Below are 72089 nucleotides of genomic sequence, written 5' to 3'. Positions count from 1 at the left end.
CCTCTTTCTCCTCCATGCAATCTTTTCCCAATTCTTTAAGTCCGGAGATCACACAGCCACTGGACTCCACACAGACAGGGTTTTCACTTGGGGAAGCCACAGCCTCTGCCAAGCCTTTAAAGGCGCAGGAATCAAATTCAGGTTCTGCAAGCATTTCTTCCCTACGACAATCTTCAAATTGTAGGATCCCCAGATAGTCTCTTATAATATCCAGCTCCCAATAAACTAGTTCAGCTAGCCAGTCCCTCCTTTCCTCTGTATCATTCATGCCAATGTATCTAAACTGGCTTGTATAGAGGCTCCAGAACTCCTCCTCTAGGTCACCCACAAAGGTGTTGTAGTTACAGAACTTCTGTTGGTCCCAGAGCTCTTGCCATTCCTCCCAGCTGTGTGGAAGGGGGCGCACTGTGTAGGAACTATACTTGTATCTCCCACCTGGTGCATTGTGCTCTGCAGGACATAGTAATTAGCCTCTAGGTCTGTCTCCATCTTCACCAGCTGTTCTAACCCATGTGTCAGGGCCTCATCTGCAGAGAGTCCAAGATAGTCACACCTCTGCCAAAACAAGGTGTTCTCCCTAGGATCAGTAGGGATCTGTGGAGTCCAGGAGTCAGTAAATGTATCCCATGAGACACTGTATATTCCAGGTGGAGCTTCCATGATGCAGAGATGAATGGGAGCTGGAACTTTGTTTCTCCAATGTCCTGGTACCCAATCCCACCGCTGCCACCAGTGTTACAGCACTAATCTGGGAGAGGATGTGGGCATAGGGTAGGATTCACAAACACAACTCCTTTTAGGGAATGAGCTCTTTATTTAGCATGGCAACTTCACGTAACAGGTTTTTCTCAGAGTCTAGATGGTAGCCAGCCTGCATTCAATGGTTCTGCATGAGGATAATGCCAGGGTTGGGCACTGCTACTGCTGGTCACTGGAACATGTGGGTACAGTTGTGATGGTTTACAGCTGGGCAGTCTCTGTGATCTTCCATTTGTATAAAAAGACTAACAAATTGGAATTCTTAACAGCCACCTTTGTAAGCCAGAAAGTGAACAGACCCTGTCATAAATGCAGAACAGGGTTTGAGTCCTTCTGTTAACCACAAAGGCAGCTTCCACAAGGGTACAATGAATTATAATGGTGCCAATCACAGCTAATACTATTTGGCCAATGAGGCGCCATTTGGTGAGCATGCCAAGTTTAGTCTGAATGTAGGATCCAGACAGTACACAGCTCTTGGGGTCATCTATGTGTATTGAGTCACAGAGGGGTCACTTACCGAGGAATGCAGGTCTGGCTATCCAACATCAAAAACCACATAGGGAAAGGTTATCATACACATACCATTTGTTGAAGCAGTTAGGAGCAACTAAGCCATAACATAACAGTTGCCATTTTCCCCTCACAAATAATAGTTTGTTTTATCACAGGGGGTCCTTGGCCACCAATGTTTTTTTTTATTTAACTTGTGTGGGGCCCTGACCACCAAAACTTGTAACGGGGCCCTGGGCACCAAAGTACTTTTTTTTAACTTGTAGGGGGGACTTAATGTTTTAATGCTTGTGTCTTGTGTGGCCTTCATATGGATGGGTGAGGGAGGATTGGTGAGGGGGGCTCATAAAATTCTGTTGTGTGGGGCCCCATGATTTCTGATAGCAGCCCTGATAACAAGTAGTTATTTACCAAATAATTGTGTCTCTGTCATTGGTTTCCCTGAGTTACTGCACCTGGGTGTTGCACATTGTATTACATATGGAGTAAGGAATTAGGGCAGGTAGTGAACAGAGTCAGGAAGAGGCAAGGAGTTAATAACCCAGGAGATCAAAAACCAGGTTCAAAGCTTAGGCAGGAACTGTAGCAAACAGAGACAGATTGGGCAAGGAACATAGAAGCAAATAATCTTTTACATTCAAATTTGGCACTAATGTGACATCATGGCATAACTATTGGTGGATGGGAGACCCAGGAAGAAATTCAAAAGAGACAAGAACAGGTATTGGCAAATAAATGTGCAAGAATACATGTTATTCATCCCAGAGTATGAAATGAGGGATTGGAAAATTTAGCATTTGGAAGAGAAACTTAAATACATTTCAAATCATAATAATATGAATTTGTGACAGCATTTTATGTGGAATAGATCTTGTCTTCGATGAGGAGCTGAAAAGGAAAGTAAAGTCTGGGATGGCAGTGAATGTGATCGACTAATGATGAGGACCCTTGTTCCAGAGCCCCAGTCTGGTACTTTATCCTCCACTGCTGTTTTGTTTTCCATGGAACAGAATGCTAACAATTCTTTTATGGATGTATATCATAATGGGACAACATCAATAAAAGTAGACCTCGCATTAGTAAAGTCAGTTGAGAAACTCACCTCAGATGGCAGCTCTCCATTAGGTACCAGTGGATTCAATCAACCACCCCCCCGCCATCGTCCAAATGAATGGGGTAATGGAGTATGATCTGAGCAGACCCGGGCAGAGACGTATACTTTATCTACCCCGAGAGTATCTCCGTGGTGGCTAATATTAAATCTACCCTAGACAATGCTGAGGTGGCAATAGAATACCATGAGTATTGTTTGAGATGCGGGTGTTTCCCCCTCCATACATCTGTGAGGCTGGTTGTTTCCAGCCAATTGGCAATGGCTACTGAGTCATAGGCTACTGGACAGAGCCCATATTAAAACCTTCTACCCAAGGGTACCCCTTTCTGTAGAATCTCATTGCGGACTTGCAAGTCAGCTGGAGGGGGGAGATAAACATTAAATATTATGTATAATGGGTTGTGCACCCTCAACTTCAGAATTAAGTATCTACCAACCCCGTCAGAGTTTAGGCATTCAAGTGAACAGTATGGATCTTCTAACTAAGATTGCCACTATATGTAGAGAATTCAGTGTGATTGGCACCCAGTTCCATTAAGGCACACACTCTCTGCCCTACTAGGTGGGTCTCTTGGAGCATAATAAGATCTGCCCCTGACTTTCTCAGTTGGCCTATCATTATGGATTTTTTGATTTTATCATTGAGACACCGGGTGTTTCAAGATAAAGTAAGTTTGTCTTATACCATCAGCCTTAACAATAAAGTTATCAATAGTAATGAGAGAAGCGTCGGGGGGCGTCACTCTTGTGAACAATCAACGCCTTGTACAGTGTCGGACTGGAACACCAGGGGCCCACCCAAATACCTTAGACCAGGGGCCCACTCTCTGTACTATATTCTTCCTCTCCTCACTCAGCCTCCAGTCTCCTAGTCTCTTTTGTTTACATATCATAATCTATTATTCCATCTATTTAGGCTCTTTGTTCTCATAGAATGGCCATGAAATAGGCCAACATTGAGCAGCATGAGGGTCCCACTGACACCTGGGCCCACCGGGAGTTTTCCTGGTATCCCAGTGGGACAGTCCGACACTGGTCTTGTAATTAGTGTATGGGAAGGCGGCTTTTGGCCTCAAAATAGCAACATCCAAACATACTTCATAAACATTTTTATTTTAAATTTTTACTTTCTTTAATGAAAAAGAAACCTATGTCCAATATACTTTAATTAAAAAATGTTTTTATAAGAACCCTGACTGTATGCAGTGAAATTCTCCCTTCATTTACTTCTGTGGATAGGATTTTTTTTAAAACTAGAAACAAAAAGAAATCCTCGAGAAAATAGACTTCCTTGAGAGAACAAATTCGCCCATCACTATTAATAAGTACAGGGAGGCAAATGCATTTCCATCGTGTCCTTTGTGTATTTCTGTCGATCATCCTTCTCTCCGTCCGTCTGGCTAAAACAATACAATATAGTCAGACTCTGTATATATATTATTTATGGACCTGTGATTTTTGCCTGGAACGACTTTGGAAGAAGTATTTAGAGCCAGAGACATAAGCGAGATGTGCCCAGTGATTAGACAGGTCTTACATGGGGTGTGATGCGGCTCCATGCAACTGTCAGATAACAGCACATAATAAAGTGTTTGTACTGAATAAACTGGGGCATTTGTTCTGGAAAATTTAGCAATATTCATTGAAATGACCTATGGTCTGTAATACTGACAACATTTGTAAATGGCTTATTTATCTCACCATGTTTTGTAATTTACATTCATTATTTATTTATTTTTATTCCAAGATATTAAGAGATACATGTACTGTTAATATGAATGAATTTTGTTACAACAGCGCCACCTGCTGGTCAGTTTCCCACCAGTCTGACCACCAAGTAGTCAAGGAAGTTGTTGGAGAAAGAAAGAGGCTGCTCTGATGTTCTTCTGCTTAGGAAAGATTTGAGAAAGGTTTCTAACTTTATTCCTCATTCCTTATTCCTTTCTTAGGGTGGAAGAAGTGAGGGTGTTTGCAGATAGGGCAGGGGGCTCCGGGGTAGAGTCCGGCCCAGGTCTGTTTTTGCAGACCCTTGCCCAACCTATACCCGCTTACCCTATGCCCAGCTGCCTTGCTTACCCGCTTTCTGAAACCAAATGAAGCCTACCCGAACCTTTCCCGCATTAAGTATTGTGCAGACAGGAAGTGACGTCACTTAAAGGAGAACTAAATCCTAAAAATGAATGTGGCTAAAAATGCCATATTTGATATAGTGAACTTATTGCACGAGGCTAAAGTTTGAGCTTGTCGATAGCAGCAATGATCCAGGACTTCAAACTTGTCACAGGGGGTCACCATCTTGGAAAGTGTCTGTGACACTCACATGCTCAGTGGGCTCTGATTGGCTGTTGAGAAGCTAAGCTTAGGGCTCGTCACTAATTATCCAGCAGAAAATGAGCTTCCCTGGCTGTAATATAAGCTGATGCTACAGGTTTGCTGATTATTCAATTCTGATGCTAATTGCACTGGTTTCTGTGCTGCCATGTAGTAATTATGTGTATTAATTACTAATCAGCCTTATATTGTGACATTTCTATTCTATGTGTACTGTATATTGTGAGTGGGTCCCTAAGCTCAGTAAGTGACAGCAGCACAGAGCATGTGCAGTGAATCAGCAGAAAAGAAGATGGGGAGCTACTGGGGCATCTTTGGAGACACAGATCTTTACTGCTAAAGGGCTGTGGTTGCCTTGGGCTGGTACAGAAGCACAAAACATCATGTACAACAATTCTATCTATTTCTTTAGTTAGGCTTTAGTTCTCCTTTAAACCGGAATTGGTGTCACAGAGCAATTGTCCCGACAGATTTGCGGGTGTCCCGATGCAGGGCTCTAACCTGGGGGGTGGCGGAGGCCTCGGATGTGTGTGTGTGCGTGTGGGCCCTTGATGTGGCGGCCTATCGGCCTGAACCCCCCCCCCCATTTGAAAGCTGCAAAGAGTCAGAAGAAGAAGTCAAATCATTCATTAACTATAGAAAAGAAAATAAAGGCCAATTGAAAAGTTGCTTAGAATTAGCAACCTTTAAGTTAACTTTTAGTATGTTATAGAATGACCAATTCTAAGCAACTTTTCAGTTGGTCTTCCTTTTTTTTTTTATAGTTTTTTATATGTTTAATTATTTGCCTTCTTCTTCTGACTCTTTCCAGCTTTCAAATAGGGATCACGGACCCCATCTAAAAAACAAATACTCTGTAAGGCTACATATATATTATTATTGCTACTATTTATTCATCATCTTTCTGTTCAGGCCTCTCCTATTTATATTCCAGTCTCTTATTCAAATCAATGCCTGGTTGCTAGGGGAATTTGGACCCTAGCAGTGGCTGAAATTGCAAACTGGAGAGCTGCTGAATAAAAAGCGAAATAACTCAAAAACCACAAATAATAAAAAATGAAAACCAATTGTGAATTGTCTGAGAATATCACTCTCTACATCATACTAAACGTTTATTTAAAGGTGAACAATCCCTTTAAGAATCACTTTATACACACAAGTGCTGAAATACTTCCATGCAATTGGTCAGCTTTTAAAAAAAACAAAACAAAAGGCAGAAAGTATAAGAGAGGGACCAGTCAGTGGAATTAGGGACAGTCATTGGCTGTAGTGTGTGTTGTGCCGGCTGATCTCAAAAAGATGAGTCAGAGCCCCAGAGGGAGGAATTTCATCATGTGCAGAGCAATTGCATGAGGAGTATAAAAACTACATTCCCCATCATGCATTTCCACCAGGCAGGAAGTTGCCAACCAGGAAGTAGAGTGAGGTTACTCAATGCTGCTCAGCAGTAGTAAGTGCAGGAGATGAAGGGCAGCCAGCTCTATAGATGTCTGTCCCTGCAGGGCAATAAGCTCCAGCTGCTGCAGCTCCTCTTCCAGGGACACAAGGGAACAGGTCATAGGACTTGGAGGAAAGGTAACAATGTATCTAATGATGTCAATAGGATTGTTTTTTCCACTGTTATCATTCCCTCTGTGCCACATGTTTCCAGCTGGGCACGGAGCGGCCATGGAGTTACATACAGAGGGGGCAGTTACCTTAGTGCTGTAACCCATAGCAACCAATCAGCCCTTAGATTTCATTTATATTTAAAGGGATTGTCTACCTTTAAATTAACTGTTAGTATGATGTAGAGAGTGATCTTATGAGACCATTTGCAATTGGTTTTCATTTTTTATTATTTGTGGTTTTTTGAGTTATTTAGCTTTTTATTCAGCAGCTCTCCAGTTTGCAATTTCAGCCATCTGGTTGCTAGGGTCCAAATTCCCCTAGCAACCATGCACTGATTTGAATAAGAGACTGGAATATGAATAGGAGAGGCCTGAATAGAAAGAGGAGTAATAAAAAGTAGCAATAATAATACATTTGTAGCCGTACAGAGCATTTGTTTTTTTAGTAGGGATACACCGAATCCAGGATTCGGCCTTTTACAGCAGGATTTGGACGAATCCTTCTGTCCGGTCGAACTGAATCCTAATTTGCATATCCAAATTAGGGACGGAGCTGGAAATCGCATGACTTTTTGTCTCAAAACAAGGAAATAAAAAATGTTTTCCCCTTTCCGCCCCTAATTAGCATATGCAAATTAGGATTAGGTTTGGTATTCAGCCGAATCCTTCGTGAAGGATTTGCTGGTTTGGCCAAATCCAAAATAGCGGATTCGGTGCATCCCTATTTTTTAGATGGGGTCAGCGACCCCCCCCCCATTTGAAAGCTGGAAAGAGGCAGAAGAAAAAGGCAAATAAATCAGAAACTATAAGAAAGAAAAAATGAAGGCCAACTGAAAAGTTGCTTAGAATTAGCCCGTCTATATCATATTAAAAGTAAACTTAAAGGCGAGTTATTTAGCCTTTAGATTAGCCTTAAAGGGGTTGTTCACCTTTGAGTTAACTGTTAGTATGATATAGAGAGGGATATTCTGAGACAGTTTGCATTTGGTTTTCATTTTTTATTATTTGTGTTTTTTTGTTATTTTGCTTTTTATTCAGCAGCTCTCCGGTTTGCAATTTCAGCCATCTGGTTGCTAGGGTACAAATTCCCCTAGCAACCATGCATTGATTTGAATAAGAGACTGGAATATAAATAGGAGAGACCTGAATAGAAAGAGGAGGAATAAACAGTAGCAATAATAATAGATTTGTAGCCTTACAGAGTATTTGTTTTTATATGGGGACCGCCATTTAAAAAGCTGGAAAGAGTCAGAAGAAGACGACAAATAATTCAACAACTATAAAAAAAAGAAAAAATGAAGACCAATTGAAAAGTAGCCATTCTAGAACATACTAACTTAAAGGTGAACCAACCCCTTTAACAATAAATAAGCCTTTATTTTGAACGAAACTCCAGTTTTGCAGTTGTTAAGTCCCATGACTCATATGTGACAATTAATTGATTAATGTATCAGTTAAATAGAATATAAGATACTCTATTGGGACAACATTATGCAGGTTATTTTGTCAGGCAGAGAGAGATGGTCTGTAAATAAGAAATAGAGAGAGAAAACACAGGTTGAAGAGTAATTGCAATGAGAAATGGGCTGTACCTGCCACACAACTAGAAGGAAAGATACAAGAATATCTGTGACCTTTGTTTTCTCTATCTTGTCAGGTTTTGTCACCTCGGCAGCACTTCCGTCTGGTTATGATGTGAGACAAGTGGAGATTACACCCCTGGAGCAGAGGAAGCTCACGTTTGATACTCACGCCTTAGTGAGGGACCTGGAGACTCACGGTGAGTAAAGGATACACAGGGCGATGTCACCAAACGAGTGGATCTCTCCCCGATGTGTCCACATTCAGGTGGGTGATATCGGGCTGATCCGAACGATCGAATCACAATTCAGTCCATACAGGCGGTCGGAGCACGGGACCACATAAACGTACAGATGCGTCCGAGATCCAACGGGATTTTTTTAACTTGCCTGATCGAGATCTGGCCGACTTTCGGAGGCCCCCACAGACGGGCCAATAAGCTGCCGACTCAGTCTGTCGGCAGCTTTAATCGGCCCGTGTATGGGGGCCTTTAGAAATCTGTCATGGATAGGGTAGCCACCTGGCCAGTATTTTACCGGCCTAGCCAGTAAAACACCTGCCAAGGCCAGGGCTGGTATTACAAATTTACCAATGTAGTTGCCGGTAAATTTGTAATACCCTTAACAAAAGCCCTTGGCCCTCCGCTCCAAACTTATCTTTTCTTCGCCTTCTGGCCATCGCGCGACGTGTGTCCCCCCCCCCACACACACACAGCTCCGCCCCTTTTGTGCTCGCCCCCACCACAGCCAGTAAAACTTTCCTGAAAAGGTGGCAACCCTAGTCGTGGACCATGTTGTCTAAACTGCTAAATCAAGAAACACAAGATGTGCTGATTGTTGAACCAATCAAAATTGCCTTCCCAACAACTTCTTTCCACATGTTATGCCAGTGAGCTGAAGATCCTAACACAATGCAAACCGGACTCGCTCAGTGGTAATGTACCAGTGTTGCCCATAGGGAAGAATGTTTCACTTTAGTTCTCCTTTACTGACTAGTCATACAAAGTACCCACTTAGGTCCAGTATAGCATTATTCATGGAACTAACCATATTCTCTGATGCAGAACCAAGAAAACTCAGGAGCAGACTAGACTGTATACTGGGAAGATGTTGGTGTCAAACTGGAGGTGCAGGGCCACCATCAGAAATCACGGGGCCCCGTACAACAACATTTTCTGGTCCCCAGCCCCCACCCCAGATCCGGCCCACTCCACAGTAAAAACGGCACACAGGCCGCTAAAAATAGTAAATCCCCCTCACATGTAAGTTATAAAAAAGCCATTGGTGGTCAGGACCCCTTTATAAGTTAAAAAAAAAACATTGGTGGCCAGGGTCCCACATTTTTTTTTTTTTAAAAAAAACATTAGTGCTAGGGCTCCCCATAAAAGTTTTTAAAAAACATTACCCTTACAAGTTTAAAAGAAACATTGGTGGCCAGAGCCTATATAGGATTAAAATATTACATTGGTGGCCAGGGGTTTAATAACATAAAAAAGAAACACAACTTACCTTAGGCTGCTTTTGAGGCTTCGGGTCTTTTCGCAGCTTCAGGAATTTAACCTTTAAAGGTGGCCATAGACGCACAGATAATATCGTATGGAACTAATTTTCGTATGATTTTCGGTGCGTGTATAGTGGTAGAAGAGCCGACCGATATTGGCAGACTTGGATATCGGTCGGCTCTTCGATGAGGAAAATTGTCATTGGCACCTTTTAAGGGACCCGAACATCGGCCATTGTTAGTGCTGAATGTTCGGATACAGGTAGAATTCTATTGTTTATATAGTGAATAAAGTACCCCCTTTTGTAAAATATAAGGATATTCTAAGTTACCGAGGAGTTTCATGACCATATAAAAACACGAGGCCGAAGTCATGGAAGTCCGAGGTAACTTCTAATATCCTCATATTTTGCAAAAGGGGGTACTTTATTTATCATAATACACAAGTTTTAGGGAGTCATGTGACAGAAATGACATCAGAACTCACCGTTTATAACTGATGACATCAGAACTCACCGTTTATAAGGATATAATACACAAAAGCCATGAATATCCTGTAAATTATATCCTTATAAACGGTGAGTTCTGATGTCATCAGTTATAAACGGTGAGTTCTGATGTCATTTCTGTCACATGACTCATTGAAATTTGTGTATTATAATAAATAAAGTACCCCCAGTTGTAAAATATGAGGATATTAGAAGTTACCTGGGAGTTCCATGACCTGTATAAAAGCACTCGGCCTCGTACTTTTATATGGTCATGAAACTCCTTGGTAACTTATAATATCCCTATATTTTACAAAAGGGGGTACTTTATTCACTATATAATTTACAAGATATTCATGGCTTTTGTGTATTATATCAGTATATCTGATGATTCAGCTCTACACGTGTGTATTGAAACGAACAATCTTTCTTTTCCAAGAAAGATCATAATGTTTACTTCTATGGCCAACTTAAAGAAGGGACAAGGCACAACAATGGCCGACTGAATTGGAAATAAAACATGTGGAGAAGATTGAGATAGCAGAGGATGGGGGAATCTGACTAAAGACGAAGGGGAAGGGGGAGAATCAGATGTGAAAGTCAAGGGACAAGGTGATAACAGAAGAGAGAGGGACAGGAACCCATTATCCTGTGTGTGGTGTCTCTGCAGACTGTAAAGTGACTGGTATGGGGCATATTACATTCCCAAAGCTGATTGATTGGAGCAGATGAGTAAAGTAGCCATATACGGGCCGATAAAAGCTGCCAACAGACAGTCGGCAACCTATTGGCCCGTGTATTGGCCCTAGGGCCCATGATCGGATCAGCCCGATATTGCCCACCTCAATGTGGCATATCGGGAGGGATCCGCTTATTTGGCGACATTGCCAAATGAGTGGATCTCTCCGTATTTGGCCACCTTAAGAGAGATTGGGTTGCCCCTGTGGCTTATTGATTGGTTATTGAGGTGTTTGGAGACACTTTTAAGACAAGGCGTTGAGGATAAATGAAGAACAGGATTGTGTTGCATTTGTCCTTTACCCTAATAAAAGCGTCAGAGTAGCCTGTCCCTGTATATTCTGTGTGAGTGGCTGCAGCTTTATGGGCTTTATTACAGGCTCATGGTCTGCCCCTCGCTATACTGCACCATTGTCAGCATTTCACTTTCCAAAAGAAAAAAAAAATACATTGAAGGCTCTTGAGAAATAGAAATGTACATGTGTATGTGTCGCTTACAGAGGAAGTAGCGCAGATTAGGAAATATACAGGCAAAGTGGCAGAAATCTCATCATGAAGTGGGAACTTAGCACTGATTTATATGGGGGGCAACTGTTCAGTCGTGCAATTAAGGGCATGTGAATTTATGATCATATTGTTATTCTCCTGTACTCTATCTTACACTTCTCTCCTGTATCCTTCCTCCCCGTTACCTGTCACCTCAGCCCCCAAGACATTTACTTCAACCCCCCATTTTTTTTTCCATCAAAGACAAAGCTACTGCATTTATAAGATTGATACTCAGAGTTCCCTGTATAACTCAGCCTGCAGCCTTGTGTCTTTATATGGTCACAGAACAACCCCTCAGTGACTTCTAATATCCTTATCATTTACAGTAGGGGGTACATTATCCCTTATAATACATGAGTGATACTCAGAGTTCCCTGTATAACTCAGCCTGCAGCCTTGTGTCTTTATATGGTCACAGAACAACCCCTCAGTGACTTCTAATATCCTTATCATTTACAGTAGGGGGTACATTATCCCTTATAATACATGAGTGATACTCAGAGTTCCCTGTATAACTCAGCCTGCAGCCTTGTGCCTTTATATGGTCACAGAACCCCTCAGTGACTTCTAATATCCTTATCATTTACAGTTGGGGGTACATTATCCCTTATAATACATGAGTGATACTCAGAGTTCCCTGTATAACTCAGCCTGCAGCCTTGTGCCTTTATATGGTCACAGAACAACCCCTCGGTGACTTCTAATATCCTTATCATTTACAGTAGGGGGTACATTATCCCTTATAATACATGAGTGATACTCAGAGTTCCCTGTATAACTCAGCCTGCAGCCTTGTGCCTTTATATGGTCACAGAACAACCCCTCAGTGACTTCTAATATCCTTATCATTTACAGTAGGGGGTACATTATCCCTTATAATACATGAGTGATACTCAGAGTTCCCTGTATAACTCAGCCTGCAGCCTTGTGCCTTTATATGGTCACAGAACAACCCCTCAGTGACTTCTAATATCCTTATCATTTACAGTAGGGGGTACATTATCCCTTATAATAAATGAGTGATACTCCGAGTTCCCTGTATAACTCAGCCTGCAGCCTTGTGCCTTTATGTGGTCACAGAACAGCCCCTCAGTGACTAATATATAGACAGGTATGAGATCCATTATCCAGAAACTGTTACCTGAAAGCCTCTCCCATAGACTCAAGGAGTGTTCCCGTTAGGTGTCTATTCCACAGCAGCCACTTGTGTTTTTTTATGCATCAATAAATAGTGGTTTTACTTTATGAGGATGTGTGCCCAACATTTTTTCTTTTTTTTTTCTTTATATCCAAATAAACCAATTTTTTCAAAATGATTTCCTTTTTCTGTGTAATAATAAAACTGTATCTTGTACTTGATCCCAACTAAGATATAATTAGTCCTTATTGGAAGCAAAACCAGCCTATTGGATTTATTTCATGTTTATATGATTTTCTAGCAGACTTAAGGTATGAAGATCTAAATTACAGAATGATCCATTATCCAGAAAACCCCAGGTCCCAAGCATTCTGGATAACTGAATGTATTAGATAAGATATGGCCAATATGATACAGAAGGCGGTTACAGTATGTTCTTGTTTATTGAAGTGAGTTCTCTCCTGTTTTCTCTTCTCCAGGATTTGATAAAGTTCAAGCAGAGACAATTGTATCAGCCTTGGCAACACTGACAAATATCAGTATAGACACCGTCTACCGGGATATGGTGACAAGAGCCCAGCAGGTAACACTTCTTTCTGTGTGTTGTATATTCAGAAGCAATACAATAAACTGCCCAGGCAATAAACACACAGGAATGGCCGTGGCACATCCCACTCAATTTAGAGATATCACGAGAGAATGTGGCTGTGCAAGTTGTGGGTTCTGCTGTTGGCAGCACAATTCTCATACAAACAAGCAGCTTCTGGATTTAGAAGGTTGTAATGGTAACATTTTTCCAAACACATGATGATGTCATAGCCCTTAAAAGAACAGTAACACCAACAAATGAAAGTCTATTAAAGTAATTACAATATAATGTACTGCTGCCCTGCACTAGTCAAGGTTCTGTTTCTGCTTCAGAAACTCTACTATAGTTTATATAAACAAGCTGCTGTGTAGCCATGGGGCAGCCATTCAAGCACAGGATACACAGTAGATAACAGATAAGTACTACTATAGTTTATATAAACAAGCTGCTGTGTAGCCATGGGGGCAGCCATTCGAGCACAGGATACACAGTAGATAACAGATAAATCACCATTGTATACTACAGAGCTTATCGGTTGTCTGCTATGTAACCCGTGCCTTTTCTCCAGCTTCAAAGGCTGCCCCCATGGCTACACAGCAGCTTGTTTATATAAACTATAGTAGTACTTATCTGTTATCTACTGTGTATCCTGTGCTTGAATGGCTGCCCCCATGGCTACACAGCAGCTTGTTTATATAAACTATAGTAGTACGTATCTGTTATCTACTGTGTATCCTGTGCTTGAATGGCTGCCCCCATGGCTACACAGCAGCTTGTTTATATAAACTATAGTAGTACTTATCTGTTATCTACTGTGTATCCTGTGCTTGAATGGCTGCCCCCATGGCTACATAGCAGCTTGTTTATATAAACTATAGTAGTACGTATCTGTTATCTACTGTGTATCCTGTGCTTGAATGGCTGCCCCCATGGCTACACAGCAGCTTGTTTATATAAACTATAGTAGTACTTATCTGTTATCTACTGTGTATCCTGTGCTTGAATGGCTGCCCCCATGGCTACACAGCAGCTTGTTTATATAAACTATAGTAGTACTTATCTGTTATCTACTGTGTATCCTGTGCTTGAATGGCTGCCTCTATTTTTTTCTTATTTCTGCCTGGAAACCACAAAGCCTTTGGATTATCGCACTAAACTCAGCGCAGATTGGGATATCTTCTCGACTTTTCCCGTTGACTTCTACATGAACTCGGCAGGTCCGAGTTGGACTACTTTTTTATTTGGACTTTTACTTTTTAATAAATTCTAAAAAATTTTAGTTGGTTTTTTCCCACTAAAAAAAATCTGATTTTAAAGTAAAAAAAAACTCGAATGTTTTGAGTTTTTGGCATTCGGACTTTAAGAAATAACCCCCTTAACTAAGACCCCCCCATTCCTGAAGATGACGGCCGAGCACTTCATGGCAGTTTCCTTTATAGCAATTGCCAGTTCCCTGTATAGAAACACAACTCCAGGCTCTGATTTGGCTCCGAGACACACGGTGACAGCTCTGCTCTGCTTTCTCATTATATTGCTGGAGTTAAAGCTGAATTGCTCCCACATCTGCTGTTAGTGATGGGTCCGTGTGCACCATGGGGACCCCCCGGTACATAATGTAGGACTAAGCACTTGTTTGTGTCTGGCAGGAGATAACGCTGCAGCAGATAATGGCTCACTTGGACTCCATCCGCAAAGACATGGTGATCCTGGAGAAGAGCGAGTTTGCCACGCTGAGAGCGGAGAATGAGGTATGTTCTGGGCACAAATAACCACATTTATGCTCTGCCATGTTTCCTTTGTTACAGACACATGGATTGTTGTTCAAATACATAAACAGATGGCCCTAAGCTCTTGTATTTATTTACATTAGCAGCAGCCCTGAGACATGAAAGATACTGTCCAGTATGTGCTTCTCCTATAGCAACTCTATAATTAAAGGGGAACTAAACTCGTTTATACAGTACCTTTAGATTTGCGTTGTCCTTGTCTTTTTAACTGTTGGGTTAAAAAGTCTAAAACTTCCCATCCATAGAATCAAACTGCATTTCAATACAGAATTCATGGCTCACTTTTTAAAGCTAAAGCCCTCTGAATGGCTGTATCATAATGTTTATAATGCGTGCTCTGTGCAAAAATATTTATTATAGAGTTGCACCTCCATTGTTGGACTGCAAGGTGCAAAGTCCCAGCCTTCATTGCACCATTGTGCAAAGCAGCTGCCTCCGTTATTGAGGTGCATGGTGCAAAGGTATAAAAACTGTGCAATATTTTTTTACCTCTGTTTGGTCACTAGAGGTCTCCGGCATGTATATCATGTTTACTGACTGCTCCCAATTTGACTTTAATAGTTCATGGTGCAAAGGTGCTACATCCACTTTAAAGGAGAACTCAAACCCCCAATATAGAAATATCCCAACTAGTGTGTGGGTTTGATTTGTGCCCCAGGTTGCCAGGGTCCAAATTACCCTAGCTACCATGCATTGATTTGAAAAAGATTATAGAATACTAAAAGGAGAGGCCTGAATAGAAAGGTGAGTAATAAAAAGTATCAATAACAATACTTTTGCCTAGAAGATGTATTAGAGCTCCCTCTATTAAACTCACCAGACATCATGTCTCTCTACATGCAGAATTTGTGCAAAAGGCAGTCATTTTGTTAGATTGTATTTGTACTGGAATCAGTTATTTGAGTGAGCTCTAATACATCTTCTAGGCAAAAGGAGCCTCCCTATAAGATATATTGGATCTAACTGTCAGTGAATATCTGACACCCAACTGCTGCATGAAGAGAGAATGAAGAGAAACAGATGCTGAGAGAGGAATAGTGAAGATAAACTTGATTATTTCAGAATCGGTACAGAATATTTCATTGATTGTATTTAGAAAGTTTTTTACTTCAGTATAACGAAGCTTTTATAAAATTTGAATTTTCACAATAGTTCCCCCTTTAAGAGAGACTCCTTAAAATGCAGTGAGTGGCCCAGCCTTAAAGGAACAGGGATGTGTCTATTAATACAGGCTGCCAGAGACAGAAGCAGGACATTGCCAGACCCACCCATAAATCGTGTGTAGCTGTTGGACCTGATCACTAGTCTAAAGGTCGCCATACACGTAGAGATCCGCTCGTTTGGTGATGTTGCGGATCTCTCCTCGATATGGCCACCTTGAGTTGGGCGATATTGGGCTGATCCAATCGTGGGCCCTAGGTCCCAACAGTCAGATCATAACGGTGGGTAAACGGGTGGTCGGATCGCGGGACCACATCAACGAACAGATGCGATCCGACAGGATTTTTAGTCCCGTCTAGGGTTGCCACCTTTTCGGGAAAAAAATACAGGTCTTCCTATATATTTATCTTTTTCCCCTGTTAATAACATTGAGATCAACCATCATATTCAGAAATGGAACTAGAGGGGACTGGCCCTGGCGCAGGACGCGCAGCCGGGCCCCCGCGCCCCTCCGTACACCCGGAACTGGCTGGGGAACATGCGGCGGGCGGACTGCCGGGGGGCCCTGAGGGGGTGCGGGCCCTGGCCCGCTCGCACCCCCTGCTCCCCCGGTAGTTCCGCCCCTGATCATATTTACCGACCAGGCTGGTAAAATACCAGCCAGGTGGCAACCCTAGTCCCGTCCGATCAACATCTGGCCAACTTTCGGGCAGATATTGATCGGGGAAGCCTGTCGGAGGGCCCCATACACAGGCCAATATGCTGCCCGTGTATCTCCACCTTAAAATGGCTACTGCTTCACAAACAGAACGGGCACTTGATTTGCTTTTTCCCAATGCACAGGATTCTGGGTTTTACTCCACAAAGTTAAAAATCCCCAGTGATAGTGAATCTATAAATGTATCTTCAATCTTTAGGGATGGATTGATCAAAGTGTAACGGAAACTTTCCTACAGAGTCTCCATAGATTTATAACCGACCTGGCACATATGTGGCTGTAAAGGGAAACTTACATCTTGATTTGTTTTTGGCATAACAGTTACTGAAGTACAGATAAGAAGCAGCTAACTATGGCTTTACACTTAGACTGGCACTGGTCCACAAGAATTCTGTCCCCAGGGTGTCCTCAGCTTGGCTAGAATCTCAGCTGCCATAAAGCAGGACAGGACTGCTGCTTAAACCAGTTCCCAATGATACTGCTATATTATCTCTTGTTTAAACGAAACATCTTCCTCCAATGTATCTTTCTATTTGCTTCCGTCTTAGAAAATGAAAATTGAATTAGAACATGTGAGACTTCACCTTTTGGTAAGTATTTACATTGTCTGGCATGAACATGGTATCTGAGAAATATACTGGGTAGTATCACATATCCTTCTGCCTCAGTTAATTATGTATGTTGTAATGTTATGTAATTACGTATGTTGTATAGAATTACAGGTATATAATGTACCCCCCTATTGTAAATAAGGATATTAGAAGTCACTGAGGGGTTGTTCTGTGACCATATAAAGACACAAGGCTGCAGGCTGAGTTATACAGGGAACTCTGAGTATCACTCATGTATTATAAGGGATAATGTACCCCCTACTGTAAATGATAAGGATATTAGAAGTCACTGAGGGGTTGTTCTGTGACCATATAAAGGCACAAGGCTGCAGGCTGAGTTATACAGGGAACTCTGAGTATCACTCATGTATTATATGGGATAATGTACCCCCTACTGTAAATGATAAGGATATTAGAAGTCCCTGAGGGGTTGTTCTGTGACCATATAAAGGCACAAGGCTCCAGGCTGAGTTATACAGGGAACTCTGAGTATCACTCATGTATTATAAGGGATAATGTACCCCCTACTGTAAATGATAAGGATATTAGAAGTCACTGAGGGGTTGTTCTGTGACCATATAAAGACACAAGGCTGCAGGCTGAGTTATACAGGGAACTCTGAGTATCACTCATGTATTATAAGGGATAATGTACCCCCTACTGTAAATGATAAGGATATTAGAAGTCACTGAGGGGTTGTTCTTTGACCATATAAAGGCACAAGGCTGCAGACTGAGTTATACAGGGAACGTATCAAATTTATAACTGCTCATAATAATGATTTTTTTTTAAGAACGAGACCAACAGGATCCGCGCCGATGCCAAACTGGATATGAACCTTGAGAGAAGTCGTCTGACTGACATGGTAACTAAATCTGTTTAGAAATAATGGAAAAAAATGGTGAGATAAAATTATACCCGGCATTATTCAGTCTCTGTGCTGCCATCTAGTGGCACTAATATCACTGGAATTCTAAAGACAAAGTAGTTGTGCAATGAAAAACATTTCGTTTCCTTTAGTTTACAGAACAAGAGAAGAAACTGATGGAAGCCAACACTGAATTTCATAAAAAAGTAAGTTGGTGTCTGTGTGATTGAGTGACACCCTCAATCTCCCCCAAACACACTCAGCAAACTGACATCCCATAAAACTATGGCAGCATAGGTATTCCCTGTACTAAGCACAATTCAGCAGGAACAGTCCCTAAGTTTGCTCATAGTCTGTACAGAGAGATCCCATAAAACTATGGCAGCATAAGTATTCCCTGTACTAAGCACAATTCAGCAGGAACAGTCCCTAAGTTTGCTCATAGTCTGTACAGAGAGATCCCATAAAACTATGGCAGCATAGATATTCCCCTGTACTAAGCACAATTCAGCAGGAACAGTCCCTAAGTTTGCTCATAGTCTGTACAGAGAGATCCCATAAAACTATGGCAGCATAGGTATTCCTCTGTACTAAGCACAATTCAGCAGGAACAGTCCCCTAAGTTTGCTCATAGTCTGTACAGAGAGATCCCATAAAACTATGGCAGCATAGATATTCCCCTGTACTAAGCACAATTCAGCAGGAACAGTCCCTAAGTTTGCTCACAGTCTGTACAGAGAGATCCCATAAAACTATGGCAGCATAGGTATTCCTCTGTACTAAGCACAATTCAGCAGGAACAGTCCCCTAAGTTTGCTCATAGTCTGTACAGAGAGATCCCATAAAACTATGGCAGCATAGGTATTCCCTGTACTAAGCACAATTCAGCAGGAACAGCCCCTAAGTTTGCTCATAGTCTGTACAGAGAGACCCCATAAAACTATGGCAGCATAGATATTTCCTTGTATTAAAACAATTCAGCAGGAACAGCCTGCAGCACAAACCTGAATTAATTTCAAAATGTGTAATAATAATAATAATAATACATGAAACTGGTATTTGTGTGTCTGTTACAAAGCTGATGTGCAGTTATAGTCTCTGTATTTTGTCCCATCTCTCCCTGAAGCTTTTCATTTAACACTGGTGATTTATTGCAGAATGCCACAACAGACACCGTCATTTCAGAAATCAACCAAAAGATTGATATAGATATCGCCTCCCTAAAGACCCTGATGGAATCCCATAAACTGGACACCGTCCGCTATATGGCAGGTACGTTAGACACACCCCAATGTGGGGTCTCATTAATGGCAAGTTAAAGGGGTTGTTCACCTTTAAATGAACTGTTAGTAGGATGTAGAGGGATATTCTGAGACAATTTGCAATTGGTTTTCTTTTTTTTTTATTATTTGTGGTTTTTGACTTATTTAGCTTTTTATTCAGCAGCTCTCCCGTTTGCAATTTCAGCCATCTGGTTACTAGGTTCCAAATTCCCCTAGCAACCATTGATTTGAATAAGAGACTGGAATATGAATAGGAGAGGTCTGAATAGAACGATGAGGAAGAAAAAGTAGCGATAACAATATATTTGTAGCCTTACAGAGCATTTGTTTTTAGACAGGGTCACTGCTCCCCCCCCCCCCCCATTTGAAAACCGGAAAGAGGCAGAAGAAAAAGGCAAATCATTCAGAAACTATAAGAGAAAAAAAAATGAAGACCAATTGAAAAGTTGGTTAGAATTACCATTCTAAAAGTTAACTTAAAGGCTAACTACCCCTTTAAAGGAGAACTAAAGCTTAATGAAAGAAGTAGCTAGAAATGTTGTACATGAGGATTGTGCTTCTGTACCAGGCCAAGGCAACCACAGCCCTTTAGCAGTAAAGATCTGTGTCTCCAAAGATGCCCCAGTAGCTCCCCATCTTCTTTTCTGCTGATTCACTGCACATGCTCTGTGCTGCTGTCACTTACTGAGCTTAGGGAGCCACTCACAATATACAGTACACATAGAATATAAATGTCACAATATAAGGCTGATTAGTAATTAATACAGATAATTACTACATGGCAGCACAGAAACCAGTGCAATTAGCATCAGAATTGAATAATCAGCAAACCTGTAGCATCATCTTATATTACAGCCAGGGAAGCTCATTTTGTGCTGGATAATTAGTGACGAGCCCTAAGCTTAGCTTCTCAACAGCCAATCAGAGCCCACTGAGCATGTGAGTGTCACAGACACTTTCCAAGATGGTGACCCCCTGTGACAAGTTTGAAGTCCTGGATCATTGCTGCTATTGACAAGTTCAAACTTTAGCCTCGTGCAATAAGTTCACTATATGAAATATGACATTTTTAGCCGCATTCATTTTTAGGGTTTAGTTCTCCTTTAAGCATAAGACTAATATTGTCCACTAGAAGTGATTTGGAGAACACGGCAGGATCACAAGTGCACCAGTGTTAGACTCTACCACTTTGTGTGGAGGGGGGGTTGGATTATGCTTCTTCCTCCCCAGCCCCTTCTGCTGCTTTCCTTTACCCTCCTGCCACAGACAGGCAAGTGCAGTGGGTTTGGCTACAAATGTAAAAGTGAAGATTTTTTTTGGGGTCCTGGCTCTGTTCTATTACACCACCTCTTGCCATTGAAGCAGAGCTGCCATATTGTCAGCAGGAGTGAGAATATCCCTTGTGCAACACCAATGTTTATATTAAAAGCCAATCGCATATTTATTTCTTTGTGTTTTTCAGCCTCCGTATTTACCTGCCTGGCAATAGCCCTGGGCTTTTATCGTCTATGGAAATAGCACCCGGGGAAACCCTTTACCCTGTAAATAAACCGTCTGTAGAAACCTCACCACTAAGCACTCGGCCAATGAATGGAGAGTCACGTTGCTGCCAGATATCCCATGTTCTACACTTGTGCCCGGAGCAACACTCTTATTATATATATATTATATTATATATGACTGATCTGCAACCAGATCTGTTGCTGTTTTTGAGCTACAATTTCCAACGTCTACCGACAGCAGTGCATCCTGGGAGTTGTAGTTGAACAAATATAAAGCGCACAGTTTGCAGCCTTATGCTGACGACTCTTGAATTTTTTGCTCTTTTAATGTAGAACAATTTTTGGTTGCACAGCTGGGAATCTGTTGTTAATGTCCCCAGGGGTATGAATGACAGATTGGAGGATGATCAAGAATACAAATACAGGTATGGGATCCGTTGTCCAGAAGGCTCTGAATTACGAGAAGGCCTTCGTAGACTCCATTATAATAACATTTTGAAAAAATGATTTCCTTTTTCTCTGTAATAATAAAACAGTAGCTTGTACTTGATCCCAACTAAAATATAATTAATAGGGTTGCACCAAATCCAGCGTTCGTTTCAGGATTCTGCCCTTTTTCAGCAGGATTCGGCCGAATCCTTGTGCCTGGCCAAACCGAATCCTAATTTGCATATGCAAATTGTGGGCAGGGCGGGATTTCACGTGACTTTTTGTCACAAAACAGGAAGTAAACCAATTTTTTTTCCACTTTTTCCTTTCCCATCCCTAATTTGCATATGCAATTTGGTGCGGTACTCGGCCAAATCTTCCAAGAAGGATTCGGGGATTTGGCCAAAATAGTGGATTCGGTGCATCCCTAATAATGAATCCTTATTGGAAGCAGAACCAGTCTATTGGGTTTATTTCATGTTTATATGATTTTCTAGTAGACTTAAGGTATGAAGAATAGATCCAAATAATGGAAAGATCCGTTATCCGGAAACCCATTATCCAGTAAGATTCAAATTACAAACGGTCTCCCATAGACTCCATTATAATCAAATAATCCAAATTTTAAAAATGATTTCCTTTTTCTGTGTAATAATAAAACAGTAGCTTGTACTTGATCCCAACTAAGATATAATTAATCCTTATTGGAAGCAAAACCAGCCTATTGGGTTTATTTAATGTTTATATGATTTTCTAGTAGACTTAAGGTATGAAGATCCAAATTATGGAAAGATCCATTATCTGGAAAGCCCCAGCCAGAGCATTCTGGATAACCAGTCCCATACCTGTATTATGTAATTCCTTTACATGTAGCCAGCAGCAGCCACAGTCTAGGGTTCAGACAGAAGGAGCTAAAGAGAAAGTGTAAGGAAGGTGCAAAGGGAAACGGCACAAAGCTGCACTTGCTCAATTACATGCAGACTCATGTGCTGTTTGAATGAACACTAAAGGGATACTGTCATGGGAAAAAAAATTTTTTCAAAATGAATCAGTAAATAGTGCTGCTCCAGTAGAATTCTGCACTGAAATCCATTTCTCAAAAGAGCAAACAGATTTTTTTATATTCAATTTTGAAATCTGACATGGGGCTAGAAATTTTGTCAATTTCCCAGCTGCCCCTGGTCATGTGACTTGTGCTCTGATAAACTTCAATCACTCTTTACTGCTGTACTGCAAGTTGGAGTGATATCACCCCCTCCCTTTTCCCCCCCAGCAGCCAAACAAAAGAACAATGGGAAGGTAACCAGATAACAGCTCCCTAACACAAGATAACAGCTCCCTGGTAGATCTAAGAACAACACTCAATAGTAAAAACCCATGTCCCACTGAGACACATTCAGTTACATTGAGAAGGAAAAACAGCAGCCTGCCAGAAAGCATTTCTCTTCTAAAGTGCAGGCACAAGTCACATGACTTGGGACAGCTGAGAAATTGACAATATGTCTAGCCCCATGTCAGATTTCAAAATTGAATATAAAAAAATCTGTTTGCTCTTTTGAGAAATGGATTTCAGTGCAGAATTCTGCTGGAGTAGCCCTATTAACTGATTCATTTTGAAACATTTTTTTTCCCCATGACAGTATCCCTTAAGGAGGCACAATTTTGCACCCCTTAGTGGCCATATATAAAAAGGTAAGTAGATACTATCACTTGGGGGTGCCTAACTTTTGGCACCCTCAAGTATGTTGTTCACCTTCCAAACAGACTGTTCCCCAGAAATAAAGACTTATTTTCAATTACTTTCCATTATTTTTTTTGCCTAACTATATTAGATATATTTTTTATTTTGCACAGCCTGTCTATTAACCCAGTTTTTATTTTTACACTGATCTGTTCCTTTAAAGTACAACTTGGTAAGGGATAAATCCTGGATACAATACGTTGCTTCGTAGCACACACTACTGCTTTTTGTTATGCCATTTTGTGCCTTTAATACTTACTGCACTGTATCTTGCCGCATCGTTGCTGTTCTAATAAAGTTATTTAATGTAATTCTCAAACTGGATTCAGTGTAGTTTCCTTTACTGTCTGTTTGTACGGTTTAAAGGGCAAATAAACATGGGATATCCCCTGGCTTGTAACTAGGGTTGCCACCTTTTTGTAATTTAGTTACCGGCTGGTGGGGGGCTGGAAGAAAAAGGGGCGCGTGTGATGTCAAAAGGGGCGGGACTATGACATGAAAAGAGGTGGGGCCACGGTGCGGAGCTGTGTGATGTCGAAAAGGGGCGGGCTGCGGCGCGGACCTGTGAAGACAGAGGACAAAAGCTAAGTTTTACAGGGGATGGGGGGCAGGCCGACAGGGTCTTTTTAAGGGTATTACAAATTTACTGGTAGCTACATTGCCGGTAAATTTGTAATACCGGCCCTGGCCTTGGCTGGGGTTTTACCGGCTAGGCCACAGGCATAGAGGAGGGGCAGACAATATTTGATTGACAGCTGAGATTTTTAAATGAGCTTACAACAGCTATGAATGCTTTAATAAAAAATAGAAATTGCATTTCATGTTTAATTTGAAAAGGACTTTTATTATACAGATTTTTGTGTCTGGGTGACAGGTCCACTTTAAAGGGGTTTTCGCCTTTAATTAAACTATTAGCATGATGCAGGGATTAATATAAGACAATTTGCAATTGGTTTTAATTTTTTTTATCATTTGTAGTTTTTGAGTTATTTAGCTTTTTATTGAGCAGCTCTCCAGTTTGCAATTTTAGCCATCTGGTTGCTGGGATCCAAATTACCCTAGCAACTGTGCATTGATTTGAATAAGAAACTGGAATATGAAGAGGAGAGGCCTGAATAGAAAGATGAGTAATAAAAAGTAACAATAACAATAAATGTGTAGCCTTGCGGAGCACCTGTTTGTAGATGGGGTCAGTGACCCCCTTTGAAAGCTGGAAAAAGTTAGAAGAAGACAAATAATTAAACTATAAAAACGAAAAAATGAAGGCTATTATAAGGGCTAATGTACCCCCCACTGCAAATGATAAGGATATTAGAAGTCACTGAGGGGTTGTTCTGTGACCATATAAAGGCACAAGGCTACAGGCTGAGTTATACAGGGAACTCTGAGTATCACTCATGTATTATAAGGGATAATGTACCCCCTACTGTAAATGATAAGGATATTAGAAGACACTGAAGGGTTGTTCTGTGACCATATAAAGGCACAAGGCTGCAGGCTGAGTTATACAGGGAACTCTGAGTATCACTCATGTATTATAAGGGACAATGTACCCCCTACTGTAAATGATAAGGATATTAGAAGTCACTGAGGGGTTGTTCTGTGACCATATAAAGACACAAGGCTGCAGGCTGAGTTATACAGGGAACTCTGAGTATCACTCATGTATTATAAGGGATAATGTACCCCCTACTGATATTACAAGGCCCAATGTTTTGGATTCCTTATATTTCAGAAGAGGGTTAACTTACTTTTTTGAGGGATAGTTTACCCATAACTGTGAGTATGATGTAGAGAGGGATATTCTGAGACAATGTGCAATTGGCTTTCATTTTTTATTATTTGTGGGGTTTGAGTTATTTAGCTTTTTATTCAGCAGCTCTCCAGTTTGCAACTTCAGCAATTGGGTTGCTAGGATCCAAATTCCCCTAGCAACCATGCATTGATTTGAATAAGAGACTGGAATATGAATAGGAGAGGCCTGAATAGAAAGATGAGTAATAAAAAGTAGCAATAACAATACATTTGTAGCCTTACAGAGCATTTGTTTTTAGACGGGGTCAGTGACCCTCCTTTGAAAAGAGCTGGAAAGAGTCAGAAGAAGAAGAAGGCAAATAATTTAAAAAAACTATAAAAAATAAAGACCAGTTGAAAAGTTGCTTCTAATGAGCCATTCTATATGACGTACTAAACGTTAGAGAGAGAAAGGTTTCTAATCTTATTTCTAAGCAGAAGATCAGAGCAGTTTCTTATATTCCATTTTGGTAAGATTCTTAAATCTGCCCCTTGATATAATATAAACAAGCTGCTGCTAAAGTTCATTCTGGGGGTAAAGTTTTCCTTTAACCCTTTAAGTGCCACAGAACGTAGAATCTACGTTCTGTGGAAAAGTAACTTGAAATGCCACAGAACGTAGATTCTACGTTCTGCAGCACTTCCGGGTTCTGGAGCGGAGGAGCGGCTGTTAGAGCCGCTCGCTCCGTTCCGCTTCGATCCCCTGCCCCTAGGCAACGAGCAGAGCAGGGGATCGAGTGGCCCCTGGGGCGCGATCGCCCAGGGGCCCAAAAACAGCAGCAGGCACGTGTTCCTTACGTGTCCTGCTGCTGCAGCCTGCACTGCGCCGATCAGCTCCTCCCCCACAGCACAGAGACACGCAGATCGTCGCAGATGTCTTCCTGGGACCCCTCCACATCGTGTGCAACAGTCTTCAGCGACTTTTTCAGGTTAGTGCAACAATTACACACACAAACACACCAACACACACTTATTACAGTAATACACACTTAGATTCACACTTACACACACTTACACATACATTTTTGGGGATTGGGGGGGTCACTTACACTCACTGCACTTACACACACGTGCACACGCACACACGCGCACATAACATGTAATTTACCATTTGTACACACGCACACGCACATACATGGCATTGTGGCTTTTTTTTTTTTTTTCTTATCGCATCGTCTCTTTATTTTGCTGAAAAAAATGTTTTATTGCCATTACGAATAGCGTATTCGCTAACCGTACTGTGCAATATCTTTTGTATGTTATTTCGGTGATTATATTGCAATTTTGGGTATTTTGGTGCATTTTTAGCCATTTTATTGAATTTTTAGCCATTTTATTGCATTTTCAGCTCTGCATATGTTGTGTTCACTTGTTTCTAGCCGTATAACCTGTTTGGCCCAGCTAAAATATTCAAACTGTGATTCTGACGGCCGATAACACTATTCTGGAAAAAAAACATTGATTTTTGTGGTTTTATTGGATTTTTTTTCATTTCACTCTTTACTGCCTTATTTTGTTTTGCCTTGTAAATTTTATCTACTATATATCCATTTGGGGGTCTCTGTGCGCCACATAGTTTGGTATATCTATGCATATTGGGCATCAAAGTGTTCAGTAGACCCCTGGCGTTCATATTTAGGATGTTTTATGCTGATACGTTACGAAATGTGGGGCATATAATGGGGTAAAATTCAAGCTTTGTGACGATTTTCAGAAATTTGATAAAAACCGTTATGTTCAGCATTGCTTTGCAGTTTGGCAGTTTGTAGTAGAAACACTTATTTACCCATATTGGATTCGTCAGAATGTGTACTTTCTGAAAATATATGGTTTTCTGGGGTCTCTGTACTGTTAGGGGGGTCTAATGTCGCATAATACACACACCAGGTGCTCATATTGCAGCAGCCAGCGCGTCAGCTGTGAAAATGTATATACACTATTGTCATTTGGTGGTCTCTGTGCGCCACATAGTTTGGTATATCTATGCATATTGAGCATCAAAGTGTTCAGTAGACCCCTGGCGTTCATATTTAGGATGTTTTATGCTGATAGGTTACGAAATGTGGGGCATATAATGGGGTAAAATTCAAGCTTTCTGACGATTTTCAGAAATTTGATAAAAAACCGTTATGTTCAGCATTGCTTTGCAGTTTGGCAGTTTGTAGTAGAAACACTTATTTACCCATATTGGATTCGTCAGAATGTGTACTTTCTGAAAATATATGGTTTTCTGGGGTCTCTGTACTGTTAGGGGGGTCTAATATCGCATAATACACACACCAGGTGCTTATATTGCAGCAGCCAGCGCGTCAGCCGTGAAAATGTATATACACTATTGTCATTTGGGGGTCTCTGTGCGCCACATAGTTTGGTATATCTATGCACATTGGGCATCAAACTATTTAGTAGACCCCTGGCGTTCATATTTAGGATGTTTTATGCTGATACGTTACGAAACGTGGAGCATATAATGGGGTAAAATTCAACCTTTGTGACGATTTTCAGAAATTTGATAAAAACCGTTATGTTCAGCATTGCTTTGCAGTTTGGCAGTTTGTAGTAGAAACACTTATTTACCCATATTGGATTCGTCAGAATGTGTACTTTCTGAAAATATCTGGTTTTCTGGGGTCTCTGTACTGTTAGGGGGGGTCTAATGTCGCATAATACACACACCAGGTGCTTATAGTGCAGCAGCCAGCGCGTCAGCCGTGAAAATGTATATACACTATTGTCATTTGGGGGTCTCTATGCGCCACATAGTTTGGTATATCTATGCATATTGGGCATCAAAGTGTTCAGTAGACCCCTGGCGTTCATATTTAGGATGTTTTATGCTGATACGTTATGAAACGTGGAGCATATAATCGGGTAAAATTCAAGCTTTGTGACGATTTTCAGAAATTTGATAAAAACCGTTATGTTCAGCATTGCTTTGCAGTTTGGCAGTTTGTAGTAGAAACACTTATTTACCCATATTGGATTCGTCAGAATGTGTACTTTCTGAAAATATATGGTTTTCTGGGGTCTCTGTACTGTTAGGGGGGTCTAATGTCGCATAATACACACACCAGGTGCTTATATTGCAGCAGCCAGCACGTCAGCCGTGAAAATGTATATACACTATTGTCATTTGGGGGTCTCTATGCGCCACATAGTTTGGTATATCTATGCATATTGGGCATCAAAGTGTTCAGTAGACCCCTGGCGTTCATATTTAGGATGTTTTATGCTGATACGTTACGAAACGTGGAGCATATAATGGGGTAAAATTCAAGCTTTGTGACGATTTTCAGAAATTTGATAAAAACCGTTATGTTCAGCATTGCTTTGCAGTTTGGCAGTTTGTAGTAGAAACACTTATTTACCCATATTGGATTCGTCAGAGTGTGTACTTTCTGAAAATATCTGGTTTTCTGGGGTCTCTGTACTGTTAGGGGGGTCTAATGTCGCATAATACACACACCAGGTGCTTATATTGCAGCAGCCAGCGCGTCAGCCGTGAAAATGTATATACACTATTGTCATTTGGGGGTCTCTGTGCGCCACATAGTTTGGAATATCTATGCATATTGGGCATCAAAGTGTTCAGTAGACCCCTGGCGTTCATATTTAGGATGTTTTATGCTGATACGTTACGAAACGTGGAGCATATAATGGAGTAAAATTCAAGCTTTGTGACGATTTTCAGAAATTTGATAAAAACCGTTATGTTCAGCATTGCTTTGCAGTTTGGCAGATTGTAGTAGAAACACTTATTTACCCATATTGGATTCGTCAGAATGTGTACTTTCTGAAAATATATGGTTTTCTGGGGTCTCTGTACTGTTAGGGGGGTCTAATGTCGCATAATACACACACCAGGTGCTTATATTGCAGCAGCCAGCGTGTCAGCCGTGAAAATGTATATACAGTATTGTCATTTGGGGGTCTCTGTGCGCCACATAGTTTGGTATATCTATGCATATTGGGCATCAAAGTGTTCAGTAGACCCCTGGCGTTCATATTTAGGATGTTTTATGCTGATAAGTTACGAAATGTGGGGCATATAATGGGGTAAAATTCAAGCTTTGTGACGATTTTCAGAAATTTGATAAAAACCGTTATGTTCAGCATTGCTTTGCAGTTTGGCAGTTTGTAGTAGAAACACTTATTTACCCATATTGGATTCGTCAGAATGTGTACTTTCTGAAAATATATGGTTTTCTGGGGTCTCTGTACTGTTAGGTGGTCTAATGTCGCATAATACACACACCGGGTGGTTATGTTGCAGCAGCCAGCGCGTCAGCCGTGAAAATGTCTATACATATTGTCATTTGGGGGTCTCTGTGCGCCACATAGTTTGGTATATCTATGCACATTGGGCATCAAACTATTTAGTAGACCCGTATGTTTATATTTAGGATGCTTTATGCTGGTAATGATACATGGACAATACGATGCTGGAAAGTTGAAGCTTTGAGGCAATTTTCAGATATTTCACCAAAACCGCCAAATTTGGCAAAGCCTTGCGACTCAGTAGTTTTGAGCAGAAAAGCATGGGTACCCATTTTAGATTCTGTAGAATGTGTACTTTCCAAAAATGTATTGGTTTGGGGGGTAAACATATATTTCTGTGTTTTTACCCCACAAAAATGCAGACAATGTGCTGATTTTTCATTAGCTGAAGTTACCCACAGGACAATTTGTATGTGCTAACTTCATTTTGGGGCCTCTAAATGCCATATACTTTGGTAAACCTATGCACAGTGGGCACCAAACTGTTTGGAGGACCCCCGGCAATCACAATTTGGGTGCTTTTTTGTGATACGTAATGATACATGGGCGATATGATGCTGGAAAGTTGAAGCATTGAGGCAATTTTCAGATATTTCACCAAAACCGACAACTTTGGGAAAGCCTTGCGACTCAGTAGTTTGGAGCAATAAGGCATGGGTACCCATTTTAGATTCTGTAGAATGTGTACTTTCCAAAAATGTATGGGTTTGGGGGGTAAACATATATTTCTGTGTTTTTACCCCACAAAAATGCAGTTAATGTGTTGATCTTTCATTAGCTGAAGTTACCCACAGGACTATTTGTATGCACTAACTTCATTTTGAGGCCTCTAAATGCCAGATACTTTGGTAAACCTATGAACAATGGCCACCAAACTGTTTGGAGGAACCCTGGCAATCATATTTAGGGTGCTTTATCTTGGTGCGTAACGATACATGGGCGATATGGTGCTGAGAAGTTGAAGCTTTGAGGCAATTTTCAGATATTTCACCAAAACCGACAATTGTGGGAAAGCCTTGCGACTCAGTAGTTTGGAGCAGAAAGGCATGGGTACCCATTTTAGATTCGGTAGAATGTGTACTTTCCAAAATATATGGGTTTTGGGGGTAAACATATATTTCTGTGTTTTTACCCCACAAAAATGCAGTCAATGTGTTGATTTTTCATTAGCTGAAGTTACCCACGGGACTGTTTGTATGCGCTAACTTCATTTTGGGGCCTCTAAATGCCAGATACTTTGGTAAACCTATGAACAATGGCCACCAAACTGTTTGGAGGAACCCTGGCAATCATATTTAGGGTGCTTTTTCTTGGTGCATAACGATACATGGGTGATATGGTGCTGAGAAGTTGAAGGTTTGAGGCAATTTTCACATATTTCACCAAAACCGACAATTGTGGGAAAGCCTTGCGACTCAGTAGTTTGGAGCAGAAAGGCATGGGTACCCATTTTAGATTCGGTAGAATGTGTACTTTCCAAAAATATATGGGTTTTGTGGGGTAAACATATATTTCTGTGTTTTTACCCCACAAAAATGCAGTCAATGTGTTGATTTTTCATTAGCTGAAGTTACCCACGGGACTGTTTGTATGCGCTAACTTCATTTTGGGGCCTCTAAATGCCAGATACTTTGGTAAACCTATGAACAATGGCCACCAAAATGTTCAGAGGAACCATGGCAATCATATTTAGGGTGCTTTTTCTTGGTGCATAACGATACATGGGTGATATGGTGCTGAGAAGTTGAAGGTTTGAGGCAATTTTCACATATTTCACCAAAACCGATAATTTTGGGAAAGCCTTGCGACTCAGTAGTTTGGAGCAGAAAGGCATGGGTACCCATTTTAGATTCGGTAGAATGTGTACTTTCCAAAAATATATGGGTTTGGGGGGTAAACATATATTTCTGTGTTTTTACCCCACAAAAAATGCAGTCAATGTGTTGATTTCTCAGTAGCTGAAGTAAAGTCCTGATCAATTTGGATGTGCTAACTTCATATTGGTGTCTCTAAATGCCAGATACTTTGGTAAACCTATGCATAATGGGTATCAAACTGTTCAGTGGACCCCTGGCAATCATATTTCAGGTGCTTTTTCTTGGTACCTAATATAGTTTGGGATATTCAGAGCAGCAAAATAAAACCTTTGAAATGATTTTTCAGAATTTTGAATTTTTTTTGAAAAACCGCTATGTTCAGACAAGCTTTTATGTTTGGTAGTTGGGAGTAGAGAGACATAGTTACCCATTTTGTAATCGGCAGAATGTGTACTTTTCAAAAATGTATGGTTTTCTGGGGTAAACCTACGGTTTCAGGAGTTTTGGCCTTGGAATCTAAAGCATGCCGTTTTCTGCCTTAGTGCTTTCAAAATTCGGCAATATACTGCCGGGAGTTTTTGAGGTACAGAAGTCCTAAATCTCCCTAAAACTATACATATCTGGTATTGGCACGTTCGAGAGACATAAGGCTTTCCAAATCAGTTGGATTTTCATCCGTAAAATGAAATATTTTTCTGGTATAAATTGATATACGATGAAAAATGGTAATTTTTCATTTTTTTTTGGTATTTAGCACTATAAATTTTTTTGCACAGGTGGAAATACATGAAAACTCAGGCAGATTTAGAAAGCTCAGTTTCTACCGAAAAAAACAATGTATAGTTTTCCTAGGTAAACTATAGGTTTCCCCTCAGAAAATGCCCCTAAAGTGAGAGAGCACAAAATGTTTCAAAAACGGCTGGCATTTCGCGTAACCAAAATGTGAAATTCTGCTGGCACTTAAAGGGTTAAAGGGCGAAATAATAAATGTTTTCAGACTCCTGCCAAATGTTGTAAAATGAACACGATATGTAGGAGGCGTGGTCACAAAAATGGGCGTGGTCAAAACGTGTCCCTCTTTTTATTTCCAAAATTTTGGGAGGTATGAGTCCCTAATTGGACTGGAGTTCCCCCGCTTACCGGCATGGGGAGCAGCTACTGATAATGTGGGAATGTTTGAGCCTCTTGGATTTTTTTCTGGCGCATTTCCGTTCGCTAGAAACAGAGGACGGCGTCGTGACCTCAGCGCGCAAGATCACGTGGTTGTGCCACGTGCGCCGGAGGCCATGTTGGAAGTGTTTCCGGCCGCCATGATGTGGTTGATGGAGGGGAACGCGGAGTACGGGCCGTGGTTGTGATCACATGAGGCCAACGGCTAAATGCAGAAGGACCAGGAGGAAGCGGAGTTTGTGGTCTCAGTCCTGTGTCCATGGGGCTCCAGAGCTACGTTATTAGGGTGATAAGTAGAAGGTGCGGTCCGGCCCTAATGAGGTCGGACAGGGAAGGCCCCGAACCATCCCCGATAATAGAACGCGCTGTGGTTTGTTTTGTCTGAGGCCGGTATCCGTAGGAACCCTGAAGAGCCTGCTTGTTAGTAGAATTGCAGTAAGAAAGGCTGCTTATTGGGCTAATGGTGGCGCTTATGGGCCTGTTTGTTTTCTTCCTGCTTTATTCTCCCCCTCCTCCTCTCTTTCCCTTGTCTTTTATAAGTAACAAAACTATAGGTGAGGCCTGGGAGGAAGACTTCACTTGTATTCATTCCTCTCACCCCCGTGTGTGACCAGACTTCCTGCTGTAAAGCAACGACGCACTGCTGCTCACATGGATCATGGGCCCTTCAGTTCTCTTGTACTTATCTGCTCCCTACTTAACTGTTAGGATGATGTAGAGAGGGATATTCTGAGATAATTTGCAACTGGTTGTTATTATTTGTTTTTTGAGTTATTTAGCTTTTTATTCAGCAGCTCTCCAGTTTGCAATTTCAGCAGTCTGGTTACTAGGGTCCAAATTACCCTAGCAACCATGTATTGATTGGAATAAGAGACTGGAATATGAATAGGAGAGGCCTGAATAGAAAGATGAGGAATAAAAAGTAGCAATTAAAATACATTTGTTGCCTTACAGAGCATCTGTTTTCAGATGGGGTCAGTGACCCTCCTGCAAGTCAGAAAAAGGCAGCTAATTAAAAAAATAAAGGCCAGTTGAAATTATAATTATCCATTCTATATGACATACTAAAAGTGAACTTAAAGGTGTACCGCCCATTAAAGGATAAGTAAACCATTAAAATAAGTGTAAAATTGGTGAGGGGACTATTCTAAGCACTTTTGTAATGTACATTCATTATTTATTTTATTTTAATTCCAAGATATTAAGGGATACATTTACTGTTAATATGAATGAATTTTGTTACAACAGCGCCACCTGCTGGTCAGTTTCCCACCAGTCTGACCAGCAAGTAGTCAAGGAAGTTGTCAGGAGAAAGAAAGAGGCTGATGTTCTTCTGCTTAGGAATAAAATTAGAAACCTTTCTCACATCTTTCCTAAGTAGAAGAACATCAGCCTCTTTCTTTCTCCTGACAACTTCCTTGACTACTTGCTGGTCAGACTGGTGGGAAACTGACCAGCAGGTGGCGCTGTTGTAACAAAATTCATTCATATTAACAGTACATGTATCTCTTAATATCTTTGAATAAAAACATATAATGATTGTACATTGCAAATGTGCCTAGAATAGCCCCCTCATCAGTTTTACATTCACTTATTTTAAAGGTTTACTTATCCTTTAAAAGGGAATTATAATAGAATCATTTATTTTGTGGGTTAGGGGTGTTGCTTTTCTTCAGTTGCTCTTTGACAGCAAAGCCTTTTGGACAGTTGGGTGGTAAGAGTTTCGGGGGGGTGCTGCTTCCTGAAAGGGGACCAGGGAGGAATAAGGCCGGGAATGATAGAGAAGGGCAATATTAAAGGGAAGTTTGACTCAGAGGAGGGTGATATTATTCTAAGGCAATAGAACAATGAGATGTGGCTGCAGAATAAAATAATGGCAGGTGGGCTATAGCCAAACACAGCTGGACCCCAGTCTGTCCAACATCTCATTCCCAATCCATGGGGAGTCATGTGGAATTCCCTATGTTGCTATAACTGCCACTACTTTTCTATGTTACATCATTGACGGTGGGATTTGCTTCTTCAAGTGCCATCTCAGCAAACCCATTGTTTACTGGCTTCCTAATATGACAGTAGCTGAAGGAGTGGCACCAGGATACAGTAGGTACCTCCCCACCATTCTATTCCTCTATATCCATGTCAAAGAATCCGGACCCGCAAGTCTGCCAGAAATGAAGCCAAACTTCCTTTTGAACAGAGGTTATTATAGCACATGGAGCTGCCATATCTCTTGATTAACCCGGCTAAATCATACAAGAGGTCTTTAATTCCCTGGGTCACCCCTAAACAGATATATGGTACCTTCCACTTGGCTTTGGTTGCAGAAGAGTCATGAGTCCTGTAGTGGAATGTGCCATTTGCTGTAGGTGTGCACTATAATAGTATCACTTACCTATCCATATCTAGGGACAGAGGAGGCTAAACCCATACCTAAGCATACATGGTAAATTGTGCAAAAAAAAAAAAAAAAACTTAAATGAAGCCCATTTCTGAACAAGGAGAGGAGCAGTGTGTGTGGATGGGACGGACATAGGAAGCCTGGAGGACTTCTGCGGATATTAAATTCCTGGATTTCAGTTCACAGCAAAAAGGATGAGAGACGTAACGTGGAAGCTCAGCCGCCAGCAGAACATCATCTGTCTGATTCATCCCCTCAATTAATTTTGTTACCCGCTGTACATAAGGCCTTTATCTGCAACCAGCACTTTCTTTCATACAAGTCTTTGGGCTAGACCAATAACCTACTAACAAAGGGGAGAAGTCCTAGTTAAGTGCAGGTTAAAATAATCCTCATCAGTATTAAGCAATTAGCATCTCCCTGCTCTTATTACGGGAGCGGGAAGCCTTAATGAACCGTTCGTATGATGTAGAGAGGGATCTTTTCAGACAATTTGCAATAGGTTTTTATTTGTGGTTTTTGAGTTATTTAGCTTTTTACTTGGCAGCTCTCCAGTTTGCAGTTTCAGCCATCTGGTTGCTAGGGTCTGTATTCCCCTAGCAACCATGCATTGATTTGAACAAGAGACTGGCATATGAATAGGAGAGGCCTGAATAGACAGACGAGGAATAAAAAGTAGCAATAACAATACATTTGTAGCCTTACAGAGCATTTGTTTTTTAGATAGGGTCAGTGACCCTCATTTGAAAGCTGGAGAGAGTCAGAAGGCAAATAATTAAAAAAAAAAACTATAAAAAAAAATAAATAAACAATGAAGAACAATGAAGTGGCTTAGAATTACCCATTCTATATATGTTTGTAGCATTTTAGGGCAGGGACATGCTCAGATTCGGGGAGATTAGTCACCCGGCGACAAATCTCTTCTTTGGGGTTACTAATCTCTCCGAACTGCCTCCCGCCGGCTAGAATATAAATCGCCGGCAGCATGGCTCTCTGAGCGATTCGTTTTTTGAAGTTTCCTCGTGAGGCGGCTAATCGCTGCAAGTGCCATCCTGCCGGCAATTAACATTCTAGCCGGCGGGAGTCAGTTTGGGGTTTAGTCGCCTGAAGGAGATTTGTCCCCAAATCTGCCTGTGTGCCCTGACCCCTAAAAGCTGGAAAGAGTTAGGTGGTGGTAAAGCATTAAAAAACTATATAAAAAAAAATATTGAAGGCCAATTGAAAGTTGCTTAGCATTAGGCATTCTATAAAATACTAAAAATGCAGGTGAAGCACCCCTGTAAGGTTCCCATGCACTTACATAAATGCGTAGATCACATCTGGGTACTCTGGATCATAACGGGCAGTTAGGGACCAATCAGGATAGAACTACATCGGTGTTACTCCCGCTCAAAGATTTCCCATTAGACATGGGACTGACTTTTGGCCACATTGGGTGAGGTTCAGGATGATGCCATACACAAGCCAAAAAGCTGCTCCCATTGGCTAAAGTAGTGATGTGTGGGCTGGTCTGATACCTGCGGGTTCGGCCCGATTTCACACCCCCCTTTGCGGGTCGTGGGCGGTTGCAAGTTAAGCTCTTCTGTTGTCTCCCCCACCCTCGATCTTCCAAATGCCAACTTCCGTGTTGTACAACGCTCGCTCCGCCTATTTTGTGACATCATGGGCAGGTCTATAAAAGGAAGGCGGGTGCATGTGGGGGGAAAAGCCCGTCCCCCACACATCACTAGACTGAAGGCACAAAAAAAAAAAACCCCCCACAGGACTCTGCTAATTGTATACATTCCATAATTTAATCCAATAGGAAATATAATCCTACAGCTCATGTATTTGTGGGCGGCCCATCCTGACTGGTTTCCAGATCCCTATTACTGGTGCCAATTATTAGTGACTAACTGTGATGTAGAGCAGTCAACTATGACATCACCAGAGAGCAGGTTGGACATCGAGTTGCTTCTCAGGTTGAGGAGGACAAAGTGTAGGGTGGGCGCTAGTCAGTAAATTCCTGACCCATGAATTAAAGGAGAAGGAAAGCTATACTATATTTATTCTGCAGAATGCTTTACCATACCTGAGTAAACAGCTCTAGAAGTTCTCTGTTTGTTTAGGATAGCAGCTGCCATATTAGCTTGGTGTGACATCACTCATAGCTCTGGGCTCAGATTACAGCAGGGAGGGGAGGAGGGAGAGAGGAGCAAACTGAGCATGCTCAAGCCCTAGCCCTGGAGGTTTAAGCTGAAAACAGGAAGTCTGATACAGAAGCCCATGAGTACACAATAGAAGGAAAGAAATGTGCTGTTTCTTTTGACAGAGGACTCAGAGCAGCATTACTTTGAGGGTTTACTGGTGTATTTATATTGATCTTTCTGATAAAGCTTACTTAGTTTTAGCCTTTCCGTTACTGATAGGAAACTTCCAGGGATGCACCAAATATTGGATTTGGCTAAACATTTAAAGGACATGTAACCCAACACACACGCACACACTTAATCAAAGAACAGACTGAAATCTTTAGATAACTGCCATTCTGGTTGTTTAGGTTAAAAGTAAGACCGCACCATCCCCTTAATCACTTAGAAATCCTTCTTCTCCTCTTAACCCACTCAGCCCCCTCCCTCAGGAATTTATTTTGGCTGTTGACTTATGAGCATGCTCCGATCTTCTCTACTCCAATTGCTAAACACACCCTCCAGTCTAACAGCCAATGAAAAGACAGCATTACTGTTCCCTGTAGAAACTCTGCTCAAGATTTCTGATCCTATTTTTTTCTCCCAACACCTCTCCTGAGCTCAGCTTAACCATTACACTGCTCAACCCCTGCAGAACATTTTATCAAAGTATGTTGTGCCTGTGTAACCTGCATCTGCACTGCATGAACTTTACAGCATACATGTCTCAATGTTACTGATAATGTCAGAGGTAAAATGGCAGCCCAGTGAAAGCTGCTATTTGTTTTAGGGAAATGTGAGGGCTCTGGCAAATGGAGGGGGTATATGCAGTACAAATAATGTGGCGTGGGTGGGGAAGATATGCACAACTTTTATACACGAGGGAAAATGTAGGCTTTACATGTCCTTTAAAGGATAAATAAACCTTTAAAATAAGTGAGTGTAAAATTGATGAGGAGGCTATTTTATGCACTTTTGCAATGAACATTCATTGTTTATTCTGTTTTCATTCCAAGATATTAAAGGAAAACTATACCCCCCAAACAATGTAGGTCTCTATTAAAAGATACTGAGTAAAACAGCTCATGTGTAAAACCCTGCTTCATGTAAATGAAACATTATCATAATAATATACTTTTTTAGTAGTATGTGCCATTGGGTAATCATAAATAGAAAATTACCATTTTAAAAAATAAGGGCCGCCCCCTGAGATCGTAAGATTCACTGTGCACACATACAAACCACATGTAAGGTCACATGAGCCAATTAACAGACAGAGTCCTGCCTTTTGCTTCCTCACTTCTTCCTGTTACAGTTAGTGTTGTAGTATTTCTGGTCAGGTGATCTCTGAGGCAGCACAGATAGAGTCACGAAATGGTGGTTCAAGGCAAGAGATGTAAAAGGGCAATATTTATGTAAATATATATTCCAGTTTGGTAAGATTCTTTAATATGTCATTCAATTTGATATAAACTATCTGTTGCTTAAGTATTCATTTTGGGGGTATAGTTTTCCTTTAAGGGATACATGTACTGTTAATATGAATGAATTTTGTTACAACAGCGCCACCTGCTGGTCATTTTCCCACCAGTCTGACCAGCAAGTAGTCAAGGAAGTTGTCAGGAGAAAGAAAGAGGCTGATGTTCTTCTGCTTAGGAAAGATGTGAGAAAGGTTTCTAATTTTATTCCTAAGCAGAAGAACATCATCAGCCACTTTCTTTCTCCTGACAACTTCCTTGACTACTTGCTGGTCAGACTGTGCAAAAGTGCTTAGAATAGCCCCCTCATTAATTTTACACTCACTAATTTTAAAGATTTACTTATCCTTTAAGGTTCAAATGTAGTATGGCTGTGAGTTTCGAGGTCTGAACAAGGCAACAGGACACATTTCTGGTCATCTTTATCAGATTAGAAGGAGGCTTCAGGCATCACGAATCAGGGGGATGGACAATAGGATAAAAGTCTGTTATAAAGCAGAGCGTACACTGCCATCATACACACAACCACACACATTCACACAGCAATGTTTTATAAGACAAAAAACACCACATTGGGCTCGATTAAATTTTTTTTTTATTTAGTTACGAAGCTTAACATCTTTTTACTTAACGTCTACTGTAGTCAAAATCCAAACACTGAAAAGCTTTACTGTAACGAGGGGAGGAAGAAAAAAAAAAAATGAAAAAATTCTTGCAAACATTTGCGCGTGTGTTGGCTTTCAAAAGAATGGATTTACACATGTAGGAAAACACAGGAGCTTCTCAACCAACTTACTTGCGTCTGCTTCAATTACACCAACCACCGGCTTTTAAATTACTTTTAATCTATTGGTAAATATATTATCTGGGTACGTGTGATCGTCTTTAAAGGGTTTTTCACCTTTAAATCTACTTTTAGAATGACGTAGAGAGGGATATTCTTAGACAATTTGCAATTCGTTTTCATTTATTATTTGGGGTTTTTGAGTTTAGCTTTTTATTCCAGTTCCAATTTCAGCAGTTTGGTTGCTAGGGTCCAAATTCACCTAGCAACCATGCACTGATTTGAATAAGAGACTGGAAAATGAATAGGAGAGGCCTGAATAGAAAGTTGAGTAATAAGAACAATATATTTGTAGCCATGCAGAGCATTTGTTTTTTAAATGGGGTCAGTGACCCCCTTTTGAAATCTGGAAAAAATCAAAAGGCAAATAACGCAAAAGCTATAGAAAAGAAAAAATTAAAGCCAATTGAAAAGTTGCTTAGAATTAGCCATTCTATAACAACATACTAAAAGTTACCTTAAAGGTGAACCTTACCTTTGAAAGCGTGGTTCACCTTTAATTTAACTTTTAGAATGTTATAGAATGGCCAGTTCTAAGCAACTTTTCAACTGGTCTTCATTATGTATTTGATATTTTTTTTTTTTAATTATTTGCCTTCTTCCCAGTTTTCAACAGTGGGTCACTGACCCTATTTAAAAACAGATGCTTTGTAAGGCTACAAATGTATTGTTATTGCTACTTTGTATTACTCTTCTTTCTATTCAGGTCTCTCATATTTTAATTCATATTCCAGTCTCTTATTCAAATCAATGCATGGTTGCTAGGGGAATTTTGGACGCTAGTAACCAGATGGCTGAAATTACAAACTGAATAAAAAGCTAAATGACTCAAAAACCACAAATAATAAAAACTAATGGCAAATTGTCTCAGAATATCACTCTCTACATCATACTAACAGTTCATTTGAACAACCCCTTTAATGCTCCATAAATTAAAGTTCAAACAGGGACACCCCCACCCACTAATGTTGATCTTTAAAGGCAGCAAAATGATAAAAATCTTCCCATTAGAAGTTGAAATTCTCAAAAAGTTCAACTGAGACCTTCCCCCCACCCCCGTTAACCTTGTAATGGCGTGCATAAACATTACACTCCATGTATATCAAAAATAGTTTTATTTATAACTTACAGTGCGAGTCTTCCATACAATTTCATTCTCTGCACACATTACACAATCTCCACACATGTAACTGTGCAGGCGTAAGAAATTCAAATACAAAAATGTATTCAGTAAGCAAATTAGAGCCGGGGTCCCTGCCCCGGGTTAGGAGTTCTTAGCCTTCTAAGAAGTATTATGGCAGCAGCTTTTACTGTGAAACTGTAAAAAGAAACCTTATTTTACTCTGATTCGTCGGGCTCTTTTTTAATGTCCGTGAGCAGAGGTATCTCACATGAGCTCGGGGCTTCGTTATCGGCTGGTTCTACTTTCACAGAACATGAAGGCTCGGTTACCTCCTCTTTGACCAGACTTAACATGGCATTGAGCGGGTTTTCAAGAAGAGTTTTGCTGGGAGATGGTGTGTTATCCAAGAACGACGATGTCTGGAAACAGAAAATCACAACGTTTAGTATTTAGGGGGGAAACTTTAAACAACGTGAGAACTGATAAAAAAAAAAAAAAATATAAAAACTTCTTGATCTGCCTGTGTATCAACTTTATTAGCAAACTGTTACCCACTAAGAAACCTGCAATAATTAGCATCCCCTATCATGATCTAGTTTTTAAAGGACAAATAACCTTTAAAAATAAGTGAATATAAAATTGATGAGGGGGCTAAGCACTTTAATATACATGCTCTGATGTTCTTCTGCTTAGGAATACAATTAGAAACCTTTCTCATGTCTTTCCTAAGCAGAAGAACATCAGCCTCTTTCTTTCTCCTGACAACTTCCTTGACTACTTGCTGGTCAGACTGGTGGGAAACTGACCAGCAGGTGGCGCTGTTGTAACAAAATTCATTCATATTAACAGTACATGTATCCCTTAATATCTTGGAATGAAAAAATATTAAATTATGAATGTACATTGCAAAAGTTCTTAGAATAACCCCTCATCAATTTTACATTCACTTATTTTAAAGGTTTACTTCTCCTTTAAGGAGGAAGTAAAGACAATCCCAGATATGTTCACAATCCCTTAGAATAAATGTTCATCCTGGTAACGAAGCTCCAGCTGTCCCATCAGCATGCCCAAGTCACTGCAACTGCTGGCAATACACTTTCCACCCTACCCTGCACATTCTACATTCAACTACATTAGGGATGCGCCAAATCCACTATTTTGGTGGATTCCTTGCAAAAGATTTGGCTGAATACCTTACCAAATTTGCATATGCAAATTAGGGATGGGAAGGGGAAACCATATTTACCAACTTGTTTTATGACAAAAAGGCATGTAAATTCCCTCCCCTAATTTGCATATGCAAATCAGGATTCAACCAAATCCTGCTGAAAGGCAGAATCCTGGCCGAATCCCGAATTCAGTGCATCCCTACTCTTAATGTTATCTAGCCCAGCTTTAGGTTTCTCTACATATCATCACAATGATTTTTAATTTAGTGTGAAGCCTAAATTATAGAAAGGTCTAACCGGAATCATGTTGAAGTCAATGAACAGAGAATATTCCAATCCTACAGTAAATTACGCCCATATTTTCCCTATAGGGCAATTCCAAGTTCGTGTGTTGGTTTATGTGGAGCCACCCATGATTGTAGTGGTATAACTGGAAGGGCAGTTTTGTTATCAATGCACTAGAATTAAGCAATAAAATACTTACATTTTTATAGTCATCATAGCACGATGGGTGGTAAATCTGTAACAAAAACAAATAAAGATGAGTTTTTATAATAATTCATTTATGTAACATATAAGGTACTACTAAGGCCTTTGTTCACAATCAAACATTTTAGAGCCTTTAAAGAGGTCGTTCACCTTCCAAACACTTTTTTCAGTTCAGTTGTTTTCAGATTGCTCAGCAGAAATAAAGACTTTTTTTAAATTGCTTTCCATTTTTGTTTTTATTTATCATAATTTTTCCAAAATTGAGGTTTAATTTGAATATTTCTGTCTCTGGTGTTTCAGTCTGGCAGCTCAGTGATCCAGGAGCATCTGAACTATTACAATTTGCTGCATTTACTTGATACAATTAGTTGAAACATATTTGTAGAATATTAGCAACTATTTTATCAATTGCCTGTAATGAAACTCAGGAATCCAATTCAGCAGAGACAAAGATAACAAATGTATCAACTAAATGTATCAATTTACAACAGTTACAGAGTTGGAGACCCCCCCTTCCCAGAGCTGCTTTAAAATGTGAAAAATGAAACTTTACACTTAAATATTAGAAAAATGGTCACAAATACAAAGTGATTTAAAGGATAAGTAAACCTTTAAAATAAGTGAATGTAAAATTGATGAGGGCGTTATTCTAAGCACTTTGGTAATTTACACCCATTTATTTTTCTTTAATTCCGGAATATTAAGGGATAACCTTTAAAATAAGTGAAAGTAAAATTGACGAGAGGGCTCTTTTGTAATGTACATTCATTATTTATTTTGTTTTTATTCCAAGTTATTAAGGGATACACGTACTGTTAATTTGAATGAATTTTGTTACAACAGCGCCACCTGCTGGTCAGTTTCCCACCAGTCTGACCAGCAAGTAGTCAAGGAAGTTGTCAGGAGAAAGAAAGAGGCTGATGTTCTTCTGCTTAGGAATAAAATTATAAACCTTTCTCACATCTTTCCTAAGCAGAAGAACATCAGCCTCTTTCTTTCTCCTGACAACTTCCTTGACTACTTGCTGGTCAGACTGTTCATTCATATTAACAGTACATGTATCCCTTAATATCTTGGAATTAAAGAAAAATAAACAAGTGTAAATTACGGAAGTGCTTAGAATAGCCCCCTCATCAATTTTACACGGACGTATTTTAAAGGTTAACTTATCCTTTGAAAGGGTTGAAATCAAAACATTTTTAAACCACGGTGGCGATTAAAAACTCTTTGCTGACCCAACTCGCAATGCTCAGTTGTATACCATTTACAGTATTTTGGCCTGATTTATTCTCTTACTAAGCCCCCCTAATTGATCTCAACCTCCACGTTTCAGTACAATTGTCTTCTGTGGTGCAGCTCCCAATGTTGCTTCACATCCTTTCATGTCAATTCACAAACCTGGTTGTGAGGCCACCAGAGAAGGGTGAAGGTTGGGAGAGGGAGGGATAGAGTTTGCACCCTGTGAAGATAAACTCAACCATGAAATTTAAGATTAAGAGGCACATGCATATCATTTCCTACTTGTAGCATCACATGCGTTTCCAGATAAAACACAAGTGATATTTTAGTCTGTGAATTAAAACAAGCCGTTTCACATCGCAATTACAGTGCCTCCTATTCATGCAGGTAAAACCATTAGCTACCATCATTTCAGTAAAATGTAAAGCTTTACTCCAGGTCATCACAAGTGATAGTGGCAGAGAACAATATGCAACATCATATATAAGATGATAAAATCAGTTTGCATTTCTCATATGCTCCATAAACTATAGCTGTATGGTAAACGTAGCTATTATTCAGTAATCTTAAAGGGAAACTGTCATGGGAACACTTTTTTTTTTCTTCAAAACACATCGGTTATTAGTGCTGCTCCAGCAGAATTCTGCACTGAAATCCAGTTCTAAAGCTGGTCAGTCTCTGACAAATCTTTCACTACTCTGCCTGGTTGCTAGGGTATGTGAACCCTATGTAGTGAACCCTAGCAACCTGATAGCTGCTGAAATTCCAAACTGAAGAAGTGCTGAGAAAGAGCAAAGAGCACACTTTTTATATCACATTTTGAAATCTGACATGGGGCTAGACATATAGTCAGTTTCCCAGCTGCCCCCAGTCATGTGACTTGTGCTCTGATAAACTTCAGTAACTCTTTACTGCAAGTTGGAGTAATATCACTCCCCCTTCCTCCCCCCCCAGAAGCCTAACGGGAAGGTAACCAGATAGCAGTTCCCTAACACAAGATAACAGATGTCTGGTAGATCTAAGAACAGCACTCAATAGTAAAATCCACGTCCCACTGAGACACATTCAGTTACATTGAGTAGGAGAAACAGCCTGCCAGAAGGCAGTTCCATCCTAAAGTATTGGTTCTTTCTGAAAGCACATGATCAGGCAAAATGACCTGAGACAGCTGCATTGAATCCACTATTTTGGATTCAACCGAACCCCTGAAAACTTTGTGAAAGATTCAGCCGAATATGAATTTGCATATGCAAATTAGGGGTGGGAAGGGGAAAAGATTTTTTACAAAGTCACGCGATTTCCCTCCCTGACCCTAGTTTGCATATGCAAATTAGGAATCGGTTTGGCCGGGCAGAAGGATTCGGCCGAATCTGAATCCTGCTGAAAAAAGCAGAGTCCCGAACCGAATCCTAGATTCGGTGCATCCTTACTACACACCAATATAAAAAAAATACACTTGCTGGTTCGGGAATTAAATTTTATATTGTAGAGAATTATTTGCAGTCTAATTTAGAAATAAAAACCATGACCGAATCCCTTTAACGTTCCACATCTAATTAACCTGACAATATGTAGTGTAGGATTTTCTTAAAATCATGTTGCCCCACTGGTAGAAAAAAAAAAAAAAACCCCAGCTTTCCTTTGACACGTTTTTTACCTTTTCATTCACGCGCATTGCATTTTTTAGATGCCACTCTTCCTCCTCCTCATCCCAGTACTGTTCAAACTGTTCTTGGCAAATTTCACATATCTGAAACAAAACCAATAACTCATAAAGCTCCCCGTTTATTCAATCCCCACTCAAAGCAACCATCACCATAAATAGTTAGATGCGAGTACTCGTGTAATATTTGATCATTAAGGAAAAGATACAAGTAATTAATTATTCTCCTGATCTAAACATGAACCTGTGCAACAAGATAAAACTACAAAGTTTTAAAGGGTTTTTTTTAAGAACAGAACAAACCTCATCTGCCCCTGCCGGTCCAGCTTGAACACTTTGAAATTCCTTCTCTTTAGCAGCTTCTTGAGTTTTTAGTATAACTTCCTCGTGCACCTTCTCAAAGAACTGACTCTTTGCCCGCTCCTCCAAGTCGGCTATTTCTTCAAACTCTATCCAGTCCTGGAAAGAATATAAACAATTTATCGTTTGTCAAATTTCCAAAACTCACAACAAATATGCTGCAAGTAACAACCAGGTAAAGAAACTACAAAGTGATGTTTAAGCCCAACAGACAAGCCACTCATTTTAACAACCTGGGTATAAAGAACAGAATATAAAGGGCAACATTTAATTAAATAAAACGGACTTTTCTCCAATCCCAGGTATTTTTTGCTCCAACCGAGTTTTCAAACAATAGATAATATATTGAAAATAGATTGCAGACATGAGACCTGGGGATTTCCAGAAACAAGTTTACAAAACTTGTTTGTCCCGCCCACTTTTGATGGTCACTTCCGGTTTGCAGCACCATCACTTCCAGTTTGATGGTGGTCGGCAGATTGCGGATAAGGCAGTCCAGGTAGCAGATCAAAGTGGGTAACTATGCGGTTGCTGTTCGGGTCGCTAGTCTTAGAAATTGGTTCGGTGCAGGACTTGTCAAAATTGTCAATAGGGAGTTATTTAAAAAAATTCTTTTATTTTTGAGATTCATCATACTCTGGCCCTTTAAGAACTCGAAATCAACTATTCACTAGCTAAAACCAGCTGAATTGCTGTTTAAGTGAATGGCAGATGTCCAGTGATCAATTTTGAGTTGTTTGCAGCCTTCCTGACATTCAAGGTTCTTTTCGGAGAAAAAAAACTCTAATCGAGTTTTTAAAATTCGATTCGAATTCAATTTGAGTTTACGGGTCGATCCTATTCACCAGAGTTTAAAAAAAAAAAAAAAAATCGATTTCTATAAGAAATTTTGATTGGTCGAATTGCAAGTTCATGGGAGTATCAATTTGAAATGCGACCCTTGATAAATGTGCCTCTAAATAAACCCAATAGGCTGGTTCTGCTTCCAATAAGGATTAATTACATCTTAGTTGGGATCGGATCAAGTACAGGCTACCGTTTTATTATTTATCATTACTATTATTATGATTTATCAAAGATCGAGGTGAATTTTCGAATTCAAAAAAATTCAAATTCCGAGCTATTTTTTGTGTACTTAGACCAGGGAATAGTCCAAATTCGATGAAAAAAATTCAAAAATTAGAATACCGAAATTTATCATGTACTCTTTAGACTTCGACCAATCGCCATCTAAAACCTGCCGAATTGCTGTTTTAGCCTATGGGGGGATCTCCTATTATTAATTATATGTACCATGATCAGCACTTACTTTTAAACTATAGTACCACCTCCGGTGAGTTATTTTCCTGCTAACGTCCTTCTCGGTCCTGTTTTGACGATAATGCCAATCCAGATGATCTGCGTAGATATCAGTTTGCGATTTGGTAAACCTCATGCCACAAGAATAGCACTGGATACCAGTATAGATTCTATTTATAACACTGTCGTAGCGACTGTAGTGAGAAAAGCAAGGATGTTACTTTCAGATAACATATAAACAGTGAAAACTCTACCACAGTTTGGAGAATACTGCCTACACAACCCTGAAATCAGTCTATAGCTGGTGAAAGCAGAAAAGACCAAGCTATTCACCCAGTTTTTATTTTTATACGGAACAATTCCTATAAAAATACATTGTGCTTGGTCAAATGTTATGCACAATCTTCAATAAAGGTCACGAGGGCCGAAACATTGGATGCACAAGTGATATTTCAGTAAAAATCATGGATTTAAAGATTTGGAGTGCTATTCAATTTTGAAGATTCTATCTATATCATGCGTAAGACAATACTCAAAGCACATTAAAAGTTGATGAATAATAGGTCATACATACTGTTTTAGGTCTTCCATATTAAAACTAGTGAGGTCCGGGACATCCTGATCTTCATCTGCATCTTCCTCCTCTTCTTCAACTGCAGCAGGTGCAGAAGATTCAGCTACTTCTTCAGTACATTCTATTAAAAAGAAAAAAAATGATAAGTTACAACTATGCTACTCAGGTGTGTTACTGCTGCCGTGCACTAGAACAGCTATCAGGGACTTCCACTTAAAGGAGAATTCATCCCTAACTAAAAAACCCTCCCTTACGTAGACCCCCCCCCCGAGGGAAATGCCCCCAATGCTTTACTTACCCTTCGGTGCAGATTCAGGGATCGCAGTTCACAGCAGCAATCTTTGGGGTCTTCAGAAGATGGCTGCCGTGAACTGCGATCCCTGAATCTGCACTGAGGGGTAAGTAAAAAGTTTGGGGCATTTCCCGTGGGGGATCTATGTAGGGTAGGGTTTTTATTTTTAGTTAAGGGTTGAATTCTCCTTTAAGCCATTGTTAAGTAATTTCAGCAGCAAACATTGCACTTTAAAAGGATGGTTCACCTTTACGTTAACTATTTGTAAGTTATAGAATGTCATACTCCTAGCAACTTTGCAATTGGTCTTAATTTTTTTTCCCCATCTGCTATTCCTATTCCAGTCTCTCATTCAAACCACTGCCTGGTTGCTAAGGTAAACAACATCCTAGCAACCAGCCAGCTGCTGAAATTCCAAATGTCCATACAAGTGCAAATTTAAGTTACTTACTCAGCACCTTCAGACCAAGCTGGCAGCTTATCTGCCTATGGGTTCGTCCCAATAGCCTTTCTGATAGATCTGAATATAAAGTGCCCATATCTATATCACAGAAAGGTTTATATCAAAAACGATATAGGTCCCAAGGCCTCAGAGTAAAAACAAAATTAATTTATAGATATTCACATTTAAAAAAGTATCCAGTACATACTACATATCTATATCAGGCAGGTCAAAATATCCTATTGGACAGGAACAGTCCTATCCCAGGGCAAGCTCAGTAGGTTTCCATTACATACACAACAAATACTTACGAGTAGATGATTCCTTGGGTGTAACTTTCATAAGTATTCCTGTTGAAAGCAGCTTCGAGAATAACTCATTAACATCAAGCTGTCCCAAGTGATTTTCAGGAAATGGAAATGAACCACCTAAAAATAAGAAATTGCAAACACAGTTAAATTACTAATGAAGATCATAAGGCAATCTTAAATCACCAATATGAAAGTCATTACATGACCTAAACAGTAAGAACAATGAGGAATATAGATTACATTCTACGTGACCCATTAAATTCCATATCAGGCTGATGCAATCAAATCATAATGGGTTGTCGGGAGAGAGAATTGCATCAACCTGCTTGATTTTCAGATATCCCAAAAACTTGAGTATTCGTAATCCAATCTAATACAGTACAATTTCTTCAAAATAAAACGCAGGTGCAATAAGATCTTAAGCAATTCCTAGGATGCAAAGTGGCTTCCCAACCTGATTTGGATCCCTAAGAAAAAGGTGAAGAAATGCAGTATGGGCATTCACAGTGTCTAAGTGTTAGAAGTAAAACAAAATTTACAATTCAAAACCTTATTAAAAAAAGAAAAAAGGAAAGTGGTTTAAAAAGAAAAAATCTTTACCTGGCTGAACAAAAACTCCTCCTGCAGGCCCCTGTGGGGGAACATAGTTCTGATCTAGACTTGAAAATGCTGGCTGAGACATTCCAGGAGGTTGAGATATTCCTGCAGGCTGAGACATTCCTCCTAATGGTCCAAACTTAAAAAATATAAATATATGAGAGATTAAGGACACACCTGTAGTTGCAATACATAATACTTAAGTATAACTGCAAAAAGATTGCCAGAACAATCTTGAGGCAACTTGAACCTTACATTTTAAAGTGATACTGACACTAAAAGACGACTTTTCAAAACATGAACGTACATTCAAAGTTACCTAAAGTTTGTGCTGACTTTCTTTGTCGATATCTATGCTTTGTTAGTAATTGTGGCTTTAAAAGAATTGAACGTACATTCAAAGTTACCTAAAGTTTGTGCTGACTTTCTTTGTCGATATCTATGCTTTGTTATTAATTGTGGCTTTAAAGGAATACTATCATAGGAAAATCTAGTAAATTTAGTTTAGGTAAATCTTAAACAACTGGACTTGAATTGAAGACGTTTCACTACTCATCCGAGCAGCTTCTACAGTTCAACTGACTGGTGTCAAAACACATCAGTTAATAGTGCTGCGCCAGCAGAATTCTGCACTGAAATCCATTTCTCAAAAAAGCAAACATTTTTTTATATTTCATTTTGAAATCGGATATGGGGCTAGACATGTCTGTTTCCCAGCTGCCCCCACTCATGTGACTTGTGCTCAGATAAACTGTAGTCACTCTTTAATGCTGTACTGCAAGTTGGAATGATATCAATCCCCCCAGCGGCCTAACAACAGAACAATAGGAAGGTAACCAGACAGTAGCTCCCTAACACAAGATAACAGCTGCCTGGTAGATCTAACAGCAGCACTCAATAGTAAAATCCAGGTCCCACTGAGACACATTCAGTTACATCGAGTAGGAGAAATAACAGCCTGCCAGAAAGCAGTTCCATCCTAAAAATACACTTGTTGGTCCAGGAATTTAATTTTATATTGTATTATTGAATAATATGCAGTGTAAACAGCGCAATTTATAAATAAAAACTATATTATAAAAATAATGACAGTTCCTACACCTGACTTTTATCAGGCCAACTGTCCCTTCAAAATGTGAACAAACTAATGCTGCACAAATATGGCAGCGCCCTCACAGAGGAACATTGGGGATATGATAGGTAATGTAAATGCATCAGGGAAATACTTTTATTGCAAAATTATAACAAGCATGCAAAGACAATATGTTATGATAGATGTGATAGATGTAAAAAATGGCTTAATTTCTGGTGTCAGTATCTATTTAATTATATTTATCTACATAAGATAGGCAGATATAGTAACCCATAGCAGTATTTGCTTTCATTAGGTAAACTGGAATGCATGAGCCCACCCAAAGTTGCACAAAGTATCCATGGGAAATGTAGAAAAGATAGCAGAAATTGCAGAATTTTTTTCTACACTTACCTGTTGGCTTGCTGTCAAGTTTCCTACAGGAAGGTTATTAAAGTTTGAAAACTGTGGTCCTTGGGAATTCGGATTGTTATCATCGAAATAAGGCCCAGATGGTCTAGGAAGCTGGTTTGGAAAAGACTGCACTCCAGGACCAGAAGGTCCAGCAAAATTTGGTCCCTGTGGCAAGTCAAACCTTTGTTCGGGCCGCTGAAGTGGCATTCCTTGTTGCTGCATTCCCTGAGGCGGCATTCCTTGTGCCTGCATCCCTTGAGGTGGCATTCCTTGTGGCTGCATTCCCTGTGGCACTATACCCTGATGGGGCATTCCTTGTGGTTGCATCCCCTGAGGGGGCATGCCTTGTGGCAACATGCCTTGTGTCTGCATCCCCTGGAGGGGCATACCTTGTGGTTGCATACTCTGTGGCTGTCCATGGAAATGGTTCTGAGGGTCACCATAAGGACCAGTTTGTCCAAAAGGTGGAGCATTTTGCCTTATGGGTGGATGAATATTATCAAAGCGTGGTCCTTGACTCATTTGAAGATCAAATCTAGGTTGCTGATTTGGGCCATCAAACCTTTGTGGCATAGGACCATCAAACCGCGGTTGAACCTGCATTGGTCCATCAAACCGTGGAGGTGTTTGATGTCCTGGTGGGCCTTCAAATCTTTGGCAGGGTTGTCCAGGCAGATCAAACCTTTGAATATGAGGTGGTTTACTGTCAAACCTATTAACGGGTGTTCCATCAAACCTTGGTCTAATCTGCCCCATTGGCCCATCAAACCTCATTAAGGGTTGCGGACGAGGTCCACTGTCAAATCGCTGAGGCGGATTCACTTCAAATCTTGGACCAACCAGCCCTTCAAACCTCACTGGTTGCCTCATTGGCTGTTCAAATCTCATAGGCTGACATGGTCCACCCTCAAACCTTTGCTGCATTAATGGTGGTCTAGGAGAGCCATCAAATCTTTGTGGACCTTGTGGACCTACTACTCCGTCAAATCTTTGAGGGCCTAATGGCTGCATTCCCTCAAATCGTTGAGGACCCATTGGTTGCCCAGGGGCTCCTTCAAATCTTAATGCTCCCAACTGTTGACCTGGGGGTCCTTCAAATCTTGCTGCATTCATTGGCTGACCTGTAGGGCCCTCTAATCTTTGCATTGCCATAGGCTGGCTTGATACTATAGCTTGATTTTGCACGCCTTCATATTTCTGCATACCTTGCTGACCCTGCCGATTCATACCATCAAACCGTGTGTTCTCAACTTGGTTGGCACCCATACCATCAAAATGGGAATCAACTGGTTGTCCTGGGACTACATCAAAGCGCTGAGATCCGACCTGATTTACTGATGCACCATCAAATGGCATGCATGCATTTACCGGAGAACTTTCCCTAACGTTTGCAACACTGGAAGGCTCTTCAAAAACTTTCATGATAGGGGCATCTCCTCTGTTAACAGGTATATGTGGTGGGATATCAAGTAGTGGTCTCCTCTCTTCCATCAGAGTGTTCTTTTGATTTGAATTGTTGCCACTCATCCTGGAATCTGCACTTTCCCCGTAAGGAACTGCTTCAGATTCATCGTACATGGGTACGGAGTGTGGGAATCGTTCAGTAAACACAGATCTCTGTTCCTCTCGTGAACCTGGGGCGAAGTGAAATGCAAAATAAATTTGTTTGCGCACACATGCATTAAGCCAGACAGCAGTAGCTAGAAATATTAATTTAACTGAGAAGCCCTGTGTATATCAAGCTTCTTCACATCACAAAGGCTATCAAAGACTACATTTAAAGAAAAGTTTGCGTATACAGAGGGTTCTTCGGTGGAGAGGTGGATTTTTTTTTAATATTTCTAAATTAAAAACATGCAAAAAGTTACTTAGCACAAGCCCTATTCATTAAGCCAATGGTGAAAGTTTGTACTGCCCATTTACACTATGCATACTCCCTACCACAAATTAGAAAAACACTGCCTGACAAACTGGTTTTATTAGAGCAACCAATTTAAGAAATCAAGGTTATTTAAGGGGAACTATTGAGAAAATTAAATTTAAGCTTCCTCATATTGAAATAAACTTTCTAAATACAAAGCTTATCTTCACTTTTTCCAATCTCAGCATCTGTTTCTCCTCATTCTATCTTCTAGCAGGGGTTGGGTGTCAGATGAATAATCCAATATATCTTATGGGGGGGGCTCTTTCCAAGCGGATGTATAAAAGCTCACTCAAATAATTGATTCCAGTACAAACAAAATCTAACAAAACTGCCTTTCGCACAAATCCTGCATGTAGAGAGACATGATGTCTGGTGAGTTTAATAGAGTGAGCTCCAATACATCTAGGCATAAAGAGCACCCCTATAAGATATATTGGATCTAACATTCAACTGCTCATGAAGACAGAATGAAGAGAAACAGATGGTGAGAGGAATAGTGAAGATAAACTTGATTATTTCAGAAATGGCACATCATTTTTAATTGATTGTATTTATAAAGTTTCTTATTTCCGTATGATGAAGTTTATATTGAATTTAAATTTTCGCGATAGTTCCCCTTAAATAAAAGGAGCATATTAAACTTCCCATATAGAGGTAGTGTGGTCTGTATCTGAAGGTAGTATTTAGAGCTAAACCTTACAACAACGTACCTTTGGGAAGTTCCAGCTGATCTTTGTGCCTTCTATAACCATCGTGTGCATCATCTGGATGCGGTCTAGTCACAGGTAAAGGGGAATGCCTTTGTCTTTCAGGAAACGGTTCATTTCTTTCAGGCACACCGCCTTCCGTTCTCCCACCATGTTCTGTGTCTCTGCCTGAGTGCACCATTTCTTCAAGCTCTAAGTCCAGATATTCTGGATCCACATATTCTCCGTCTGAAAATGCATGCTGAACTTGAGTCCTTTTCAGTTTTGCTTTATGCTCATAATAAGTCATTTCTTCGTTAGAAAGCAGAGGTTTCTTGCTTAACCCACCTTTGTTTTCCTCGGTGGGGCTATCCCATACACTACATCGCTGTTTTTCTTCTTGGTACTGGAAGAGTTGACGTATTTGATGTACCACCACAAGAAGCTCATCGTGTGTAATTTCTCCCAAGGAAAAGCGTTCATTTGCCTAAACAAGGATATAGCAGGTCAGCTCATTCCATACAATGTATGTATCGCTTAAGTATACATTATTCATTTTCGTCAGAATTACCTTTTTCAGCAACTCTGCTTTGCTTGCACTTGTTAATTCTTTAGGTATTTTTAGATCAGCATCAACACTTAACCAATGCTGCTGTTTTGGAGTCCGAGGAGAGGCAACTTCTTTTGAACTATTTTGCCAACTATTATGCCTCTGATAGGGGGGGCGGATACTCTGATGATGGTCTTTATTCTGAGAACTGAGAAATAGAACGATTATATAAAATATTTACATGTATAGGTATGATTTACCATTATATACACACAGGAACCTATTTTTTTTTTTTACATCAAAAGGACCAGTTAAGTCATAGAATTTATTTTACATGGAAAACGCAGAGAGCCTATTTTAAAACATTGCAAAATGTTTACATTAAACAACAATCCACCTGCAAACAGACATGTACAAAGCCAAAAAGGCTATGTAAAAATGGGCTGTAGGATGCACAACTTTTGAACTAAAGGCGTGCGGAGCTCGTATGTTGATTATCTAGATATGCTACCAATCTCTCATATCTGTTAATTAGTAAGTAAGCAATAAGTTGAAAAATGAAAGCCTGTCCAATTTAACAGACTGTATACCCGCAATTTCTACATTAATCAACATGAGCAAGGTATTAGTGATGTGCAGGCCGGCCCGATACCCACAGGTCAGGCGATTTTGCAGTCCGGGTTGAGCTCTTCTTCCTGCTCTGCCCGCCACATCACACTGACGGCTTTCAACTTCATCTTTTATAGACGTGCGCCCCACCCCTTTTGCAACGTCATCGGTGGGGCGGTGCAGGGCTATAAACGAAAGCCAGACTTGGGCGGGTGGAGGAAGGGTTAGCTTCGGGAGTGGGTCAGGGTTTACCCAACCCGCACATCACTACAAGGCATATTAAAGGAAAACTATACCCCCCCAAACAATGTAGGTCTCTATTAAAAGATACTGAGTAAAACAGCTCATGTGTAAAACCGTGCTTCATGTAAATGAACCATTATCATAATAATATACTTTTTTAGTAGTATGTGCCATTGGGTAATCATAAATAGAAAATTGCCATTTTAAAAAATAATCGTACGATTCACTGTGCACACATACAAACCACATGTAAGGTCACATGAGCCAATAAACAGACAAGAGTCCTGCCTTTTGCTTCCTCACTTCTTCCTGTTACAGTTAGTGTTGTAGTATTTCTGGTCAGGTGATCTCTGAGGCAGCACAGATAGAGTCATGAAATGGTGGTTCAAGGCAAGAGATGTAAAAGGGCAATATTTATGTAAATATATATTCCAGTTTGGTAAGATTCTTTAATATGTCATTCAATATGATATAAACTATCTGTTGCTTAAGTATTCATTTTGGGGGTATAGTTTTCCTTTAAACAAAGCATTATATTGATAGGGGGTTAAAGGAGAATTCAACGCGAAATAAAAAAAACCCTCCCCCTACCCTGGGTAGACCCCCTCACAACAGCCTACATGTTCTCCCCCCCCCTCTGGGCAAATGCCCCTAATTTTTTACTCAACACTCCATGCAGATTCTAGCCTCTGAGTTCAAGGCAGCCATCTTCTTATTCTCCAGTAATCTTAGTGTCTGGACGGCATTTTCGGAGCATGCACAGTTGGCGTAAATTTTCGGTCACAAACCGCGCATGCACCGAAAGTCACGAAAATTTCCAAATATAACTTCAGAAAAAGACAGAAGATGGCTGCCGTGAACTCCGAGACCAGAATCTGCATGGAGGGGTGCAGATTCTGGTCTCTGGACGGGTTTTTTTATTTCGGGTTGAATACTCCTTTAATGCCTATGTGGCTGAACCCCAATGCAAATTCCTGCATGTTACTGGGAACAGAGCTATTGGTGCTGCGCTAAATATTAAAGTGTTAAAATAATTATTGCTTTGAGAAATATATTTTAAAACAGGTTACATGCAGCAACATCAAATGCCCTGGGTTTGTCACCCACTACATACTTTTTATTGTCCTCCCATCCGCTCTTCCAACGCTTGTTGGCTTGAGGCCCTTGCCAATTTTCTAGATCTGGTTTTGGCTCTGTATTGGACTTAGTAGACATTGACGATACAGGATCCTGTGGCCTCTCCTCCGACAGTCTCTTTTGCCTTCTGTTGTCTCGTACATCTGTTTTTGCAGTTCTTTTCATTCGCTCTTCCCGAGAGCTTGAGTTGAAGTCCTCCGTGTGAGATGGTTTACTTACAGGCGGACGCAATCTGCCAATTTTTGGGAGGGAATGAACAGGAGATGTGCTTCTTGGCCGTACTTTGGGTGACCTTCTATCTCTACCCTTAGGAGAGTGGGCTGGCGATCGGCTTTTTGGTGATCGTGACCTTTTTCTATTGCTGATTCTTCCAGGTTTCAATTTTTCTGGATAATTTGCAACGGGTTCATTTTTTTGCACAATGCCACCAACGGGTTTGTTTCGGTTTGTTGCTGCTCTGTGCTCCGATTTATGGTCCTCTTTCTTGTCACATTTCCGCTTCTCTTTCGGCTCACTGTCTTTATTATCAGATTTAGTGCGGAGATGCTTGTGCAGCCTTGGGTCTCTCCTATTTACTTCCAATTCCTTTACATTCTCCACACCTTGAGATTTCTCTCTCACATGAGGCAATTTAGCTTTGAAAGGAGACTGTGATTTGGATCGATCTTTAAGTTCAGATTGCACAGATTCTCGCTTAGGTAGCTTTTCATTAGACTTCGACTTTTCAGGCTTTGCAGAAGCATTTGCTTTATCATTTAAAAGAGGTTTAATAGGCTTTAGATCTGGCATATTTGTGATGTTGGTTTTCGCCTCCTTTTTGTGCCCTAGATCTTTCATGTGGGCTGAATGTTGATTTTCTTTAACAAGGCGAGGATCTCTACTTGGCGCAGGCATTTTTTCATGGGGTTTTTCAATGGGCTGAGAAAAAGGAGGAATTTTGATCTTTTCAAAATTCTGAGAAACAGGCTGTGGGGCCTTAACTGGCATGTGTGGAATTTTTGGGGTGACAACTGGTTTTGAGGAGGAAAGTGCCTAAAATGAAATTAACAATTTATCAAATACAGAACAATAGTTCTATGTTATAAAGAAATTACATTTTACAGTAGTGCTAATCATCTGCATAGTGAGTGAAACATCTAATACACATCAGATCTTTTACATGGAAAACGTATCCAAAAAAAAGATAGAAGAACCAGCATTGCCATTCACAGAACAGCTTATTACAGAGACATTTGCCTGACCATTTCTAAGGCAAATAAATCAGTCAACTGAAACCCAATGAAATTATTTTGATTTGAAATACGGTAAGTAAAAAAACTATTGCTATTGGTAACTACCAGTGGTATATGGAGTGAATTTATATTATAATAATGTCAGTGATCTGTGGAACCCATAAACTTTCCCTAGAGATCTTCTCCAGACTCGCAGGTCCTTCGGAGTACAACTGTCCCAAGTGAAGATACAACACTGAGGGATTATGGTCTTCAAGCCAACAAATGGGCACATTTCTTATACTCAATCCAAAAGATGGAAAGAATAAACAGATCTGTTTAGGAGTAATCTGGACTCACACAGATAGTGTAATAAGAGTCCTGTTTGCCTAGTCTTTCATTATGGACAATTAGGAATGGTATGCGTTACAGGATTCGATATTCTATCTTAAAACTTGATACAACATACTAAACACCATCTCATTAATCCATATTGTTAGATGTTCATGCAGGCAAGCTACTGCAAAATTAGAGATTGCATCCTGGCGATAACCTACCATACTATGACTGATAGGCAAGTCACTCTAGTTTTAGAAGCAGCTGGAGAATCAAAGGATTAACACTCTTGGAATAAAATCTTTCCCACACAGGGGTCACACTACTCCACAACTGAATATTGACAGTTAAGACTGGAAAATATAAAAAAAATGGCAGCTAATTGTTCCCATTCCTCTAACTTACCAGCTGTTCTCTTGTCTGTTCAAGTTCAAGCTCCAACTTCTTTTGTTGAAGCTCTAATAACTGTTTTTGCTTCACCAGCAGCTGTTGCCTTATTAACTGCTCTTGTGACAGTTGCTTTTGTACCTCAGGGTTAGCACGAGGTGGCACAGCACTTGGCACTTTAGCTGGCGGTGTTTCCTCTGGCTGTTAAAAAAAAAAAACATTTTTTAAAAATGTAGATTTTACACATGGACAGATTTACAGGGTGTGCTTACAGTTCATTTACATGTATCTTGAAGGCCAGTGACAAGAGGGAAAAAAAAACAAAAAAACATTTACACATTGTACTCATTTAAGCTGCACCATTGAAAACCCAATTTTTAGAATATTGGTATTAGCAAATACCTGAACAGTTTGCAATGCCACTGGTAATGGGTGTCCAAGGCTCTTGGCACATACAGTAGTTTCTCCATGGTGGGGTAACCAATCTGAAACACTGTCATGACATCTATGTATCATAACACAAATCCGCATGTTTTCCCTGCAAGCACCAGTGACAAAGTGATTGCACCACTTAATATGAATCTTTCACTGGCAGTGACATACACGTGTGCTTCTCTGCAGCATTTTAATGCTCATGTGCCATAGGTCGAATGTTACTCAACATTTTAAAGTCAACAAGAGTCAGTCTGGGAACTCAATTATAACAAGCAGGCAGGAGCCATTCTGTGGACACTGTTATTAAGACAAGTCTTGCATCATCTCAGAATCTTGTTTGTGCACCAGAATGGGGGACCTGATGTCCATCCCCCATGTCCTGGTTACACAATTAAATGTTGATAACTAGGGGAATGTGGGGAGAGCAGTGACATCTAGGAAGTGCTGAATGGAAATTTAAAGTAATAGTCTGCCCCGCCTCAGGAGTGGCAGACAATATTTGATTGACAGCTAAGCTTTTTAAATGCGTTATTATAGCTATGAATGCTTTAATAAAAAATAAAAAAGAATTTGTATTTTATGTTTAATTTGATAAGGACTTTTATTATACCGATTTTTATGTCTGGGTGAAAGGTCCACTTTAACACTTGGAATCGCTACCTATTCATTTCAATGGTAATTACGTAGAATTGTGGGCATAGCCAGACTAGAACACAGTAGGTTGGAAAAGCTTGCTGTCTTTCTTCGAGTGAAATAACTGGAAGTGAGATTGGCAATTGCAACTGAAACAGACAAGAGATTGACCATATTGTTGCCCAACTGCTGAGCAATGTGGTTACAGCACATACTATGCGTCAGACAAAGAAAATGATGACCCCACAGTTGTTTCTATATACGCAGACATTTTATTGCCAAAGCACCCATCAAGCTGTTTGCTAAACGTTCTAATAATGAGTGCTGTTTGAACAGTAAATAAATTTATTATATACAGAGTTATGCAACCAAAGACCGTTCACCATAACTGTGTAATTATTGCAATAAATCAGAAATACACTTTCCATTGTTCTAGATCAGAGCAGATCAAATAAAATTCTGTTACAGTGTTAGAGCAAAGTCTCTGGGCTTAAAGAAACAATTCAGTGCAAAAATAAAAACTGGGTAAATGAATAGGCTGTGCAAAATAAAAAAGCTCTCTAACTCAGTCAGTCAGCGACTGTAAGGGGGGCCACATGGGACATAACTTTTTAGTGAGTTTGTAATTGATCCTTAGAATGCAACTCAGATTCAAAAGCAACAGTTATGGCCCATTAGGGTCATAAATCAAGTCACTGATTGGTTACTGCCTGGTAACCAATCAGTGGAAACTAAGAGCTGAAAAGCAGGATTCTGGCTGTTAAGATATCCAGTCACTTCAGACTTTATAGATTACATTTTTGACTAACTATATTAAAACAAACAAAAAAAAAAAAGTTTATTTTTACACGGAACATTTCCTTTAAACCTGTTAGTTTACACAGTAACATGTATAAACCATGCTAACCTAACCAATCCATACATCACAGGGTCCCATGAAGCATTTCGGTTATATACTTACTTTGTTCAGGAATTTAGGATTCACATGGATACTAGAAGTGTTCACATTTGGGGGCAGAGGCTTAATTGGCCAGGCAGGATCTATTTGGTTGACTCTGACATCAAGTGCATACAATTTCTTTGATGGAAATAATTCATCCCATGTCGAACGCAACTTAAATAAACTTTTCCTAGTGTTTTCATCCACCTAAAAACAGAACAATGCCTTGTCTTGACAATTTACTACACAGAAATTGACACTTTTGTTTCTACATTTAAAGTACTGTTATAAAATGAATCATCTACAGTTGAGTTTAATGTAGTTATACAGAATATTAAGACTAAGAAAAAAAAAACATTTCAAAAGGTAGAAAAAAAAATTAGGGTGCACTGAATTCATAATCTTTGGATTCACTAGAAGACTGAATATTCCAAAAAAAACCCACAAAAAACCCACCCTAATATGCATATTCAAAGTTAAGTGGGAAAAAATGCATCGCTTTAGAATAAAAATGGTCATGCTCAGTTGTGCAGAGCTTGAAAATCAGATTTTAAAGGGGTTGTTCACCTACCAAAAAAATATTTTTACTCGAGTTGTTTACTCACTATAAACAAACACTTTTTTCAGTTGCTTTCTCTCTTTTATTTTTTAACGGTTTTCCAAAATTGACGTTTTCGGGAAAACTCTGGTGTTTCAGTCTGGCAGCTCAGTGATCCAGGAGCATCTGAGCTTACAATTTGCTCCATTAGTTGATCCATTTCTCAGCAGTATCTGTGGAATATTAGCAACTATTGTATCAATTCTAACAGTTGCCTTTAATGAAACCCAGAGATTCTGCTAAGCAGGCACAAAGATTCATTTATTAACAGTTAAAGGAGAATTCTACATGTAATAAAAAAAAATGCCCCATTTTTTTACTCGACCATCTGTGCAGATTCTGGCCTCGGAGTACACGGCAGAAATCTTCTTTCTTCAATCTCTTCCGGCACATGCGCAGAAGTACATTTCCGGTCCCGAACCACTGCGCATGCGCCGATAGTAATTACCAAAAATTCATATTTCTGGACTTCCGGTAATTTTCTCAACTTTTGACAAATGCGCAGTTGTTCTGGACCGATAATTTACTCCAACCGTGCATGCCCCGAAAATGCAGTCAATACACGAAGATTACCGGAGACTAAGAAGAAGGCTGCCGTGAACTCTGAGGCCAGAATATGCACGGACGGGTGAGTAAAAAATGAGGGGTATTTGCCCCGGGGGGTTTATTACAGGTTGAATTCTCCTTTAAAGAGTCGGCTACCCCCCACCCTGTCACAAAAACGGTCACAAATAGAAAGTAATTGGAAAGTCTTTATTTCTGGAGAACTGTCTGAAACTGAAAAAGAGTGTTTGTAGGTGAACAACCCCTTTTAGGGTTCCAACTTGACTGAATCCTTCAAAAATGGTTAGGATTCCGCAGAATCAAACAGCAAATTCTGGATTCAGTGCATCCCATATGGATTGGCCAATGTATGACTCAGAGTGGACAAAACATTCTCTTACAGTAGTCATGGCCCCACAAGATGCTGTAAACTAAAACCTCTAGAAGAAAAGTTAGGGGGGGTGCAATTTAGCATTTTTTCCTAGCGGATTAATTAGAGCTCACACGACGAATTGCAGTACAAAAAATCTAACAAAAGAACTGCCTTTTGCACAAATCCTGCATGTAGAGAGACAATGTCTGGTGATTTAATAGAGTGAGCTCTAATACATCTTCTAGGCAAAAAGAGCCCCCCCTATAAGATATATTGGCTCTAACAGTCAATGAATATCTGACACCCAACTGCTGTATAAAGAAAGAAAAACAGATGAACAGTGAAGAAACTTGATTTCAGATTTTTTAACCGATTGTATTTATGTTTCTTATTTCAGTATGATGACGAAAAAAAAAAAAACACCACTTCTCTGCATGGATCAAACCAACAGCTGTAAGGTGAAATCGCCTATTTCCTAGTTTAAAAAATAAAGCCTACGGTTCATTAATTTATACCTTTTCAAACACACAAACAAATGTGGTAACTAGGTTTTTGGCAAATGCAGCAAGATAGTCTCTCCCGACATTTTTAACAATGGAATCCATTAGATACAAAACCGGAAGCTTCTCCGCAGCCGCAGCCTAAATAAAAAGAAAGCTGATAAGTTTAATAAGACAAACACAAAGTCCTCATATGAGCCAATCTGTATACCAACCAACATGGGTTTAAATGGGCCAAAAGCCACACGGTCCAAATAGGCAGAATCATTTAGGGTACATAAGTGTTTAAAGGAGGTGGAAAAAAGTGTTACCATTGTTACTGCATCCACTTGTGTCAGAAATATCCTTTTTTAATATTGCACAAAATTTGCATTCATATTTTTTTTTTCCAACAAGCCAACAGCAGAATTCTGTTCAGAAACTCCCAAGTTGAGAGGCAAGAGGAAACATAAGCCGTATCTCCATACTTGTGGGTGGCTTACAGCTTCATACAATCGGGGAACTGTTGAAGTCATTCATTTTTTCCCCCTTTTCCCAAAATAAAATTGTCCATATGTAGAAAATCGTATCCTTTTTATTTATTTTTTAATGTTCTGACACCGGTTTAGATGCTGTGGGGAAAAAAAAGTTACACCCAACACACCAGAGACACTCTTCTTGATTATTTTGTTTCCCCATATACCAGGGATAAATGAATTCACCAAATCTGACACCTGCAAAGTGGACACGGCTACAGTTCTTTATCATATGAAAAAAAAAAGACCGGACAAATTTGAAAAATATATATTTTTTTGTAAAAATAAAAAATTTGCTGGTTGACACAGTGAGGAAAAATGTGTGCAGAAATGAGAATTGGTTAATTGTAGGTTTTATGAGGTCTTGGTGATTAGCTAATGAGATGTTGCTGCCATAAGCTGCAGTGTGTTGCTACATGACCCCATGTTGCTACATGAAAAACACACAAGGAACCACTTAAAGTGATACTGACAATTTTATTTTCAAATATTAATCTACATTAAAAGTTACCTATAGGTCGTGTTGATCGTTTTTTGCCGATAGTTCTGTTTTTGTAAGTAATTGTTAGTTGAAGTTCCTAAACCTGACTGTTCTCAGTTTGTCAGTTAAAGTTTCTAATGCTAACGGACTACTACTACTGCACAAATATGGCAGCCCCCGATAGAGGAACAGGGTAGTAAGAAAGGTCATGTAAAAGCATCAGGCATATACTTTTATGGCAAAATTATAAATAGCATTCAAAGACAATGTTATGATGGCTAATAAAAAAGGGTTATTTTTTGATGTCAGTATCTTTTTAATCTCTGTTCTAACTCAACTTCAGGTAACAGTTGACGATGGCCAAGCAAAGGCTATCAAACACTATGACCAATAAGAATAAATGACTTTATAGACATTTTCGTGAATCTTGACACACCTAGAGGCCACCATACCTACATTGAGATATAAATCATTACTTTAAAAGCCCTTGATACTTGTAAACAATGTAGAATCACCAAACCCTTGTTTAAGGGTTCAATTCCTTGATACCAATTAGAGGATGAAATTAAAAGGATTAAAGGGATACTGTCATGGGGAAAAAAAAGTTTTTCAAAAAGACACTAGTTAATGAGTTCTATTTCGCAAAAGAGCAAACAGATTTTTTTGTATTTAATTCTGAAATCTGACATATCAGTTTCCCAGCTGCCCCCAGTCATGTGACTTGTGCACTGATAAACTTCAGTCACTCTTTACTGCAAGTTGGAGTGATATCACCCCCTCCCTTTCTCGGCCAGCAGCCTAACAACAGAACAATGGGAAGGTAACCAGATAACAGCTCCCTAACACAAGATAACAGCTGCCTGGTAGATCTAAGAACAGCACTCAATAGTAAAATCCAGGTCCCACATTCGGTTACATTGAGTAGGAGAAATAACAGCTGCCAGAAAGCAGTTCCATAGTAAAGTGCTGGCTCTTTCTGAAAGCACATGACCAGGCAAAATGACCGGAGATGCACCTACACACCAATATCACAACTAAAAAAAAAAATACACTTGCTGGTTCAGGAATGTAATTTTATATTGTAGAGTGAATTATTTGCAGTGTAAACAGTGAAATTTAGAAATAAAAACTACACCATAAAAATCATGACAGAATCCCTTTAATATGTTACATTTAAAAGATTGGGGGAGGGACGTGAAAGGTACAATGTAGCATCTTCTACCCAGACACTTAAAAAGTAACATGCTATTCAGCATTATTAAACCCCCCACATGTATCCTTCTTTCCCATCTGTTCAGCCATGTGGATACATCACATACGGTACATAAACAAATGGTAAATAAAAAGACAAATACATATTTGATACATTTTATTTACAGATTACAGCATACCAGTCACACAGTTCAAAGCAATTTATTAGAGGTATATTCTAGTGCTCAAGGTTACACTACACAGTGGTGCAGACAATGTACTTAGCATGACAGACCTATAAAAATAATAATAAATGTGAAACTACGGAAAAAAAAAAAAAAAAGAGAATCTGATTAAAGCAGAGCAGCATTTAAATTAAGTCTATGGCTAAAGTGGCCGTGTCTTCTCCTTAATACAACTGGAACATAGAATAAAAAATTGGGAAATGCTATAAAAGATAGAGAATTATTGCAATAGAGCAAATTTGGGGGTTATACCACAGACATTCATTCATGTTCATTGGATAGTGGATGAAGAAGGGGGTGCGACAGAAGGGGGGGGGGTTATAAACGACCGTTCCTTTTCAGGGGACCGTAATCATCCTTTGGGAAAGGGATCTGACTGGTAGTAGTAGCTTACTAATGCATTACAATCAGATCAGAACTTGGCAGGTCACCCATCTGTAAAATAGAACATTATAGACTGACAATATATTAAATCTATGGGCATAGTAAAATAACTATTAGGATGCCTTCAACAGTTAGTGAGACAAAGAAGGTGTGACCATAGATTGTGCAGACAGAACGCTAAGGGCCGTACAGATGCACAGGGAGTAGTGGGTGACTTTGTCAAACTAGCTTTGCTTCAGCTGTTCACAAATCAACACAACCCAAAACAGCCCTTTTTAATGTGAAGCCAGGAGTCCCAAATAAAGAGCAAGTAACACCAAAAACAAAGAAATGTAAATGTATTTCTAAATAAAGGGCACAAGTAGACATCTGAATTCAGTTTAAAAGATCTCCTTTGTAGCAGAGCAGGATCCTGTAGGGTCTACGTTACACGGCAGATAAATGATAAAGGAGAAAAATGGCTGAGGTCCTGGTAAGCACATGCTGCCTGTCCATACATTCCCAGCCGGCTGTCTAGGTACAATGTGTCCTATAAAGCTGACTTGGGAGACTAACCTGACTGGACAAAACCAGAAAACATGGCTAATGCTCTGATTGACAGAAAAGGCTGAATTTCCCTGAGCAGTCTGACCATGAAAACCGTGTGTGACCGTGCTAAACAGAATTTCTACCCACGTCTGCTTGCACATTTCTTACATCAGCCACTGTTACCAGTTTAGGGCAGTGACACACCAGGAGATTAATCGCTGCTTCTCTGGGCAACTAATCTCCTGCACTCTCCAGTAAAAAATAATGCAATAAGGCAATAATGTGAATCGCTGGTGGTAAAACAGGTGTCGCTCCAGTCTCCCAAAATCGCTACAAGAGTAAACATCAAGCGATTTTGGGAGACTGGAGCGACATGCGTTTTACCACCAGCGATTCACATTATTGCCTATGGGAAAGCTTTTTACTGGAGAGTGCAGGGGATTAGTTGCCCAGAGAAGCAGCGATTAATCTCCTGGTGTCACTGCCCTTAAAGGTTAGTTTACACAGGGCGTTTTGCGGAGATTTGGTCGCTTGGCGACTAATCACGTTTTTGCGGCCACCAATCTCCCCAAACGCCTTCCCTGTTCATGCGCCGGCGCTAATCACACGCGGTGGTTCGCTTTCCAAAGTCGCCAGAAGTTGCCTCACGAGGAAACTTCAGAAAACGAAATCGCTGCGTGTGATTAGCGCCGGTGGTTTTTTTTTTTTCATTTTAGCCGGCGCAGGAGGGAAGGCGTTTGGGAAGATTGGTCACTGCAAAAACGAGGCGATGGCTGGCGACCAAATCTCCCCAAAACTCCCTGTGTGAACTAACCCTAAAGGGCACCTGTTGCCAAAATATATTAATTCAAAGGGGTAATCTAAAGAATTCTGAAGTGTTCTCCGGACATGCTTATGCCTTTCAAAGCATTGTTAATCTTTAAATTAACTTTTAGTCTGATGTAGAGTGATATTCTAAGACAATTTCTATTTTTTATTATGTTTTTTTTTAACTATTTAGCTTTTTATTCAGCAGCTCTCCGGTTTAGTTTCAGCAATCTGGTTTCTACTGCCCATGTTACCCTAGCAACCCTGCATTGATTTGCGCAAGAGGCTGGAATTTGAATAGGAGAGGCCTGAATACACACTATGGTCACAATCACTTGACATTCCTAAAATCAAAGCAGCCTTGCCTTGTATATACTCCACAGGGGTCCCCTTTAACGGCTGGCAGCCACACACCCCAGCTGTAACCAGACATAATGCTATAAGGGGGGTGCATCCATAGGTGGGGGTTAAATCAAGGGTTGCCTTACAGCTTCCATCATCACACAGACAGGTTAAAGGGGTGGATCACCCTTAATGTAACTTTTAGTATGTTATAGAATGGCCAATTATAAGCAACTTTTCAATTGTCATGTTTTACTTTAAATATATAATTAGACCAACTTTTTATTATTCATATTTCAGTTCAGGCTTTCACCTATTTTTACACAGTCTTATGGTGGATATACACAGAGATCCGCTCGTTTGGCGAGTGGAGGTGGGCGATATTGGGCTGATCCGATCGCGGGCCCTAGAGCAAACTGGCGGTCGGAATGCAGGGCCGTAACAACGAATAGACGCGGCTGGGATCCAACTGGATTTTTAAGTCCTATCGATCAGGCAAGCCAGACAGAGGGCCTCATACATGCCAATTAACTGCTGAATCGGTCTTTTTTCGGCCAGTGTGTGGCCTCCTTATTTCAAATAATTGCATGGTTGATATGGTAATTTTGGACCCAAGCAAACAAACTGCAAAATTGAGACCAAAAACACAAATAATAAAAAAAAAAAAGGAATTACTGCTTGTCTTAGAATATCCCTCTCTACATCATACTTAAAGTTAAACACTAAGTCTGCCACTTTAATTCAAAAACAGTTGCAGATGATGTTCAATCTACCACTAGCAAATATGTTTGGTTTACATCTCCTTTAAATAGCCAATACCCTCTCTGTTCTAGCCTAGTACCTATATGAGAAGCCATTTGGCAGCTCCCAAACAGCACGTGGTCTGGCTCGGACTCATCACGTGCCTGGCTTGTTGGTGTTACTCGAACTTTAAAGGACAGCAGGCTGCACGTGTTCTGGGCTGTACACAGAGGGTGAACCCTGACCTGCTGCCGCAAAGAACCATGGGACAGGACACGGTGAAGGAGGCGCCTCACTTACAGGCGCCATCTTGTTTCTGTCACAGGAAACGCAGGCTGAGAGAGGAGGTGTATGAGGGCCCGGGGCCTACATGACTACAAGTGTCGGGGAGGATAAGAGGGAAAAAAGAACAAAAAAATGAAATAAATGCTTTTGTTATAAAAACCTTGGCGATTTGCGCTTCGATAAGAACGCCGATATCCTTGGCGAACTGCACGTTCTCCTCAGCCAGAATGGTCAGCATGTTGATGTGCGGCTTGCTGTTATACGTCAGGTCTTCCAGAGACGACAGGTAATCCCGACACGCGTCTTCTCTGGCATCGTCTCCCGCCGACATCTTGTCTGTCCGAGAAGCGGTGGAGGGCAACAAAAACGAATAAATTATATAAATATATATGGGCGAGAGAACGGTGTGCTGCCCCCGGACCAGAGCTTAATCCATAGGCCCCTCACACCGTATGGCACACGGCAGCACAGTCGCCAGCTTCTCCTCCTCTCCCTTCGCAAGTCTGACAAAATGGCGGCTGCGCTCAACCCTCACAAGAAAATGCCGCATGGCACGATGGGAGATCGGTTGGTCTCGCTGCTCTGATTGGATGTTAAGACACCATGCGTTAAGCTGTAGGGCGGGGGGCGGGGTCAGTTGAAAATGAAACGCCTTCAACTTTGGAACACGCCTAGCGTAGCTGCGTGATTGGTTGGTGCGTCAAGGCTGCGCTCATTAGGAAACCGGTCGGGCAGGAGAAATGGGAGGCGTGGCCAGTGAAAGAATCCTGAGGAAATAAAACAGTGCTTGATAAGCCTTCAGGTCTTGGCATTTGCTGCTTGGTTGCTATGGGCAGCTCTCAGAAATCATGGCCCCATACAACAACATTTTCTGGGTCCTCCCCAGATCCCTGACCTCAGTAACAAGGCCACAAGGACAGAGCTAAAAACAGTGAAAAAAAACCCTCACACACAAGTCATAAAAAGCCATTGGTGGTCAGGACCGAGCCCATTATAAGTTTAAAGGAATTGTTCAGTGTAAAAATAAAAACGGTAAATACATAGTCTGTGCAAAATAAAAAATGTTTCTAATATAGTTAGGCAAAAATGTAATGTATAAAGGCTGGAGTGATTTGATGTATAACATGTCAGAACACTAGTTCCTGCTTTTCAGCTCTTTTGCTTTCCACTGATTGGTTACCAGGCAGTAACCAACCAATCAGAGACTTGAGGGGGGGCACATGGGTCATATCTGTTGCTTTTGAATCTGAGCTGAATGCTGAGGATCAATTACAAACTCACTGAACAGTTATGTCCCATGTGGCCCCCCTTATAGTCACTGACTAACTCAGAGTTAGAGAGCTGAAAAGCAGGAAGTAGTGTTCTGGCTGTTTTATTAGACATCTGTTCACTCCAGCATTTATACATTACATTTTTGGCTAACTAACTATATTAGAAACATTTTTTTATTTTGCACAGTCTATCTATTTACCCAGTTTTTATTTTCACACTGAACTATTCCTTTAAAACAAATATTGGCGCCAGGATCCTAGGGTTGCCGCCTGGCAGGTATTTTACTGGACTGGCCGGTAATAATGTGGCTTTATGCCAATGTTATTCATAGGGAAAAGCCATAAAAAAAATCAAGGAAGGCCGGTATTTTCTTCCAGAAAAGTGGCAAGCCTACAGGACCCCCATAAACGTTTTTTTAAAAAAACAGGGGCCTGTATAGTATTAACAGTGGTATAACTAGAGTGCGTTGAAGAAAAATCTTCAGAGGAGCCCAGCGCACTCCGATCCTGACTCCACCTGGACTCCGCCCACTATCGACCCAGACTCCACCCATTGTTCTTCCGTGTGCCGACTTGCTGCTTCCTCGCAGCTAAGAGAGCGGCTGGGGAAGGGGAGGAGGGTTTCTTATTAGCTATAGAGGAAGCAGACCCGTTTTCCCCGGACTTCCTCTGTAGTTACGCCACTGAGTATTAATATAATACATTGCTGGCCAGGGGTTTAATAAAATAACATATTAGTGTTCAGTGGAACTTATTGTAAGGAGCCCTGCCGGCATTTCCCAAAATGGTGGCTCCCAGGGGGAACCATGTGAACGTCCGAACGACAGCGCACCAACCCGGACGCAGCGGCATGACGCCGGCATCAAAACGTGCAGCGTCAGCGAGTGACGTCATCACATATTTTTTGGAGCGTAAACCTCCCTATAAAAGGACGCCAGAAGCCGATTATAGATTGAATTTATTGTGTTCCTGTGTGTGTTATTCTGCTTTTGACCTTTGATTCCTGATCTTGACCTCAGCCTGTTATCCTGACTAAGAACCTTGCTGTCTGAACTGACCTTTGCCTGGATTTGACTACTCTTCTTCTTAACCCCTTGTTACCACGAATTGTGTTTTGGAGTCTACAGCTTCCTCCTTGATCTGCAACTCCAACCTCAACCTTTGGGCCCTGACGCTTACCATAGGCTCATTTCTTCGGATTTAGGTTATTCAACTTCGGGCCTTTTTGTGGCTTAGGCTCCGTTCGCAGCTTTGGTTCTTCGACAATTCGGATCTTCGGGACTGCGGCAATTCTGCCCTATAAAGGGGGGGTCCAGCTAATTCAAAAAGTGCAGCACAGCCAGGGCCCCCCTTTAGGCACCGGTACCAGCCCAGATTTGTGGCAAGGCCACAAAAGCCCGGCCTAGGGCGGCATGATTCCTCCTCTGATGAAGCGCCAATGGCGCAAAATGCGTCAGGAGGGAGTGGCTAACACAAGGTATGCAGACAGGGGAGGGGGAGACACAGCCATGTGGTGTATTATGCTATGAGATTGTTTATTGATATTTGTTTATATACTGTGGTGAATTTGCCCAGTTAAATGCTTTGATGTGAGATTCTGTGCATGTATATTTTCTCTTTGTAGCATGCCACCCAGCCGCATCATTTTCCTAATGCACTGAGGACTGCGCAATACAAACTTCACATTTACTTGCCTGCGTCCTCAGTGCCGAAAGTCACAGGGAGAGTGTACGCGCACGCGCACCGGGGGCGGCAGCAGACAGTTTGCTCACGGCCTGGGGGCGTCGCTAATATAAATCGGGCCCTGCCTTGTACAAATGTTCCCCTGTGCCCCCCTGATGGTGGCCATTGCCGGAGATTATGGGAAATTCCAGGGTTAGTCAATGGGCCCAATTTAACTGCTGCTGCCGCTGCCCTCATGGTGTTGCCATTGAAATACCTGAGGGTAAGCACACTGGCACGTAGCCTGTCCCCACTGATTTTCATTTCCCAAAGCACACTCTGTGGAACTTTTGACATGAGGCTGACAATCTATTGACATGGATAGGGGTACGGCGGCCTGAAGCTATTTCAGTTACTTGCCTGGTTCGTTATTATCTCCCTGGATTCCGTAGCCCATTGAGGATCAAGGAAATGGCTTTGTCTCTCACGAGTCTATACCATTATAATTCTTAATTATTACCCAAGCAGGAGCACTGCTGAGGTGTGTTGAGAAACTCGCCTGATGCGGGAGCACCCGCAAGTTACCAGGGGTGGCAAAAATAAACAACTGCGCTCTACGCACTACCCCCCTACACCTGCTCTGGCACTCTAAATGGTATGCCCCGGGTGCGATGGGCGGCGGCATCAGAGAGGCCACCTCAGGGTGGCAAGGACAACCGAAACACCACTGTACCCATGGGACTATTCTTCATGTTCTATTAATGGTTTTAGGCTGTATATATAATAAAGTTATGATTTCTTTATTCCATTCACAATGATTGAGGTAAAATATATTCACTGATATGGCAGGAAGATATTGCGGTGTGAACTTACCTTCTACGCTAAATATTCTTGGAACTATGACTGAATGACTAATACCCAAATATTATCCTATATCTGTAACCTTGTTAGGAGCTTAGAGGGGCCCTGAACAAAGGTCGGAACTCCAAGGGGGCTTCAAATGAATAAAATTCACACAGCTACTTCTTAAAGCAACAGTTATGAATGAATGAAATTGTTTTAAAGGATTGCTGATAATGTAGTGTCATACCTCCCAACATTTTGGAAATAGAAAGAGGGACAAAAAGATTTTGCTCGAGTCCTACAATTGTTTCTTTGCTTATCTTAAATTGTTACAAAAGTATCTAAGTGCCGTTGACATGTATTCTGGGCTCTCAGCCAAAAGCCAATTAAAGTTAGAAACGTTGTATCTTTTTTCTGGCTGTTCAGTGCAGGCGATCAAAGAGACAGTCGGGACATTAACAATCAGGGACTTTGGGTTGAGCTGTTAAAATCAGGACTGTCCTGAGAAAAACGGGACAGTTGGGAGGTTTGAAGTGTTGTCCTGCACTGCTAAAACTGCCCCCATTGCTACACAGCAGCTTATTTATATTAGAGATGCACCGAATCCAGTATTTTGGATTCAGCCGTACCCCCAAATCCTTCGCGAAAGATTCGAAAGAATACCGAATCTAATCCTAATTTCATATGCAAATTAGGGGTGGGAAGGGGAAAACATTTTTTACTTCCTTAATTTGTGACAAAAAGTCACGCAATTTCCCTCCCCACCCCTAGTTTGCACATGCGCCAATAAGGCGCTTACTTTCTGAAGTTTCCCTAAACGCTGAAAATGGGAGCTCCACTGCGTGACTCTGCAATGAGGGGTAATTACCATTTTAGGGGCATTTACTTGGGTAAACACCAGTGCAGGGGGGGGAACAGGGAGGCGGGACTGTAGGGGTTTTATTAGAAAGGGGGTTTAGTTCTCCTTTAATTGTAAACTATATCTCGCCCAACATGACAACCCCTGCTGTTGTTGTGTAGCAGCTCTACGGCAACCAAATGTATTCACATTATAGTCTGTCCTTTTTTTTACAGTAACAACACCTACAGCATCAGGACTCCATGGACTCATATTACTGAGCTTTGTATATATAACTATATATACAGTATATATATATATATATATATATATATATATATATATATATATATATATATATATATATATATATATACACACAACAGAGGCTCGCACTCACAGGACTTACAAATAAAAAACGAGTTGTGCCGGCATCCTGCTGCTCATACATATATATATTAGGGATGCACTGAATCCACTATTTTGGATTCAGCCGAACCCCCGAATCCTTCACGAGAGATTCGGCTGAATACCGAACTGAATACAAATTCTAGTTTGCATATGCAAATTAGGGGTGGGATGGGGAAAACATTTTTTACTTCCTTGTTTTGTGACAAAAAGTCATACAATTTCCCTTCCCACCCCTAATTTGCATATGTAAACTAGGATTCGGATTCTGTTCGTACGGCACAAGGATTCGGCCGAATCCGGCTGAAAAAGGCAGAATCCCGAACCAAATCCTGGATTCGGTGCATCCTTAATAAATATATACAGTGTATATATTTATTTAGGAATCTGCCACCTTTTTCCAGTTTTCATCCAATAGGTAAAAACAACTATTAGTGTTGTG

At 40.5% G+C, this 72089-nt stretch overlaps 2 protein-coding genes and 1 pseudogene across 3 annotated transcripts; 1 reads left to right on the top strand and 2 right to left on the bottom strand.

Annotated features, from left to right (window-relative positions):
• Window positions 1-660, bottom strand: part of LOC108709147 — a 1005-nt pseudogene extending 345 nt beyond the window's left edge.
• A 5433-nt stretch (window positions 661-6093) lies between these two features.
• LOC108710033 (coiled-coil domain-containing protein 90B, mitochondrial) lies at window positions 6094-21264 on the top strand. The gene is made up of 9 exons (XM_018250385.2): window positions 6094-6292; window positions 7985-8107; window positions 12801-12904; window positions 14557-14658; window positions 17125-17166; window positions 17981-18052; window positions 18208-18261; window positions 19213-19327; window positions 20801-21264. Exons 1-9 carry the CDS (start codon window positions 6181-6183, stop codon window positions 20854-20856), a joined length of 780 nt encoding a protein of 259 aa, XP_018105874.1. The 5' UTR covers window positions 6094-6180; the 3' UTR covers window positions 20857-21264.
• An 18791-nt stretch (window positions 21265-40055) lies between these two features.
• Window positions 40056-67196, bottom strand: pcf11.S (PCF11, cleavage and polyadenylation factor subunit S homeolog). 2 transcript variants are annotated; one of them, XM_018250384.2, is made up of 17 exons: window positions 66786-67196; window positions 61122-61247; window positions 59114-59299; window positions 57103-57285; window positions 55128-56182; window positions 53183-53369; window positions 52960-53098; window positions 52636-52860; window positions 50002-51635; window positions 48519-48654; window positions 47919-48035; window positions 46874-46994; window positions 46310-46493; window positions 44944-45099; window positions 44635-44727; window positions 41734-41769; window positions 40056-40499 (listed from the first exon to the last, which is right to left on the bottom strand). In XM_018250384.2, exons 1-17 carry the CDS (start codon window positions 66954-66956, stop codon window positions 40296-40298), a joined length of 4953 nt encoding a protein of 1650 aa, XP_018105873.1. In that variant the 5' UTR covers window positions 66957-67196; the 3' UTR covers window positions 40056-40295. The 2 variants fall into 2 exon arrangements, with proteins under 2 accessions (XP_018105873.1, XP_018105872.1); XM_018250383.2 differs by having other exon boundaries at window positions 52636-53098.
• Window positions 67197-72089: the final 4893 nt, after the last annotated feature.

The sequence above is a fragment of the Xenopus laevis genome, chromosome 2S (genome assembly GCF_017654675.1).
Source record: "Xenopus laevis strain J_2021 chromosome 2S, Xenopus_laevis_v10.1, whole genome shotgun sequence".
NCBI lineage: Eukaryota > Metazoa > Chordata > Amphibia > Anura > Pipidae > Xenopus > Xenopus laevis.
This window is presented reverse-complemented; position numbering and strand designations above follow the sequence as displayed.

What these genes read in the sequence shown, in the direction of transcription:
- LOC108710033 (XM_018250385.2), top strand. Translation starts at nt 6,181, where the DNA reads ATGAAGGGCAGCCAGCTCTATAGATGTCTGTCCCTGCAGGGCAATAAG. An exon ending in GAAGTCGTCTGACTGACATG is followed by an intron (nt 18,053 to 18,207) that starts GTAACTAAATCT and finishes CGTTTCCTTTAG; the next exon opens with TTTACAGAACAAGAGAAGAA. An exon ending in CACCGTCCGCTATATGGCAG is followed by an intron (nt 19,328 to 20,800) that starts GTACGTTAGACA and finishes TGTGTTTTTCAG; the next exon opens with CCTCCGTATTTACCTGCCTG.
- pcf11.S (XM_018250383.2), bottom strand. Translation starts at nt 66,956, where the DNA reads ATGTCGGCGGGAGACGATGCCAGAGAAGACGCGTGTCGGGATTACCTG. An exon ending in TTGTTTGTGTGTTTGAAAAG is followed by an intron (nt 59,300 to 61,121) that starts GTATAAATTAAT and finishes TTCTGTTTTTAG; the next exon opens with GTGGATGAAAACACTAGGAA. An exon ending in AGGAGTTTTTGTTCAGCCAG is followed by an intron (nt 48,036 to 48,518) that starts GTAAAGATTTTT and finishes TCTTATTTTTAG; the next exon opens with GTGGTTCATTTCCATTTCCT.